The sequence below is a fragment of the Rutidosis leptorrhynchoides genome, chromosome 2, assembly GCF_046630445.1.
Source record: "Rutidosis leptorrhynchoides isolate AG116_Rl617_1_P2 chromosome 2, CSIRO_AGI_Rlap_v1, whole genome shotgun sequence".
In the NCBI taxonomy this organism is placed as follows: Eukaryota; Viridiplantae; Streptophyta; class Magnoliopsida; order Asterales; family Asteraceae; genus Rutidosis; species Rutidosis leptorrhynchoides.
Window position 1 is genome coordinate 643,401,850 of NC_092334.1, and position 72,089 is coordinate 643,473,938.

At 33.0% G+C, this 72,089-nt stretch overlaps 2 protein-coding genes and 1 long non-coding RNA gene across 8 annotated transcripts; 2 read left to right on the forward strand and 1 right to left on the reverse strand.

Moving 5' to 3' along the window:
- The first annotated feature begins 42,974 nt into the window (after positions 1-42,974).
- On the forward strand, positions 42,975-47,257 carry LOC139893737 (chaperone protein dnaJ 10-like). Its single transcript, XM_071876911.1, has 10 exons — positions 42,975-43,259; positions 43,885-43,944; positions 44,090-44,172; positions 44,578-44,737; positions 44,992-45,121; positions 45,235-45,393; positions 45,483-45,661; positions 45,736-45,816; positions 46,646-46,765; positions 46,859-47,257. The coding sequence occupies exons 1-10, from the start codon at positions 43,173-43,175 to the stop codon at positions 46,949-46,951; spliced, it is 1,152 nt and encodes a 383-aa protein (XP_071733012.1). The 5' UTR covers positions 42,975-43,172; the 3' UTR covers positions 46,952-47,257.
- A 672-nt stretch (positions 47,258-47,929) lies between these two features.
- On the forward strand, positions 47,930-50,079 carry LOC139890132 (uncharacterized). Its single transcript, XM_071873030.1, has 4 exons — positions 47,930-47,951; positions 48,543-48,646; positions 48,830-48,855; positions 48,981-50,079. Exons 1-4 carry the CDS (start codon positions 47,930-47,932, stop codon positions 50,077-50,079), a joined length of 1,251 nt encoding a protein of 416 aa, XP_071729131.1.
- Positions 50,080-65,479: 15,400 nt separating this feature from the next.
- Positions 65,480-70,560, reverse strand: LOC139893738 (uncharacterized). Of its 6 annotated transcripts, none has more exons than XR_011774684.1 (5): positions 70,411-70,560; positions 67,046-67,422; positions 66,643-66,889; positions 65,910-66,554; positions 65,480-65,702 (listed from the first exon to the last, which is right to left on the reverse strand). It is a non-coding gene; the product is annotated as an uncharacterized lncRNA (long non-coding RNA). The 6 variants fall into 6 exon arrangements; XR_011774685.1 differs by having other exon boundaries at positions 66,643-66,693; positions 66,766-67,422; XR_011774688.1 differs by having other exon boundaries at positions 65,910-65,980; positions 66,216-66,554; positions 66,643-67,422.
- Between the last annotated feature and the right edge of the window lie 1,529 nt (positions 70,561-72,089).

A 72,089-nucleotide genomic window follows, 5' to 3' on the forward strand; every position in this document is an offset into this window, starting at 1 on the left:
GGTAGGCCATAAGGAATCCCTTTTTTTTTTTAAACCGTAAGACTTATCAAGAAAGGTGGCCGATTCCTTTTATTAATTTTTTTCTTGCTTTAGGTTATTTAATCTAAAGTTATACATGTGGACAATGAAACATGCCTTGATGGCCTACTACTCAATCATATCATTTCTTTATTTCTAATATGGGGCCGAGGTCTAGTTGAGCCGAGAGGTTAGATGATATTGAGGAGATGTTGTATGATTATGAACGTAATAGGATAATTACATGTCAATGATGGTACATTAGATGATGATACGTATGATATAATGACGATGGTGAGTGACGATGATCATGGAGATGATGAAACCGAGAGGTTTTAATGATGATGCATGATATTACGATACATAATGATTATAATGATTAAAGATGATGATTAAAGTAATAATGATAATAAGATGAATGATGATTAAGATTAAGATATTGATGATAAGAATATGAGATTAGTAATGGTTTGATATTTAAATGGGTTTCCTTAAACTGATTTCTATTGTGGGCCGAGTTATAGTCCATGGACGATTTTGTTGTTGGGCTACGAATTGATGTTATTGGACTTCTTAAGTGGGTCGAAATTTAATTACTTATTGGGTTGCCATTTTTATGTTGGGCCGCAGAATTCTAATACCTAAGTTGGGCCGTGAAAGTGTTTTAGTGATTGGGCCGGAATATTTAGGAAAGAAAAGGGAAACCAATTAGCGTTGTGATGATAATAACATCGATGATGATTGATGATGATTCAAAACAGAAAACCAAGTTAAAATATATTAAAATCTTAATAATAATAGAACAACTGATACGGAGTAATGGTTAGGGATATTCGGGTTAACGGGACGTCGCGGGTTCAAACCCGGACTTGGGCATTTTTTTTAAGGTTACTCCTTTGAGGTAGTTACTTATCTATTCATTTATCTATTAATATTATTATATTATTATTATTATTATTATTATATTATTATTATTATTATTATTATTATTATTATTATTATTATTATTATTATTAGTATTAGTATTAGTATTATTATCATAAATATTAGTATTATTATTAGTAGTATTATTATCATTATAGTTATTAATATAAATAATTGCATCATTATTATTATTAGTATACATTGTTATTAAAAGAACATTTTTATTAAAAGTATTATTTTTATTAAAGTTATCATTTTATCATTAATATTAAAAGTATCAATTTTAATTCTATTATCATTATTAGTATTTTTTTTTTTATCATTTCTAATATTATTTTAGTATTAATATAATTTTAACAAACAAAAGATATATATACATATTTATACAAAAATGTATTAAATACATAAACATACCAAAATATTTTTATTTATTTTAAATATATAAAATAAATATATGAAACATATAGGTTATTAATATAAAAATGATATAACTAATAAATTCATATGTATATAAATTTGTTCGATTACAATTATGTGTGTTAATATGTATATACATGATATAGGTTCGTGAATCCGAGGCCAACCCTGCATTGTTCAGTATCGTCGTATGAATATTTTTACTACAAAATATTGTAGAGTGAGTTTCATTATTCCCTTTTTAAATGCTTTTGCAATATATATTTTTGGGACTGAGAATACATGCACTTTTATAAATGTTTTACGAAATAGACACAAGTAATCGAAATTACGTTCTATGGTTGAATGATCGAAACTAAATATGCCATTTTTATTAAGTCTGGTAATCTAAGAATTAGGGAACAGACACCCTAATTGACGCGAACTCTAAAGATAGATCTATCGGGCCCAACAAGCCCCATCCAAAGTACCGGATGCTTTAGTACTTCAAAATTTATATCATGTCCGAAGGAGGATCCCGGAATGATGGGGATATTCAAATATGCATATTGTGAATGTCGGTTATCAGGTGTTCAATCCATATGAATGATATTTGTGTCTCTATGCAGGGGACGTATGTTTATGAGAAATGGAAATATGAAATCTTGTGGTCTATTAAAATTATGAAATGATTACTTATGTTAAACTAATGAACTCACCAACCTTTTGGTTGACACTTTAAAGCATGTTTATTCTCAGGTATGAAAGAAACCTTCCGCTGTGCATTTGCTCATATTAGAGACATTACTTGGAGTCATTCATAATATATTTCAAAAGACGTTGCATTCGAGTTGTCGAGTTCATCAAGATTATTATTAAGTCAATTATAGATGGATATATTATGAAATGGTTTGCATGCCGTCAACTTTCGATGTAATGAAAGTATGTCTTTTAAAAACGAATGCAATGTTTGTAAATTGTATCATATAGAGGTCAAATACCTCGCGATGTAATCAACTATTGTGAATCGTTTATAATCGATGTGGACTTTGTCCGGATGGATTAGGACGGGTGTTTACACCTCGAAGTCCTTAAGTTGTAACAATGACCCGGGAACCTCTAAACCACCAGGTTTTTCTAAACCAATGTGGAACATCATATGTGACGATCGCTCCAAATCCATATGGACGAACACGTCATTCATTGATTTCATTGCGAGGTATTTGACCTCTATGTGATACGTTTTGTAACATTGCATTCGTTTGAAAAGGTATTTCATAAATGAATATATAAATTCCAGGTTTTTTTTTTACATCTGATGATTCCTACGTATAGACATTCACCATTTAAATGGTTTACAATAATACATCTGTTGACAATACAGTCAAAATAAGATACATGGTAATGGTTTGATGAATGCAAGTTTCTTGTATATAGCATGTATGACTCCAAGCACATAACTTGTATCACGTATGAGCAAACAGCGGAAGACTTCTAGAAACCTGAGAATAAACATGCTAACAAGTGTCAACACAAAGGTTGGTGAGTTCATAGTTTTAATATTACACATAATCCGTATATCAATGTGGATTACAAAAGTTCAGTTGTTTTATTCAAAACGTTTATCAATAGGTTTTACATAAAAGGTGGATCACAAGATTTCAGTTGTTTCATCCGAAACGTTTATCAATCGGTTCTACAAAATTGAGCACCCTGGTAACTAAACTTTAACGTTTATATAATTTGTACCCTTTGTATAATCATCTTGATAATACACGCAAACCAACGTGTATGCTTCTCAAATAGCATACGTCCGTTAAAAGGCTAGTGCTCTAGCTCGGACGGGGATGTCAAGCCCTATGGATCCATATACTACTACTCGCGCCCACCAGTTCTTATAACTGGCAGTTAACAGTTACCAAAGCTAAGGGATTTTCGGTTCAAACTCAGTGTAGAATTTAGTATGTACTTGTATCCATTGCGTTTAAAATAAAGTGCACGTATTCTCAGCCCAAAAATATATATTGCAAAAGCAATTAAAAAGGGATCAATGAAACTCACGCATATAAATATTGTAAATCAGTTAATAAAGCATTTGCATGTATTCTCAGCCCAAAAATGTAATGGGTAAAAGGGATCATATGAAACTCACACAAAATCAGTTTTAGTATTTGTATCCATTTAGTAAAACAGTTTATAAACTGCGCATGTATTCTCAGCCCAAAAATATAGATTGCAAAAGCAATTAAAAAGGGAGCAAATGAAACTCACGCATATAAATCTAGTATTTTCAGTATTTATAAACAGTCGCATGTATTCTCAGCCCAAAAATATATTGAGTAAAAGGGATCATATGAAACTCACAGTTTAATATTGATATACAATATTGCAGGAAAGCACGTAGACGCATCGGAGATGATAAACACGAGGTTTGATTTACAAAAATACCCCCGAACATTACCCATAATTTCCTTGGCAATAACCCATATTTTCCTTAGCTCTTTCCCGCTCGAAAACATATTTTGAAATCATTTGGACATTACCTCGTCGTAGTATTTTATGTGTAATACTAATAATACAAATACTACTAATAATAATAAGATTAATAATAATATTAATCTTAATAATAATAATAATAATAATAATAATAATAATAATAATAATAATATAAATTATAATAATAATACGGAGTAAAAATAAAATGAAAAAAAAAGAATGGAACCAGTCGAGCTTTTATAGGTGTCTCCTGAATTCAGACCCCATGCGATCGCATGGGTTCTGTGCCTATATGCCATGCGATCGCATGGCTGCTCCTGCCAGCTCACATTTGCTTTGTAATTTAGCTCGTCGACATAATTAAATATTAATATAATATATATAATTTAAATAATTAATTATATATTATATTAAATTCACGTGCATAGTTGACTTGTAATTTTTGTTCCGATAAGTCGTACGTCATCACTCGACTTATGTCCCGGTTCTGGTTTTTCGAATGTCCTTTCGTACGCTGAGAAAACTTGCATTTTACGTTTCGTGACACGTACCTTTGTCAAAATATAGCCTTAAGTTATCCATAAACTATACCACTCATAGTATATCTTAAACTTTCGAGTATTTTGGTCATTTACTTCTATAAATCATCGTCTCGTTATTTGCTAAAAATACATTTTAAAATAGTGTTTCACTGTAACAAAGTTACTGTAGCAAAGTCAAATTTTACTGTAGCAATTCACTGTAGCAAAGTCAATTTCACTGTAGCAAATAGTGATTTTCGAAAACACTGTAGCATTTTGAGTAATGTGGCAATTTGAAAACACTGTAGCAAATTAGTGTTTAACTGGTTCATCTTAAACGCTTTAGTTAACTTATCTAAATATCAATTGAATCAATAAACGAATGTTACTATCGTTTATTATATATATGTATATATCTTTTTAATATACATAAATCAGTTTTTAAATACACATTGGACGTTATTTATAAATAAATTTTAATAATAAATATTTCAACTTATCATATACATTCAAATAGATATTTAAACCAATAAGTTTAATGTACGGTATCAAACAATTAATACATTGTTACCTTTTCATGTTATAGTATATATGTATCTTTTTACATATAATTGTTCGCGAATCATCGAAAACAACTGAAGGTATTTAAATATATAAAAGTAATTCAAAAATTTTGAGATTCAGTTTTACAGACTTTGCTTATCGTGTCGGAAATGTTAATCATACAAAGATTAAGTTTAAATTTAGTCGAAATTTCTGGGTCATCACATCATATATCCCTAGAAACTTGGCAAAACGAACCAAAATCGAAGAAGAAGAAACAAGCGAGTAGGAATAAGATAGTTGTATTCGTGTGGTGTAATATATGTAATATAGTGTGCTTATGCTTTATGATATATGTAAAAATTGCTTGTATTAATAAGTATTTTTTTTATGAATCTAACTCTTATCTATTTTACAGTATAAAAACACAAAATGGATAGACAACCCAATATTTTAAGAGACCTACCCGGAGACATGATTGATGAAATCTTGTCTAGAGTCGGTCAATACCATCCCTAGAAATCTTGTGCCCGAGGACTATGCCCCTTTGTACCATGAAATGGCACTTTTCCCAATTGAGCACGAGATTAGATTTCTCACACCTTACCAATGTCCGCACTAAATTAAGAAGGCATGAATCGAAAGTGTCATCGAAGACCGAAAAGTCATCCATGAACACTTCCATGCAATCTTCTATCATATCATGGAATATGGCCATTATGCACCTCTAAAAAGTGGCCGGAGCGTTACAAAGGCCAAAGGGCATGCGATGGTATGAGAATGTGCCATACGGACACGTGAAAGTTGTTTTCTCCCGGTCCTCGGGTGAGATAGGAATTTGAAAATAGCCCGAAAAACCATCAAGAAAACAATAAAATCTATTTCCCGCCAACCTCTCTAGCATTAGATCCATGAAAGGTAACGGGAAGTGGTCTTTGCGTGTGGCGTCGTTCAACTTACGATATTCAATACAAACACGCCACCCCGTGACAGTCCGAGTGGAAATTAACTCGTTTTTATCATTGGCGGTAACAGTCATACCACCATTCTTAGGTACACAGTGTACCGGGCTAATCCATGGACTGTCAGAAATCGGGTAAATCAGACCTGCATCGAGGAGCTTAAAGATCTCTTTCTTCACGACATCTTACATGTGCGGGTTCAACCTCCTTTGTCGTTACACCACAGGTTTGGAGTTGTCCTCTATTAGAATTTTGTGGGTGCAACAGGAGGGACTAATACCCTTGATGTCGTGAATTTTAGACGCAATGGACGGTTTATGGGCCTTTAGCATGGTCACAAGTTCAGTTTTCTGACCTGTAGTAAGAGAAGAAGAAATAATTACCGGGAGCTTAGATTCCTCCTGCAAATAAGCGTATTCCAAATGATCTGGAAGTGGCTTCAATTCTAACTCGGGAGGTTCTTCAATTGAAGACTTTCTCAGGTAATCCACATCACGTTCGAGTTCTTTGAACTCCTCCTCAGTCGGCTCATAGCCGTTTTCCATCAAGGTGGTCAAAATATCCATCTCCTCAACCTGTAACTCTTCATCAATTTCAACCAATGAACATTCTCCTGAACCCTGTAACTCTGGGAATTCCTGCAAAAACTCAGACTGGACATTCACAGTGTTAAGAAAATAACATGTATCATCAGTGTATGCAGGGTATTTTAAAGCATGGTCGATTGAGAAAGTTGCATGCAAATCATCTATCCTAAGGGTCAACTGTTGGCCATAAACATTAATAATACATCTAGCCGTATTTAAAAATGGCCGACCCAAAATCAGTGGAATCCTCTCATCCACTTCCATATCTAACACCACGAAATCAGCCGGGAAAACCAACGACCCGGTCTTAACCAGCATATTCTCTATAATTCCACGAGGGAATTTAATGGAGCGGTCAGCTAGCTGAATAGCCATACGCGTGGGTTTCAACTCCCCGGGGTCTAGCTTTAAGTAAATAGAATAGGGCATTAAATTTATGCTAGCCCCTAAATCTGCCAACGCCCTCATACAATCCAAATTACCCAGTAAACAAGGGAAGGTGAAACTCCTAGGATCCTCAAGCTTCTCAGGAAGCTTGTTTGCTACTACCGCTGAGCATGTGGCATTCAACCTGACTGAAGACACGTTCTCCAGCTTTTTCCTGTTAGTTATCAAATCCTTAAGAAACCTTGCATACTTGGGCATACCTGCAATCACATCAATAAAAGGCAAATTTATATTAACTTTTTTAATCAAGTCCAAGAACTTGGACTTTTCTACCTCTAACTTCTCCAATCGCTGCTTCCTAGGGAATGGGAGTGGTGGTTGATACTCTTTAACTACTGGTTTAGCAGCAACAGTTTCCGGTACCCTCACAACTTTCTCAATCACCTGTTCTGGCTCCTTTTCCCCCTCTGGTTCACTAACAATAACCGGCTCACTATCCTTAACCAACGGCACTCGCAAATCATACTCATCGAGCTTCCTCAGTGGATCATATGCTAACCCACTTCGGGTAGTGATAGCATTAACGTGCCCATTCTTAGGGTTATTATCTGTCTTGCTCGGTAACTCCCACGGTTTCCTCTCATTACTCTGATTAGCAAGTTGACCAATTTGTTTCTCCAAATTCTGAATAGCTGCTTGTTGATTTCGAAACATTTGATCATTCTTCTCATTGTTTTGAGTAACAGTAGTAACAAGCTGAGTTTGAGACATCACAAGCTTTTCGATCATAGCTTCAAGCTTGGACTTTTTCTCTTCGGCTTAGGGTTTTTGAAAATACCCAGGAGCTTGCTGTTGATATCCTCCACTAGAACCTGGCCGGAACCTCGAACCTTGATTACCATGAGGATTATAGGGATTGTTGAAATTCCTATTAAACTGCGCACGTCCCTGAAATTGATTGTTGTTCTGTTGACTAATATAAGCGATCTCTTCTTTCTGGTTCATAGTTAAACCTGCATCACAATCTTTGCCTAGATGTAATCCCCCGCAAAATTCACAACCAACCTTAATACCATGCATGTCCTTCTCTAACTTCTCCAAATTCTTACCAAATTTATCTAACTTAGCATTAATAGACCCATAATCATCATACGCACCAGTGGTTTCGGTTCTCTTAACTGAAGCTGAACGAGTTGACTCATGATCTTGATGCCATTCGTGAGTGTAGGCAGCTTGATTTTCAATAATCTATAGTGCCTCTTCTTCGGTCTTCTTTCTGTTCTATTAAAGAAGTAAAGTCTTCTGACTGTTTCACTCGGTACGTATACCTCTTAAGCTGTACCATTTCATTACCCATCATTTCACGATGAGGTACTGTTAGAGGTGAAAGTCTTGAACTTTCGAAACATGTTCATTACTTTGAATGTGAAATCCTACATGAACATAAAAATTCATACGTAGGTCACTTGCACCAAGGCGGGTGTCAACCGTATGAACGGTGATAGTAGCGTGTGGTCGAAACTGGGCCATGCGCTAGATCGAAAACTTTAACAGGGCGATTCTCATTATTTCTCCTAACAAGGACAATGTTGCACCCGACCACTTTATTTAACCACATAGGATGTATCCATTCCATCCTAAAGGGAGTCAAGTCTCCCGAACGACACACTTGCTGATTTGTTTCAGAAGTTGTAGTCCAGACCAGTTGTAGGGTGATGAAAAATCTTGAAAAGTCATTGCTAAAATCGACTGGAAATCTACCAGGCCTCAACATCAAACAGGGAAACTGGTAGTCAAAGCTTATCTCAATGAGGGAGATTTGCTAGCCAAATGGGAAGCGCACCATGATACACAAAATGTCAGTGATTGATCAGATTCCCAGTGGATAACATCCGGAAAGGTAATATATCAGCTTTTAAGCCTGATGAAACTCAATCTTTATAATTGACTTAACAGATTAGATGATTACCTCATGATTATCGATGATATCCGGACGTAATGTGTATCCTCCTAAGCACATTATTTTCTTACCGACATCTCACGATGTTAGGTACTGTGGGAGGCATTGGCTTGACCAATCGCGGGGTAGCCCGTATGGTTCTTTGGTTCGAGGGTTTCACCTTCTCGGCTCATGACTTCCACTTGTATCCACGTTCTATATTTGAAGACATATTCAGGTTCTAGATCCTCTATATTTATTTGGATTACATATTTGGTGCACGTTGTTCGAGTTATTATTATTATTGTGCCGATACTTTATTTACGGATATTGGAGATTTTGGGGATTATAATTGGAAGTCACATTGTTGGTTTGTTCTCTTTAAACCGTACCCACGCTAGTTGCTCATTTGGTTATTGTTCGTTGATTCTACTATCATTTATGAAGACGTTATCATTTAGTAGATGATTATTTTCGAGTCGGATTTGCTTGAGGACAAGCAAGACTCTAGTGTGAGGTGATTTGATATTGCACATTTCTCATATATTTATCATGGCAATATCCTTCATTTTTAGTCCAATTGGATACGGTTTTGGTCTTTATTCGCGATATTTGGGAAGATTATGATTTGAGAGCAGAGAAGATCTTTTGTATGCCTTTTTGATCCTTTTGAGGTATGTTATATGTTATTGTATCAGAGTTGCCTTAATATGATGAAGCAAATTGGGTTTGGGCACTTTTATGGTGAAAAAAAGAAGAGAATCTGTGCAAGTACTAAGCCGCAGCGCGACCAGAAGGCCCGCGGCGCGGGTTATGCCTAATTTTGAGGGTCGAGCATTGTGAAAGAGGTTGGATTCTGGCTACGTTTTAAGCCGCGGTGCGGCCTGAAGGCCCGCGGCGCGGGTCGTTACTGTTGTCGGTTTTGGAGCTATAAATAGGGAATTAAACCCTAACTTTTTATCACTTTTTATCCTGACGAATTCCAGCAACTTTGGGGAAATTTTTAGTGATTTTTGGGGAATCCCAACATCATCTAATCAACTCAATCATTCTGGAAACACGTTTTGATTCGTCAATCGTTCAAGATCAAGATTTCAATTAGGTTTAACTCTTATCAACAATAATGAATTATCTTAATTGTTTGTTTTTGATTTCTATTGTTGCCATGGTTATTGGCTAAGTTATTTAATGTTTGTCTAGACTTATAAACCTATGTGTTGGATGCTACTTATCAGTTATTCGTTTAATTTATGATGTTTTGATGTTTGAATTAAAGAACGATTCTTATTAAAGCTAGACTTTTCGATTCAATTGGTTGTGTACTTGTTTGATAGGACGAGAGTTCATTAATTTAGTATATAAATTTACAATTGGTTTGTCTTAATTGATTGTTTGCTTACTCGGAGACGAGAGTAAATTGAATTCAAAAGGCTAGACGAAATAGGGGTGAATTATACGCAACGAGAGTTGGTGTGATTGTGATTCGAGTCTTCATCTCAGTCGAAATATTTGGTCACAATTAGGAGGTCTTAGGCTACGGGGAATTTCGTGTCGTGTAATCTTAATTGAAGTGTTTGCGCTGGGGAATTCCAGGTGAAACGACTAGATAATTCACATAAGTTAGATAATAGCTGGGGCTTAATCTAAATGCATCCAATACTAGGTGTAAAAGGTCTAAACAAGCATTCGTTCTCCTATTTGCTTACAACTATCTTATTTTTACTTGTTTATTTGCTTTAAAACTTAAATCTTAAAATACCAAAAATATTGTTCTTTCTTGTTATTAATTAAAGCTATCTTTGATTTGGCTAATCGTTAAATAGCCACCAAAACAAATTATCTCGTACTTTTGACTTTCGCAGATTAATTTAGTTTATTTTTATTAGTTGCAATCTTAATTCTCACGTTAAACTGTCCTTGGAACGATTTCGGATTTACCAACTTATACTATTGCACGATCGGGTACACTGCCCGTTAGTGTGTAGTAATCCTTTTAACCGGTATTTCCATTATATAAATTATAGACGCGATTTTACACATCAGGTAGCCTAGACAATTGTGGTGTATATATGTGTGAATGATGCGTCTGTCGCGTGTGGATTATATATATACAATACGGTGGTGGAGGAACTTCTGGTAAGCCCCAGTCTGATCAACTGGTGGTTAATGGTTTGGCCGAGCCGCCAGAGTCTCTGTAGATGGCACTTGGGTGATGATTATGTGTTAGCCTTTGTGACATAATTATATAACGGTTCTTGTATACTATTGTCTGTAGTTAGTTGTACTCACTTAGCTTCGTGCTAATCCCCTCCATCCTCTCCCTGCAGGTTGTTCGTTTTTGTAAGTGATGCATTTTGGGAAGAAGACGGGCATGGTGATGTTATGTTTGACAAGAGTCAACTCTGATGTGATATTGCTTTATTTTAAACTGTGATCTTTTGTAAACATATTGTAAATACGTCTTCTCTGTATAAGCATGTATTTTGTTGAAATGACATGACACTGGTTGTACTGAATGATCAATATTTAAAGTGTGTTCTGTAATTAACTATTAAATGCTTCCGCTACGTATTAATAAAAAAAATAGCGGTGTCACATGTTGTTGCTATACTTATGTATTTTATTTTATACGTTGACTATACAACGTGTTAGAAGCACAAATGACAAGAGAAGAATGTGAAAAGAGAAAGAAAGCATGGGGTTATGATAGAAGGTATATATACCGAAAAGGTTAGTTATATAATGTGATGTATGGTGAGGTTAGTCTCACTGATTTGAGAATCCCCTTTCGAGACATAAATCAGATTAGGCATTTTGCAAATCGTAACAATACATATATATATATATATATATATATATATATATATATATATATATATATATATATATATATATATATATATATATATATATATATATATATATATATATATATATAATTTTGAGTTTTGACCCATTTACTTATAAATGGGTCCGACTTATGCTAAATTTTGTTTTTAACATATTATTATTGCATTAAGACATGGTATGTTTGGTCTCAAAATATGTATAGAAATGTGTACCAAAGTGTTAGGTTTTAGTTTACATGGGGAGGTATGACTGGGCTATAAATAACTCTAATGAATCATTGTTTTTTTTTTTCTTTTGAGCTTCATGCATCAAATTTTAACACTACTTTTATTCAGATATGGTGCCAATTAGATATAGTTCGCCAAGCTTTCAAGTCTGAGTTGGAGGAGTTTCTAAAGGCTAAACCATACATAGCTATTTTCTGTGTTGTTAACAATCATAATCCTACTGCTTCAAGGAAAAGGTAATATTGACATTTCAAAAATAAAAAATTTCAAAGCTAAGTCAAGATTATTACGGGTTACTCGATAATTTGGGGAGTACTCGGTTGGTCGGGGCTTTTTGCGGGTTGCTCGATAACTTGGGGAGTACTTGGGGAGTATACTAGGGTGTTGACCAAGTTTGACTTTGACCGATTTTGATTGATTTTGTCCGACCTACCGGGAAATCCCAAGTTTTGACATATTTTTCAAGTAAACCCGAGTTTAAGCCGAGCTTGACCAACTTTGACCTGAGTACTACTCTATGTTTCTAATAATAGCATAGTACAAAACTGTGACCGTACTTTTTGGTGTATCTAAGTGTCACTATTTTACTATGCAGATTTATCACGAAAATTGTACCTGTTCACATCATTTTCTTTGAAAGACCTTCGCCTTCAGAATGTATGACAATTGATAGCAAAATATATGCATTTACTGACTTTTAACATGTGACTTTTAACATGTGAATAGGTATTCGTATACCTGAATAGATAGAATATTCAAAAGTTTGACCATCTTTGACTGAGTACTCGTCGTGTACTCCTGAAGTTACAAAAACAGAACTCGCCAAGTAATTCCAATTTTTGCAACACTTTGAATTCTTATTGGTCAATTGTGCCATTATTATACTTTCCTAATATTGTGTATAATTTTTTTTTTCGGGCAATTAGATTGAAACGGATGGAACGTCACTTAATGGAATTATAAAGTGAAAATCGATATTCATATGACACATATGCTTGTGATATCCATTTTGCTAATGTTTTGTTTATAAAGTATGCAACATAGAGTATTTCAATTTTCTATTAAATTGATATTTATGTGGGAAAGTGTTGGGATCACGAGATTTTGAGTTCAGAAAATGAAAGTGTGGTGATGTTGGCTTCCTTTGAAAGGACATCGGATCAGATCAACTATTTAATGCTTCTGTGAATGGGAGAGTGGAAAAGATAGAAGGTGTTAGTGACTGTATTATCATGGGCATACCAATAACGATGAGAACCTGAACAGTTGGAGTTAAACAAAAGTATGCCCATATAACGCGTATATTGTGTAAATTATAATTGTTCATCTTAACTTAATTGGTATCTTTATTTTGTTCATATGTGTACGATGTTCTAAATGTTGTCTTATCTTGATGTAATAAATATTGGAAGGGGTTCCTCAAGTTGAGCTGTGCAAGGACTAGACGTGATTCTATCGTAAGCTGGTGAAGCAGAAAGCTACATTATTAAATAATTGTGATTAAACAGAGGTATTACCCACTTGGTAAATAATAAATGTGATTTCATTATTTATTTTTGGGCACAATGTTAAATTTTCAATATTATTAACTATATATATCTTATGATTTTATATTTTAGGTTCCTAAATATAATATAAGACAATTAACACTACTAATTAAATTTAATACATTTATTATAAACATTACTCTTGATTAAACCCTCACGAAGCCCGGCGAATTCGCGAGTCTTCAGCTAGTTATATTTAAATATGATTCTTATAATATCATAATTTTGTCATATACCAGTCTAATGATTTTTATTTTTATAAAAATAATTTACGTGGATGATAAAAATAAGTGAAAAAAGGTAAAGTTATTCAAAAGATTATTTCGATGGCGTTGTGTAAAACTGAGGTAGTCTAAAAATTTTCGAGATTACTTTGGTGATAAATTCTATTCTATGATTACAAAGAGTTTAGAAACAAAAATTTACAAAGTGACATGAATGTGTAAATCAACCAATCACGTTAGTGTTCATTTTCTCCTACTTATCTCCAAGGATAATAATAGATCAGATATGGATTGAGTGATGCCGTGTTCATATCTATATCCATTTAGTTTTTGTTCAGCCATATACATATCCATCCATATCTATATCTAGTGAATTAAGCGGGTTAATGAATATTAAAATAATGTTATAATATTTTCAAATATGTAATTAAAATAAAAACGTAGTATAGCAAAAAAAATATATATATATAACATGACATAATTTAATTTAATTTATCAATAATAATGTGTAATTATTGTATAAGATATAACAAAATTTGTTACATTTACTATATATATGAAATTTGTAGGTTTATTTTGTTATATTATGTGTTTTATTGTAATATATTATAGTTATTTTATTATAGGGTTTATAGCAAAATGTAAATCTGACGGTAAACAAACTTGTAATAGTAAATATGTAAACATATTTCTATATTTATGTATTTATATATGTATTTCGGGTGGTAATGGATATATCCATGGATGGAAATTTTCATCCATGTCCATATCTATATCCAATTTAGATTTATCAATATCTATATTCATATTCATTTAGGTTCATCTATATCCATCATGAACCGGATAGATCGAGTGAATATTCATCGGATCCGGTGGCCATTGTCATCCCTACTGATAGAGAACGAACCAAGGCCAATACATGGAAAGCCTGATGACAAGCCCAATTGAAATTCAACTAGGGTTTTATTATCAATATCTTTATATATTAGTTGTGAACTAACTCATAATTAAACACTCCAATTTAGACTTCATCATCACCCGTTTAGAAGAACAACTTGATGTTCATGATGAGAATTTGGAAGTCCTTTCAAATCAAATGTAAAATCTCACAAACACAATGCAAAATCTAACAAACACAGTTGTTGCTATGAAAGAAGTCATCACTGATTTACCTAAAACCATTGAAATAATGGTCACCAATATCATCAGCAAACAGAACACCAACAGTAACACCATTTTCACATCCACTTCTCACCACCACAACCCACTGTCACAATTTTTCTAATTTGCACTTCGGCAACACCTCCGACACTACACACACACACGCACTTAGAGCACTCCCTATAGTTCATTACCCGTTCATTACCTGTCATTACCCATAACTAACCATAGGCATGAGCTAGTTACCCGCTTTAGTTACCCGCATCCACCATCAATTTAACGGAAGTTTTAAGTTTAGTTATAGGAATTGTGGGTCCAGTGGCTTTTTATTGTTGGACTTGATGCTTTATTGCTTGTACGTTGTATATTAAGAGGAGTATTGTTTTAGCCATTATAGGGAGTGTTTAATTATGAGTTAGTTATAGGATATTGGTGTTGATGTGGCACTGATGTGGAAGGTTAAAAGGATGAATAGTTTAGTTACGATAGGGAGTGGCCTTAAGACTTTAGGATCTTTGTTTGATGAAGGAGATATTGAACAATATATTGAAGAATATGGATTCTTATCTGCCCTAATCCCTACCTAATCTGAAGAACACAAAATTAGAATGTTTTTAAGGGGATTACAAACTGATGCTCAAAATTGGGTACGAATATTAAATCCGACATCTTGTAAACATGCTATTTATCTTGCTCGTCATGTCGCCATCGCCACTGGTCAAGCTCGTAAACTTAATTCCAGAAATATGGCCGCCATAGGATCGAATGGGTATTCCCCCAATTTTATTGGATCAGAGGTAAATTCTCTTCTGGAAGAATTAGGCCCATCAAACCAAGTTAATAAACCCAACAATAGGTCAGGCCCAAAATTACACTTAAAATCCCTATAGCCCACTACCTAATAAGCCCAACACAGCTAAGCACACAACATACAATCGTAATCCTCCACCTGCTACTCCTACAACCAAATATCAATCTAAAGCCGATGCCTATTGTGAATATTTGACGGATGAAGGAGAAATCTACCTTATGGATCTTGAAGAAGCACAGGTTACGGAAGGAGAATGTCAACTCATGGAATTTTTTGGTATGTCACCCAATTTTACACCAAACCTTAATACAATTAAATTATTGAGAGAATTAAATGGTTTACCAACATTGATACTTGTTGATAGTGGTGTATCTCAAATTCCAGTTGTTAAAGAATCTCTTGGTGAGCTTCATGGGTTTGTTTTTTTTTTTCTTTCCAAATATGGATTTAAAATCGAGGTTTAATCAAGTGTCTATTTGCAAATCCAATGCGAAAAAGACAACTTCTTGTATTCATGGTGGACATTACAAGTTAATTATCATGCCATTTGCATTGACAACTACTCCAGCTACATTTTCAGCTGGTTATAAACATCAACTTTTCGATTCAATCAACATTCATTCAATATTTCATGCTTTATTCCTCAAACAAACTGTTGGAACGGGTGCTGATAAAGTCAGTCTTCCACATCGAAACTGAGTTTATTGATCCCAAAAGGGGGAATTATTTCGCAAATTATACAATCCTAAAACATGGAAAGCAAGTTTGACAATGGCTTATCGAATGAAAACTTGTTTCCACTGAAGCTACAATCTAGAAAGATAATCAATTTCGTCAATGGCTTATTCCATGGCAAACTAGTTCTTGGGAAAACTCTTTCAATAACCAAAACCAATATCCAGACTATCGGCTTGAGGCAAGCCTATTGTTATCGAGGCAGTATTGATAGAGAACGGGCCAAGGCCAATACATGGAAAGCCCGATGACAAGCCCAATGGAAATTCAACTAGGGTTTTATTATCAATATCTTTATATATTAGTTGTGTTGGTCATTTAGGAAATGATCCATAAATTAAGTGTGTGTTTGTGTATTCGGCTCTTTGAGTTGGGCAGGAAGTAGCTTGTTGCTACTTCTCTGATTAGGAAGGGAGATCTCCATAGTTGGAATCGACACTGATTGTATTTTCCAGTTAATCATCTTTTGAATAAATATACAACTTTCATTTATAATCATTCATCATTGTTCTATATTTTCTATTAATTATTCTTCATAATCTGCTCCTGTTCTTCATATTTTACTGCTGTAATTTTGAGTATCTATCACCTACTTATCTCTACCCATGTATTTGCTACATGTCACTTTGTAAAACCTTTTTATTTATTTTTTTCATTTGTTTTCAAACATTCTAAATGTGTAGAATTGCTCTACTTTAATCACTCTTTCTGCACGTTTCATTTCAAAGCTCTCTCTTATTTTCCAAAACTCTCTTTATTCTCGTATTTCATTTCATAATTTCATTTCTTTGACGAAAAAACGAAAAAACTTATATAAACAAAGAAAGTTCATCAAAAAGATCTATAGACGTAGAAACCAAACTATCAAGCTAGCTAGAGAAAAAAAAACGAAATTCATAAACGTAGCTCCAACAACAATACTAATTCAGAAATAACCTAAAAACATAAATCACTCAAACACATTCAAAACGAGATGTAATTCAATATAACCGACTAACGAAAGATTAATACCCATCTACATCCCAACCAACTAAACCATAAGATAAATGAACAAAAACTCATGACAAAAAAAGAAATCAAACGTCTTTGATAAATACCGTAAAAGCTTTAAAAAACAATTTTGTTATGATATTCAAAAGTCAAAATATGTATGCCCAATTTTAATCATATTACCATTACTATTTCACCTAACGGAGAATAATAATTATCATTGACTATGCACAGTAAGAAATTTGTAGTATATATATGTGTATGCAAATGTAATCAGATTGCACCCATTCTTACATATATAAAATATATACTTCTATTTCCATCCATGATTACTCTATCAATTTAAAGTATTGTGCAATAAGTGCTCCGTATAATCAAGGTTTATCTAAGCAAGCACAAGTCACTAATCAAGGTAAGAAATTATTTAACGATATCTTCTATTATTTATTAGTAAATATTATTATCATCATAGGTAAAATTATATTTATGTAATCTAACTTTTATTAACTTCGCTAACATTTATATTTATGTTATTTAAGTTATATATGGTCGGTTATACCGCCTGAATTATATTTATGTAATCTAACTTTTATTAACTTCACTAACATTTATATTTATGTTATTAACTTCACTAACATTTATATTTATGTTATTTAAGTTATATATGGTCGGTTATACCGCCTGAATTATATTTATGTAATCTAACTTTTATTAACTTCACTAACATTTATATTTATATTATTAACTTCACTAATATTTATATTTATGTTATTTAAGTTATATATGGTCGGTTATACCGCCTGAATTATATTTATGTAATCTAACTTTTATTAACTTCACTAACATTTATATTTATGTTATTAACTTCACTAACATTTATATTTATGTTATTTAAGTTATATATGGTAGGTTATACCGCCTGAATTATATTTCTATAATCTAACTCTTATTAACTTCACTAACATTTATATTTATGTTATCTAACATTTATGATTATTTATGCAATTAATCATTATTTATTTCATGCATACTAATGTTTATTCTTAAAATTTATTATTTATGCATAATATGTTTATTCTCTTAATCTTCGTATTGATACTAAACGTATTTATACTAAATGTATTTATAGTAATCGTATTTGTACTAATAAAATTCTTTTATTAAAATTATTATTAATACAACGAGTACATAACAGTCGTTAACGTCAACTAACGACGTTACAACGGTCATATATACATAACGGTTGTTAATGTCAACTGACGACGTTACAACGACTATATTTTTCAAATATAAAATAAATATCTCCGTTTTCATATTTTCACAAATCAATCTTCATTTTCTCAGATTACCACTCTCAAAAAGTTTTTTGTAAAGATGATTCACACAAGGATGATTTTTCCTATTGTATTGGTCATACTAACTATCATCATTGTTGCTAATATACCACCGGGTGAACCTATATTCTATCATGTTCTTGTGGTTTTATCATTTGTAATCATGCCATTATTCTGTTGTTTGCTACTTATGAATTTAAAATGATTCTAATTTCATTTTATTATTTGTCTATGAATAGAAGTTGATTATAATTATGATTTATGTTGTTCATCTTTTTAATAATAGAAAATGTCGAATTTGAAAAGGCTCAAATTTGCTCCTTTAGAATCAAGTGGGAACAACTACTTAACATGGGTTATGAATGTAGAAAAACATCTCGAATCAATCGGTATTTTAGAAACCCTGAATGAAAATAACAATTGTTCCGAACAAGAGAAAGCAATAGCAAGTATTTTTCTTTGCAAACATATTGACGAGTCCTTAGAATCTATTTAATGCCCTTAAACGATGACATTTTTTTTTTAGATCCCACTATGGGATCCCATCATCCCACTATGGGATCAGATTTCTTGAAAATCACCTTTGATCCCATTCCGGGATCTTTTAATCCCATTCCGGGATCAGGCCCTGACATGGTAGTTTTTAACCAAATTAACACTTGTGACCCGTTTGACTATCAACGCATAACAACTTCGTTCCAACCTGTTTTAATCGTCATAACACATAAACAAACTTAAACATCTTTTATCTTAATACACTTTTGACCCCCGACGTTAATAAATGGTTATCATAAAGCTAGATTCAAATAAGAGACTTGCATACCACTTGCTAAGTGCCGAATGCTCCGCTAAAACCTTGTCGTCCCATACCTTCTGGATGCATAAGAACCTAACAAACATTAACAACATAACAGGATAAGCAATACGCTTAGTGAGTTAATGGTAAATAAATATCTTAAACTTAAAACATAAACACAATCATAACGTAACCATAACCTTCCAACCCGAAGGTTGATTTCGTGTTTCGGACTTGATCATCTTGCATCCTAGGCATACGTCTAATCTTAGCACATGACATGTACATAGTTCAAGCTTAAAACATTATCATAGATGTGTGTTCAAGATTACACATAACATGGACATCGTCCAAGCTTACACTTAACATGGATATAAATCCAAGCTTACTCTTAACATGGACCCCGTCCAAGCTTACACTTAACATGGATATAAATCCAAGCTTATCACGTGATATGGACATAGACATAAAGTATAAGCTTTACACCTTGACATAGACACAAAGTCTAAGCTTTTCGCCTTATAATAGACATGAAGTCTAAGCTTTGCACTTTGACATAGACGAAAAGTCTAAGCTTTACCTAGTGAACTTAATCGTCACCCTCTTGCACGGATGCATTCCGGGAGCATTAAGTCACCCATATAATCCTATCTCATATTCAAAACAACCACAAGTACACTTCTATAATTAAACTCAAAAACATAGAATAATCATAAACATCTCTTTTACATAACTTATGATCATGGATTCCATGATCACCCTTGACTCGCCCATATTACCCCCATTTAACTCACCTTTGCCACTTGTCGATTTGCATCCAAGTTTGCTTCATTTCCTTGATTAGCACCTAATACACAAAATGCTAATCTTGTCATTTCGCATTATTCATACTTTTCCTTTAATCTTTATAATCATAACTAGATTAATCTTAACTAATTAACCTCATTTCATGCACAACATAACTTACTAGTCTTTAACCTTCTTAATCTCCTTTTTACCATTAATAACTACTATATTATTTCATTACTCATCATAAACTCCTTATCCATAACATTTCTTGTTAAATTACAATTTTCACTTTCATTGAAGCATTTTATCAAACACCTTATGTGCACAAAACCATATTTACCTATTTCATTACACATACAATCATCTTCTTCCCCATGCACAATCTTTTAACTAGTATTATGCATATTCATGTATCATAATACTATAAAACTAATATTTATACATAAATATAACATAAACCCATCATAATCTACTCTTATACTTTCATTTCATTAACAAAACCCATTTAGACATACACCATAGCACTTAAATTCGAAATTCACTAACTCAACTCATAAAACATCCATTACATCATGATCTAAGCATAAACTAAACATAAACATCAATAATTTCAAGTGTACTAGTTTTACCTCAACTTCTTCTTAAGAATTCAAACTTGAAAAACATGAAGAAAAGGATGTTGATGATGATCTTCTTACTTCTTTGTGCTACTAGCATCATTGATTGTAGACTTACTTGATTGTTATAGGGTTAGATCACTAATTGAAAACCCTAATTTCTCCCATCTCTTTCTCTCCCGTTCTTTCTTTCTTTCTTTCTTGGACTTTCTCCCCAAAATGAACTAGAAGCTTCATGACTAGTTTAATACTTATAAACTTTCACTAGTTGGCAACTTAGGTCCCTCCCCACCAAAACGTAGTTTAGGTGGTCCTTAACACTAACTAACCATCTCATTTCATACTTTGCATGATTCGTCCTTGCCAATATTTAACTAACAAATTCTTGAATTGTCTATTTTATTTTGCTAGTTAAATATTTAAACATAACGAATCACTAATAAATTCTCATAAAATATTATCTTAAAATTTTGGAATGTTACAAATCTCCCCCCGTTAGGCTGTTCGTGTCCTCACGAACATTCCTTTATATTTCTTGGTGAATTCAAAAACCTTATCAACTACATTTGAACCTTCACCGGCCCTTGCACATACTTCATAACTCGTTGGGACCAATTCCCCTTTTTACCGTATATAGTTTCAAATAATCATAAGTCTTCCTGAATCTATTAAGGCTTTACATCTAATTAGTTATCATTTATACCTTTATCCTCAAAATTTCGAAACTTTTCAAATTCGTTAACCAAAGTACTTAGCTTTTACTTAATCTCCTCTTAATGTTAGTAATTTCTTGTAGAATTTTGTGCACGTTGCTCCATCAATCACACACTAAGTGTTCTTTAGGCATACAATCGTTATTTTCTGTCACCCTATCTCTTAAATTTCATTCCTTAAGTACTCTTTCTTCATGTATCTTTCATTAGATATTTCAATTTATCCACTTTCTATCTCCTTTCCCGTATTATTAGGCCTCTTTATCACAATCTTTACCAATAAAAATCCTCATATCCGAGAACTAGTCCTTAATACCAGACAAATCATTATTTGTTTTCCAGAAAATTTCTCGTTATACCATATTCTCGCATCTTAATTTTCTTCTTTCAAAGTATTAAAACATGTTATCACTCTAAATTCTTCACTAGCTTCTCTTAATTTTCGCCAATTTACATAGATTTTACTTCCTTACGTACATTTCGTGTCGACAACTCATACCATCAACATTGATTATTCGCATCGTCATATTAAATAGTGTTTAGTATTAAACAAATAAAAAGACTTTATCCCCTTTATGCTCGCCATTATTTCCATGTCGTAAGCTTTCTGTATAATTGTACAGTATATTTCATAAGTACCTTTCTCTTCTTAATTAAATTACACCCTTCACCAATTTTACACTTGTAAAATTCATCTTTCAAGTCTCTTTATCAAATCACACATTAAATGACTCATTTGCTTAAATATTTAAAATCTTCTATAATCTCTTAGTCTCTATTCACGAATCTATACAAGAGCCCGCATTTGCTCCCCGCATATCACTTGTATATAAACTTACATACCTTTGAATCTTCCATAGGTTCTTTCTTGGTAAAAATATTTCTACTAAAGTCTATAGAGGTACCATTATTTCAACCTTCATCTATCTCCATAAAGTTAACGATCATATTATCACCATGATCAATCTTCCATTATTATGCTCCCTTCAACCATGTATTTTCACTTAACCCCCCCTTTTTTTTCCTCTTAACCACATTAACTAGAAACGGGGAATCTGACATACCTCATGCAAAACCCATTAAATTCTTTTTTGTTTATAAAATTCTCCTAATTACTTGAACAAGCCTTCAATATTATCTAATATAATTATAGATCAAACGTACGCTATTTTCATTTTCATCATCAATTTCTAAATCATATTCTCTGGCTAATGAATAGCGGAACCTGCTCCTTTTTCAATACATAACTAGAACGTGTCGCAAGACTCATTGCTACTACACAAATGTAGCCCTAAATACATATCTCATCATCTTTACGGGTAGGGAACCTTACTCTTTAATTTTTCCCACTCTGTAGTCAAAACTAACTTTACAATTTTAAGTTCGTACCAAACATCTGTGTCTTGTTCTCTGACTAATGACACTCATAACTCCTCTTATCGTCATCCCATATCACTGTTGCTTATAGGTGATAATTTATTATCGATTATTTCTCCTTTCTATTCATAACATGTTCCTTAACATGCTTCTCCACTTCTGATTACGCCCAACATTTTAAATATGGACTCGTATGTACCTTCATTGTGATAATCAACTATTCATATATGTTCTCATAAGGTACAATCTATGATTTAGAGCTCATTTCAATGCCTATTTTCATGAATTCTCTTCAGACTATTCTCATGCGAATTTTCAGAGACGCCTCCTTCCATTCTCTAAATTCATTACCATAACATAAAAATCTTCTCATCTCTCACATTAGATACCGATAATACACATTCGTATATACACTTAGTCTTTATTTTAAACATCGTACATCATGCACATCTTAGTACTTAGTCGCAACCAGTTCTTAAGTACCATGATAGTTGGATTGCTCATTCTCATGCAAAATTTTACTCCCCATGCTTAATTAGTTTTCTTAATTGTCTACTAAGTCTTACATCATACTACAATCATTTGATGTACCATATCTCTTCCTTTTTAATATAAGAAAGAACTACTCTTTTTCAGGCTTTTTACATTCAATCTTGTTCTTCTTACATTTGTGTAGTCTTAAAGCTATTGTGATGACCCGGAAAATTTTGACTTAATTTGAACCAAATTCTCGATATGATTTAATGTTCTCGACACGATAAGCAAAGTCTGTAAAACTGAATCTCAAAATTCTTGAACTATTTAAATACACTTCGATTGTTCTCAACGATTCGTGAACAATTATATGTAAATAGATACATATATATACTATAACTTAAAAACGTAACAAAGTGTTAAGTAAATGATACTGTGCATTAAACTTATTGGTTTAATTATCTGATTGATATATTTAACTACGGAATTAAAAGAGAATGCCAAACGATTGAATTAAAAGATATTTATCAGGTCTCTTAATGATTATGATATTGTTACGGGTCTCTGTTGTAAGGTCCACACTAATTTGAGAAATCATTAATTCTAACGGTATTCGGAATAAATGGTAAAGTGTTAGATGACGAAGGTTAAACAAAAGTTAGTGGAGAACTAAACAGCATAATATTCAATTGATTGTTAATATGTTTTTGGTTTAAATATCTATTTGAATATAATTAGTTTTGGAAAACTAAATTTTATAATATTTATATACGAAATGATTAAAAATTTACTATTAAACGATGACATTTCAAATTAAAAATTTTACGTATTAAGTCGTTTTATTTTTATGATATAATTTTTGTAATTTTTTTTAAGAAACGAAGTTAAATTAAAAATGTACAATTTGTAAAGCACAACGTACAACAACGTGTAGCTTAAATAGTTGAATTTAAATTAATTCATTTACTATTCATTGAATAGTAAATGAAACCAAATTAATTCATTTACTATTCACATGAAAGCGACCTGATTGAAATTATTAATTATAAATTACATAAAATACCCCTGAAGTATTTTAAAAATACGACTTTTAAAATCTTAATCGATTCGATTTTATTATTATATTATTATATTTTACTTTATTATATTATTATTATTTTATTATTTTATTACTTTATTATATTATTATATTATTATAATTAAACACGTTTGATTCCTTTTATTACTATAATATTATTTTTTAACTATATATATCGATCGATCGATTGCAGAAAATCACACACACATATATGTACATATATATTTATTTCATATATTTTTATTCCGTAATATTTCTAGTTACATTTTCAAATTAGTATTAGTAGTATACATAAAATATTACGACAAGGTTATGCTCAAGTGATTTCAAAATGGGTTTTCAAATGGTTTAAAGCTAGGGAAATTATGGGTTATAGCTATGGAGGTTATGGGTAATGTTCGTGGGTATTGTTCGCAAGTCAAACCTAGTGTTTATCATCTCTGTTGCGTCTACGTACTTTCCTGCAATATTGAATCACAATATTGATACATGAGCATTCATATCTTATCTTTTATATATTAATTGTGTATCCATGTCTAGTGCTCGAGTATATATATTTATGCATGATTGTATGCTAAATTTCGTCGTTAAACAGTTTATGATGAATCACGAATTAAATACATATATTACTGATAAAAGGTATATGATATGCATGTTTTTGGAAAGCTGGAGAAAAATCAATAACTTTTCATTTAGAAATCGCGTAATTTCGATGAACGAATTAAAAGATATGGACAACTGAATTATGATTAACATTAATTGAAATTGCTTTTGAATCTGCAATTGATATTTAAACAACTTGTTTATAAGATTGATAAATTGGATTTTCAAATATTACTAATCGAGTAAATGAATTTCTATATATAAGGCACGTCTCGTCTTGTTGAACAATTGTCAAAATTGACTTTTTGAAATGACTTTTGATAACTTTTATATGTCGGTCTCGAGCATTAGGATTGTGATACACTATGACCTGACCTAGCTTGATAGACATTTATTGACCAACATATGTTCTCTAGGTTGAGATCTACGGTTATTTGGTAATCCGAGTTTCAGTCACATTTTGGTGAACGACTTTATATGCTGCTAAGGTGAGTTTCATTGCTCCCTTTTTAATTGCTTTTGCAATCTATATTTTTGGGCTGAGAATACATGCACTTTATTTTAAACGCAATGGATACAAGTACATACTAAATTCTATACCGAGTTTGAACCTAAAATCCCTTAGCTTTGGTAACTAGTAACTGCTGGTTATAAGAACTGGTGGGCGCAAGTAATTATATATGGATCCATAGGGCTTGACATCCCCGTCTGTTCCAGGTATAGAAACCCTAGCCTGAACTATAAAACGGACGTATGCTATTTGAGGTTAGTACACGTTAGTTTGCGTGTATTGTACATGTTGGTTGCATGTATATTAAAACAGAGGTACTTATTAAAACGTTAAAGTTTAGTTACGAGGGTGCTCAATCTTGTAGAATATTTTGATAAACGTTTCTGGATGAAACAACTGAAATCTCGTGGTCTACCTTTATATACAGATTATGTGAAACATTAAAACTATGAACTCACCAACTTTTGTGTTGACACTTGTTAGCATGTTTATTCTCAGGTTCCTAGAAGTCTTCCGCTGTTTCCTTATATGTTAGACAAGCTTTGTGCATGGAGTCATACATGCTTTATTCAAGAAAATGTTGCATTTACAAAACCATCATCATGTATCTACTTTGACTGCATTGTCAACGGAAGTATTATTGTAAACTATTATTTACGGTGATTGTCTATATGTAGAAATCATCAGATGTCGAAAACCTTGGATTTAAATACTCATTTATGGTATACCTTTTCAAAAGAATGCAATGTTTATAAAACGTATCATATAGAGGTCAAATACCTCGCAATGAAATCGATGAATGACGTATTCGTCCATATGGATTTGGAGCGATCGTCACATCTATGAAGATCCAAATATTTATAGGTACTTACAATCGGTTCAATCTAATCTATCACATCTTTCTCTCCTTCTAGGACTAAAGAGATCTCTTGCTCATGACATTTCTACCTTAAAAGTAAGTAATTTGGTCCTCTTAACATTCTTACATTTGCCTAAGGGAAACTCTTTCTTTTCATTCAGTCCCTTCACTTGAAGGTTCATTGCTATACATTTCCGATGCAACATACTAACCCCACTCCAAGGGAACAAAATAATCATTTACTCACTATAGTCACAACTATATAGTTTCGTTACCTCTCCAATTAAAGGTTAAGGCCTATACGCATTCATGTAGGAAGTTACACAAAACATGTGCAGGTGTAAAGGAAGGTACCTACCATACATCTCGTGACCCCTTTACCCTTCTTCTATTCTAGATCGGGTTCGGGTCCAGTCCAACCCGGACTGAGTTCACATTCCCTTCATACTTCCTTTTCTTTTCATGACTTCTTAATATTCTAAACGATCAGGGATGCTAAGCTCCATCCCTAAATTTCATTCTTTTCACTCTTCAGTATTACTTGAACCGCTTTCACGCTTTTCTCATTTCCGTTACATCGTCTTTAGTCATCTTAACTTAAGGGTACATTTATTATGCTTTTGACAACTACTTTACATAACCATTTCTATTCATGTGTTTGTTCATCTTAAACTTGCAACTTACATCATCCTATACAGAACTCGTGGTCACGAAAACCCAAGAGTACTCTTAGCATTAGCATAATCATAACCAAAACATAACCTGTCAACCCGCAAGTTTCTTTCTTGTATCGGATCCGGTCATACCACACCATAGACACAACTTACTAGGAATGACCTAAGATTGTGCCTAAGCTAAACACAAATCCATAGACATAAGGTCTAAACTCATCAAGATTAACATGGACGTAAGTTCAGGCTCACTATCATTACCATGGATGCAAGTCCAAGCTCATTAACTCTACCATGGACGCAAGTCCAAGCTCATTAACTTTACCATGGACGCAAGTCCAAGCTCATTAACTTTACCATAGACGCAAGTCCAAGCTCATTAACTTTACCATGGACGTAAGTCCAAGCTCATTAACTTTACCATGGATCCAAGCTTACCATTATCGACATGGACACAAGTCCAAGCTTATCATCATCAACATGGACGCAAGTCCAAGCTAATCCTCATTGACATGGACACAAGTCCAAGCTCATCATCATTGACATGGACTCAAGTCCAGGCTCATCATCATTTTCATGGACACAAGTCCAAGCTCATCATCATTGACATGGACACAAGTCCAAGCTCATCATCATTTTCATGGACACAAGTCCAAGCTCATCATCATTGACATGGATCCAAGCTTCATTACTTAGTGGGTTTGATCATCACCCTCTTGCACGGATGCAATCCGGGTGTACCAAACCACTCTCGTACAGCACATCACAAGTGCATAGTTTTCTCGAAAATACTAACAAACTCATGCATAACACACATTCATTCTTCCCATTCCTTTCTCCTAGTTTCTAGCATCATATACAATCCTAAGGAACATGACATAATACTTTAAACATTATCTATCATGCAAGTCATAAACCGCTTATTAAAACTTAGAGTTGGTTTAAGCCTAGATAATCCCTATAGTGGATTATCCAAGTCCCTTAAACCTGGCTCTGATACCAACTTTTAACGCCCTTAAACGATGACATTTTTTTTTAGATCCCACTATGGGATCCCATCATCCCACTATGGGATCAGGTTCTGATCAGATTTCTTGAAAATCACCTTTGATCCCATTCCGGGATCTTTTAATCCCATTCCGGGATCAGGCCCTGACATGGTAGTTTTTAACCAAATTAACACTTGTGACCCGTTTGACTATCAACGCATAACAACTCCGTTCCAACCTGTTTTAATCGTCATAACACATAAACAAACTTAAACACCTTTTATCTTAATACACTTTTGACCCTTGGCATTAATAAGCGGTTATCATAAAGCTAGATTCAAATAAAAGACTTGCATACCACTTGCTAAGTGCCGAATGCTCCTCTAAAACCTTGTCGTCTCATACCTTCTCGATGCATAAGAACCTAACAAACATTAACAACATAACGGGATAAGCAATACGCTTAGTGAGTTAATGGTAAATAAATATCTTAAACTTAAAACATAAACACAATCATAACGTAACCATAACCTTCCAACCCGAAGGTTGATTTCGTGTTTCAGACTTGATCATCTCACATCCTAGGCATACGTCTAATCTTAGCACATGACATGTACATAGTTCAAGCTTAAAACATTATCATAGATGTGTGTTCAAGATTACACATAACATGGACATCGTCCAAGCTTACACTTAACATGGATATAAATCCAAGCTTACTCTTAACATGGACCCCGTCCAAGCTTACACTTAACATGGATATAAATCCAAGCTTATCACGTGATATGGACATAGACATAAATTCTAAGCTTTACACCTTGACATAGACACAAAGTCTAAGCTTTTTGCCTTATAATAGACATGAAGTCTAAGCTTTGCACTTTGACATAGACGAAAAGTCTAAGCTTTACCTAGTGAACTTAATCGTCACCCTCTTGCACGGATGCAATTCGGGAGCATTAAGTCACCCATATCATCCTATCTCGTATTCAAAACAACCACAAGTACACTTCTATAATTAAACTCAAAAACATAGAATAATCATAAACATCTCTTTTACATAACTTATGATCATGGATTCCATGATCACCCTTGACCCGCCCATATTACCCCCATTTAACTCACCTTTGCCACTTGTCGATTTGCATCCAAGTTTGCTTCCTTTCCTTGATTAGCACCTAATACACAAAATGCTAATCTTGTCATTTCGCATTAATCATACTTCTCCTTTAATCTTTATAATCATAACTAGATTAATCTTAACTAATTAACCTCATTTCATGCACAACATAACTTACTAGTCTTTAACCTTCTTAATCTCCTTTTTACCATTAATAACTACTATATTATTTCATTACTCATCATAAACTCCTTATCCATAACATTTCTTGTTAAATTACAATTTTCACTTTCATTGAAGCATTTTATCAAACACCTTATGTGCACAAAACTATATTTACCTATTGCATTACACATACAATCATCTTCTTCCCCATGCACAATCTTTTAACTAGTATTATGCATATTCATGTATCATAATACTATAAAACTAATATTTATACATAAACATAACATAAACCCATCATAATCTACTCTTATACTTTCATTTCATTAACAAAACCCATTTAGACATACACCATAGCACTTAAATCTGAAATTCACTAACTCAACTCATAAAACATCCATTACATCATGATCTAAGCATAAACTAAACATAAACTTCAATAATTTCAAGTGTACTAGTTTTACCTCAACTTCTTCTTAAGAATTCAAACTTGAAAAACATGAAGAAAATGATGTTGATGATGATCTTCTTACTTCTTTGTCCTACTAGCATCCTTGATTGTAGACTTACTTGATTGTTATAGGGTTAGATCACTAATTGAAAACCCTAATTTCTCCCATCTCTTTCTCTCCCGTTCTTTCTTTCTTTCTTTCTTGGACTTTCTCCCCAAAATGAACTAGAAGCTTCATGACTAGTTTAATACTTATAAACTTTCACTAGTTGGCAAATTAGGTCCCTCCCCACCAAAACATAGTTTAGGTGGTCCTTAACACTAACTAACCATCTCATTTCATACTTTGCATGATTAGTCCTTGCCAATATTTAACTAACAAATTCTTGAATTGTCTATTTTATTTTGCTAGTTAAATACTTAAACATAACGAATCACTAATAAATTCTCATAAAATATTATCTTAGAATTTTGGGATGTTACAATCTACATATTATATGATCGAAGATCCAAGTGTATTATGGAAAATACTCAAAGATAGATACGATATTAATTATCAAAAAATAACGGTGATCTATGAAAGAATAAAATTGAAGATGTTAGTAGACGCTCTTATAAGAATCTCGGAGATTCTTATTAATGATCTGATAACATGGATCATCAGTCTAGTATTTCTTGAATACATGAACATCTTGTTTATCTCTACAAATAAGTCCCAAAAGAAAAGAAAACGAGAGTGAATCTGTTGAAAAATCTTGATTAAATAAACCCTGAGCTACCTTGAGACTTGAATGGTTTGAATTTTCTAAGATGCCTAGCTTGTTATGTATCACTCGTAAATAAATGGTTTTGGACCATAACGCATATGTTTATTAAGTGTTATCTTTTATGTACTTCAGATTGTAACTTGTTTGCATGTAATATAATTTGATTATCTTGCTGAAATATAACTCATTATTTGCTTATCCTATTTGAAGTTTTAGTATGAATCCTGCTGAAATACAACATCAATTAAATGGTAAACACCTATGTATTGCAAATAGTGGTAACATACACACTATGATCAAATCTAAGAAATATTTTATTGATTTAAATCAAATGAAGGAATTATAAATACTATATCAAGTCTTGCAAACTTGATATAAGGAACGGAAAAGATAAAAATTCATATTACAAAATGGTACGAATTTTCTGATAAACAATGCCTTGTTTTCTCCCAAATCAAAGAGAAATTTGTTAAGTTTCTCTGATATATATCATACTGGATATGATTATCAGTCAATGATAACCGAAAATGAGAAATATCTATGTAGCACCGAAAAGCGCATATGATATAAAGCGCAGCGCATATGATTAAAAGAGCATATGATAAAAAGTGCATATGATGAAAAGCGCATATGATGAAAAGCGCAGCGCATATGATGAAAAGTGCATATGATGAAAAGCACAGCGCATATGATTAAAAGCGCATATGGTGAAAAGGATATATGATGAAAAGCGCATATGGTGATTAATGAAAAAGCACATATGGTGATTAATTAAAAAGCACATATGGTGATTAATGAAAAGTGATGTGGTAGCGTGGGGGTACGAAATATACTATATTTTTTTAATACGAAATACGTTACAAATTACACAAGTTTTAATTATTTATTTACAAATGGGATATACCTAAACCTTACTACAACACTATAGGCAGTGTACCTAATCGTAGAGTAGTATAGTTTTTAATAAGTCCGGTTCGTTCCACAGGGAGTGGGCTTATTGTACACTATATTTTTAAACAACTATATTTGTACAAAATATATATAATTATATATAATAATATATAAAAGGGGGTTTACCGTTTAATGACCGGTTTGTCGATTTATATTTTAAGCGAAGCGTATAGTAAATGACGATATTTAAATAACAATATAAAATAAATAACAATAATTAAAATGACAATAAATAAAAGTACGAGGAAATATGAAATAAAATATATTATGCTTATTTAAACTTCCGTAACCATGATGTTTGACGTTTTGATTTTAATCTATTGTCCTGGGTTAATTGTCCTTTGTCCTGGATGTATTTGAAACCTATCTGGTTTTTGTCCACAATAGTTCATCGATCATAATTATAAAATGCTCGGCAAATTTAACCTTATGCCCGAAGTCAAATATTCCAACTAACTGGGGATTCGAACTGTAACAAGGTCTTAATACTTTGTTTAATGAATACACCAGGTTATCGACTGTGTGTAATTAATACTTTGTTAACAATTACACCAATTACCCTTGAATGTAATCCACCCCTGTTTTAATGAGTCCATTGACTATTAATCCATCCCCGTGTCCGGTCAAATGAACAATAATTCGTACTTATAAATATCCCGCCCATCGTGTCCGATTAAGCGTATGTGGTTATATATAGATACGTCAAATCATAACCTTTATATTAAATTAACGAGGTATCGTTCATTTAATATAAAGCCCATTAATAGCCCATAGTCTCATTTCCACAAGTGTCGTTCTTTTGTCCAAACCCCAATTATGGTACAAAGCCCAATTACCCCGTCTTTAATATTTAGTCCAACATCATGATTACTTTGGCTCAAATAAGCATAATAATAACTTAAGTACGAGACATTAATTTAAAAAGGTTGAACATAGCTTACATTGATTATTTATCGCGTAGTGGTACACGGACAGAGCTCCGACTTTAAAACCCGTAAAAATAACTTTTACATAACCCAAACTAATCTAATATAACACTAATCTATACTATATATATATATATATATATATATATATATATATATATATATATATATATATATATATATATATATATATATTTATTTATTTATTTATATTATACTACGGAGTATTATTATTATTATGTTATTTTTACTCGCAGAATTCGTGAGATTTTATAGGCATTCTGAAATTTCTGTGCTCCGCGAGTCGCGGCACTTTGTGCCTGAGAACTCCACGAGTCGCGGGGAAATGGGATACAGCTCACACCCTTTTGGATCTTCTTTGCCGACGTTTTATATATATAAATATAAAATATAAATAATTAATATAATTATTTATATATTATATTATATTCTTGTGCATAGTAGACTTGTAATTTTTAGTCCGTTGCGTCGAGCGTTGAGAGTTGACTCTGGTCCCGGTTCCGGATTTTCGAACGTCCTTGCGTACAATTTAATATCTTGTACTTTGCGTTTTGAATCTTGTACTCTGCACAAAAATTGTTCTCCTTAAATTTCAAAATCCGTGCGAGTCTTTTACTCACTTTTTAGTGGCACTTTTAAGTGTACTATGGCTTTAGTGGCACTTTTCAGGCTTTAGTGGCACTTTTTCTTCAATTCTTTAATCTTCGTGCTTCGTCTTCACATTTATTTATTTAAACAATTACAATGAAAATATAATACAATTACATATAAAAATCTATTATTTAGGAGGGATATTGCTATGAAATATATGTTCCTTTTTAGCCTTATCAAATATCCCCACACTTGAGCGTTGCTTGTCCTCAAGCAATACAGAACTTGAAATAAAAACATACATGAATCACTTTTTTATTCATCACACTTTGTACATTAGTGATTTTGATATGGTAGTATAAACAATGATAGTAACGATAGAACCATGGTTAAAGGTGGGTGTGTCATCCACAGTTGCCTCGGGTTTAGGTCAACGACACTTGCAATCAAATAGCCGATTTACTTTCGGTTTTCAAAGCAAAGTGCACATTTGAAAGGCGGTTTACAGTCCCACATGACTATGAAAATTTAGATCCGTAAGAAAATTGGATCTTTATGAAAACATTTGATCTTTTGAAAATTCAATCTAGTTTTTACCCTAGATAAGTTTTCCGGAATAACCCTTCACCGGTGTTTGCAAAATATTTTTATGGGTTGTGTGGGTTTCAGATTTGAAAATTTTAGCTCAACACTTGTGGTTTTGTGTTACCCACTTGCTAACCTTGTATTGGGAAAGCAACACATCCAGTATACTTGCTCCGTATATTACCTTTCGATAAACTACCGTCCGGTTGTAAAGGAAAGCGATGAACAAGAAACTGTTAAGGCAATGTCCCGTGACTTGCTTTTGATTATGGTCTATAAACGTGTCGGATGCTATTACTATCCTTTGTAGGAGCAATAGTAAAGATCATCCTATGATTTTTCGGTCTGGCACAAGGTCCTGTCTCCGACCATGCTATGCAACCACCGTTCTTACGGTTGACACCCGATTTGGTTCAGGTGACCTAATGAATTCCAGGTGAATTCCTAGGATTTTACGTTCAATGGTAATGAACACATTGAAAATAGGTTTTCAGAAAACAAATCGGTTTTAATTTTGATCAAAATATTTTCTCGTTCAAGCTCGAGTTTAGATATCATTGAATTCCATGAGTTTGTAATTCTCAATCTTTAAGGTCAATCTCAAGGATTGAGTAATATCAGGCTTAAAAGCTGATTTTTAATCTTTAAGGAGATTATCCTTTCTGGGGATCTGATTCATTAGTCTTATCAAGCTAATTTGCACGGTGCCCCCCCATTGTACGAGATAAATCCTTCTCATGGTTAGGATAAATCTGACCACCTGGCGACCCTGTTTTATGCTGAGGTCCGTGGATTTCCTGCTGATTTTAGTGTTGACTTTTCTAGATTTTTCGCCAACCTACAGCTGGTCTGGACGACAACTTCTTGACCTAAATCAAGAAGCGCGTTTCTTTTTCGGAAGACTTTACTTCCTTTAAATGATGGAATTGATTCATCGTGTAGATCCATCTTTCATTACAGTAAATAGGGTAAAATAGTTAATTTAGTCCAAAACAAAAGCACTTGCAATAAACTTTACAGAAACATGTGATAGATAGTTTTTAATTGAATAACTTGGTACATTCTCCCCACACTTAGTTTCTTTCTTTGCCTTTTTATTCTCCTTTATTCCATTTTAAATGAATTCAAGCTTTTTAGGGTGTTTCTCAATTTATGTCCTTTCCGAGGTAACGACAATTTCGGTATTAACACCTAGTTTTCACCGTTCATAAATATATATAAACATGATTTTAAATTCATTTAGTTGAAAATTTTTCAAATTTTCATAAAATTTGGCAAATAAACCAAGTATAAACCCGAGAGAATTTATAACCCTTCCCCACACTTGAGATCATGCAATGCCCTCATTTGCATGGAATCAGACTATAATTATAAATTCATGAGGGTGATTAGTGTAGAAAAGTAATTAAAAATACCCAGTTTGTAATTACAAAGCTCGTCGAATGATAGATGGCGCGCCTCATCGTTCATTCCTTCTTTTGTTATTTCACACATGTTTTTCTTCAAAAATGGTTGCTTTTCTGAACTGTTTGCTAATATTTGAAAATGCGTCTTTTACCCTAATTGTGCATTTTTATTAACGAGTTATGCACTAACCCGAACCCCTAATTTAACGTTAAGTGGGGTTAGACTTCCCCACACTTAGCTGACGACATGTGAAGTCGATAGAATAAGTTCCAAGAATTAAAATAGTGAGCCAGTTATTTACATCTCGGGTGGTATATATTATATCAATGGGTTTAAAGTTTAGACCCACCCGATCGTCACTACTTAATTCTTTTTTAAGTGTAGCTTTTAGTAAATGGATATGTCTCTTTTCTGGTTCTTGGTCAAATGGATCGATATACACCGACATACATATTTCTATAGGGTGGACAATTCCTAACTTTTCCTTTCGTTCATTCTCGGAATCAAAGTTTTCACCTCTATTACCCAATTGGGTGAAATTCGAGGTGTCAATATCTATTACAGCTTTTAGTTCATCTTTGGTAGATGACTCGTCTATTGAGAATATTGGGTTGGAAGGTTGTGGCTGGATTGAAGCAAATTCTTCTTCATTAACGGTACTTATCGGTCCCACCATTTTGGTCTCGGGGGTAAAATTTTCAATGTTATCGTTATCCCAAGAGTACCAATTTGTCATCCTTACTTCTTCTTCATCCATAGATGGATCGATGATTTCGTCAGTTGAAGCTAATGTGTCGATATGTTGTGAAATTGCTAAAGCTGAATAAAAAGTATCATCGGGATAATTGGTGATTTCGGAGCTCTCGAATTCATCAAAATTCGATGATATGAGATTTTCTTGCACACGACTCCTCAGATCAATAGGTGTGTAGTTTGATAGAGTTTCAGCTTGCAGGTTTACAAATTCTCTCATTTGTTCATTTTGAGCATCAAGTTTTTCGAGTTTGATTTTCATATTGTCTAATAAATTTTCAGACACGTAATTTTTCTCGTCTACTGGTTGTTGAGTTTGGAAATATTCTTGGGAATAATCCCAATTTGAATTGTATTCTTCATAATTATTCCATTCAGGTTCCGTGGGTGCGTAATTTTCCATAGGAACGTAATAATAACATTCCCATGTTGAGTGATAATCTCCACAGATTTCACAACCAGTTATTGTTTCGTCATTCGTGATCCAAGATTGACCGAACGAATTGTCATCAACACCCGTTTGAGAGTATTGATTTAATTGATTTTGGAAATCAAAAAGAGTTTCCATAGCCTTGTTTTCAAAATTTTCCATTTTATTGCGATAGCCAAATTTTAGCTACAATGTGGTGCATTTACTAATTATCCTATTAGTTATAAAAATAGAAAAACTTATATAAGTTGTCCAATTAATAGACTTTTCTGATTTTGCCCACATTTCGAATAGCTAAAAGATGCAGCAGGGAGCCAGAACCCTTTAAATCGGAAGTTCACAACTCAGCCACTAACAAATCCAACTATTACTACGAAGCAGAAAATTGTCAACGTCCATTAATTTAACCACTTAAATAATTTTTCTTTCCGTTTGAGATATTAGATAAGAAATAGAGAAAATTTCTAAGTCCTAAAAACTAAAGCGTCGAGAAATAAGAAAGAAAAAGAGTGCGCGTCGACAAACGTCGAAAAATAAAAATAAGAAAGTAGCGAGTCGTGACTTAAACGGCACTAAAATTTTAAAATCGTCGCAAAATTCTAAAGCACCTAAATCTTAGTCTAAAGAAAAATCACTTAAGGGATTTTACGGCAAAGCCTAAAAATCTAGAAAATAAAAATAAGCTACGGCAAAAACTATGTCTTAAAACTAGCTACGAACGAAAAATATACAAATATTACGCTAAAACAAATGAAAAGATACAAAATATAAAAATAAACTTGAAGTTATAAAAATTATTTATTTTTATAAAAATATTATTTTTATATTATTTATTTTATAAAAGTATTAATTTATATATATATATATTTAATAATACTAATTAATATTTAAAATACAAATTAAATTAAAAACTTAAAACTAATTATAATAATAATAAGTAAATAGGGTTAATAATAATAATAAATAATAAATTACCCGTAATAAATGCTGATTAGGGTTTCTGTCGGTGTCAGGGTGGCTCTGCGAGTCGCGGTATTCGAGGCTTCAAACTTCGCGAGTCGCGGGGTTCCAATTTTCAACTCAGGTACAGTTTAAAATTTGACGCGTTTTTTTTTATTGTTTTTCTAAAAATATATTTATACAAATATATATTAAAAATATAGCATTTCGCCGAGATCCCCGGCAGCGGCGCCAAAAACTTGATGTGGTAGCGTGGGGGTACGAAATATACTATATTTTTTTTATACGAAATACGTTACAAATTACACAAGTTTTAATTATTTATTTACAAATGGGATATACATAAACCTTGCTACAACACTATAGGCAGTGTACCTAATTGAAGAGTAGTATAGTTTTTAGTAAGTCCGGTTCGTTCCACAGGGAGCGGGCTTATTGTACACTATATTTTTAAACAACTATATTTGTACAAAATATATATAATTATATATAATAATATATAAAAGGGGGTTTACCGTTTAATGACCGGTTTGTCGATTTATATTTTAAGCGAAGCGTATAGTAAATGACGATATTTAAATAACAATATAAAATAAATAACAATAATTAAAATGACAATAAATAAAAGTACGAGGAAATATGAAATAAAATATATTATGCTTATTTAAACTTCCGTAACCATGATGTTTGACGTTTTGATTTTAATCTATTGTCCTGGGTTAATTGTCCTTTGTCCTGGATGTATTTGAAACCTATCTGGTTTTTGTCCACAATAGTTCATCGATCATAATTATAAAATGCTCGGCAAATTTAACCTTATGCCCGAAGTCAAATATTCCAACTAACTGGGGATTCGAACTGTAACAAGGTCTTAATACTTTGTTTAATGAATACACCAGGTTATCGACTGTGTGTAATCCAAGGTTTTAATACTTTGTTAACAATTACACCAATTACCCTTGAATGTAATCCACCCCTGTTTTAATGAGTCCATTGACTATTAATCCATCCCCGTGTCCGGTCAAATGAACAATAATTCGTACTTATAAATATCCCGCCCATCCTGTCCGATTAAGCGTATGTGGTTATATATAGATACGTCAAATCATAACCTTTATATTAAATTAACGAGGTATCGTTCATTTAATATAAAGCCCATTAATAGCCCATAGTCTCATTTCCACAAGTGTCGTTCTTTTGTCCAAACCCCAATTATGGTACAAAGCCCAATTACTCCGTCTTTAATATTTAGTCCAACATCATGATTACTTTGGCTCAAATAAGCATAATAATAACTTAAGTACGAGACATTAATTTAAAAAGGTTGAACATAGCTTACATTGATTATTTATCGCGTAGTGGTACACGGACAGAGCTCCGACTTTAAAACCCGTAAAAATAACTTTTACATAACCCAAACTAATCTAATATAACACTAATCTATACATATATATATATATGTATATATATATATATGTATATATATATATATGTATATATATATATATATGTATATATATATATATGTATATTATACTACGGAGTATTATTATTATTATGTTATTTTTACTCGCAGAATTCGTGAGATTTTATAGGCATTCTGAAATTTCTGTGCTCCGCGAGTCGCGGCAGTTTGTGCCTGAGAACTCCGCGAGTCGCGGGGAAATGGGATACAGCTCACACCCTTTTGGATCTTCTTTGCCGACGTTTTATATATATAAATATAAAATATAAATAATTAATATAATTATTTATATATTATATTATATTCTTGTGCATAGTAGACTTGTAATTTTTAGTCCGTTGCGTCGGGCGTTGAGAGTTGACTCTGGTCCCGGTTCCGGATTTTCGAACGTCCTTGCGTACAATTTAATATCTTGTACTTTGCGTTTTGAATCTTGTACTCTGCACAAAAATTGTTCTCCTTAAATTTCAAAATCCGTGCGAGTCTTTTACTCACTTTTTAGTGGCACTTTTAAGTGTACTATGGCTTTAGTGGCACTTTTCAGGCTTTAGTGGCACTTTTTCTTCAATTCTTTAATCTTCGTGCTTCGTCTTCACATTTATTTATTTAAACAATTACAATGAAAATATAATACAATTACATATAAAAATCTATTATTTAGGAGGGATATTGCTATGAAATATATGTTCCTTTTTAGCCTTATCAAAAAGCACATATGGTGATTAATGAAAAGAGTATTGAGAAAGAATCACCAATGTTTCTCGAAAGAATTCAAGGTTATATATATGGACCAATTCATCCATCATGTGGACCATTTTGATATTTTATGGTTCTAATAGATGCATCTAACAGATGGTCTCATGTTTGTGTGTTATCAAGCCATAATATGGCATTTACAAAGTTTCTTGCACAAATTATTAAATTGAGAACACATTATTTTGATTACACCATTAAAAGGATGAGACTTGATAATGCTGGTGAGTTAACATCTCAAGCATTTAATGATTATTATATGTCTACAGGGATTGTTGTTGAACATCCAGTTGCTCATGTGCATACACAAAATTGGTTTAGCTGAATCAATAGATAAACGCTTGCATCTAATAACTAGACAATTAGTAATGAGTACAAAACTCTCAATATTTATATGGGGACATGTAAATTTACATGATGTGATATTAATTCGCATTAAACCAAGTGCAAGTCATAAATATTCTCCATTACCAACTTAATTTTGGTCGAGAGCCAAATATTTTCCATCTTAGAACATTTGGTTGTACGGTTTATGTTCCTATCGCACCACCACAACACACTAAAATGGGTCCTCAAAGAAGGATGAGAATATATGTTAGATATGAAACATCTTCAATCATAAGATATATTGAACCCATGACGGGTGATATTTTTACGACACGTTTTGCTGATTGTCACTTTAATGAGACAATGTTCCCTACATAAGGGGGAGAAATAAAAAAATAAAGAAAATGATGTTTCATGGTGTGAACATCAATTAAGGTATCTTGATACTCGCACAAAAGAATGCTAAACAAAAATTGAAAAAAAAAATGCATATCCAAGAACTTGCGAATAAATTGCCCGATGCATTTACAGATGCAAAAAGAGTGACTAAATTATATATATCAGCAGTAAATGCTCTAGCAAAAATTGAAATTCCAAAAGCTGGCAATAATGTCACTCTTAAGTCTTTGCCACATTTGAAACGTGGGAGACCAATTGGTTCCAAAGATAAAAATTCTCGAAAAAGAAAATCAGCTGATAATGAGGTAAAAAGGTGTTCAAGAAGAACCACAAATCAATATTCTTTCTGCAGAGGATATTCACGATGTAAATACATAAATTGCAATAAATTATGCAATATTATGGAACCGAAACAAAATGACAAATATTGATTTTCATATAATCTTACAATGACATCATGAATAAAGATGATGATCTGGAACTAAAATCTGTCATTGCATGTCAAAATAGACATGATTGGACTCAATGGATATGAGCAATACGAGCTGAATTAGAATCGCTCAATAAAAGAAAAATTTTCGGATCAATCGTTATCACTTTTAAAGATGTGAAACGTATGAGATAAAAAAAATGAATTTTTATCCGAAAAAGAAATGAGAAAAAATGAAGTTACAAGATAAAGCTAGACTTGTAACTCAAGATTTCTCTCAAAGACCATGAATGGATTATGAGGAAAACGTAATCTCCTGTTATAGATGCAATTACTTTTAGATACTTAATCAGCCTAACAGTTTCTAAAAAATTTAGAAATGCATCTCATGGATGTTGTTACTACTTATTTAAATGAATCACTTGATAGTGATATATACATAAATATCCATGAAGGGTTTAAGGTATCAGACACATCTAATGCAAAACCCAAAGAAATGTATTCCATTGAATCACAAAGATTTTTATATGGGTTGATACAATAGTATAACTAATTAAATGATTACTTGATAAGAAAAAGGGTATACAAATAATCTTATTTGAACATGTGTTCTTATTAAGAAAACAATATTCGGATATGTGATTGTAAGTTGTTTATCTCAATGATCATAACATCACATGAACAAATAAAGAGATCTATGAAATCATTCAACTTCTAAAAAAATTTAAATGAAAGATATTGAAAAAAAAAACCAAGTATTGCCTTGGATTGCAAATTGAGCATATGCCTTGTTTACTTGTACATCAAACAAACTATACCGAAAAGATTTGAAAACATTTTTAAAGACAAAACCATTGATTGATATATCACTCAATATTGAAACTGGTCCATTTCATCCCCTTGAAGATCATGAAGATCTTTACGGATCAGAAGTTCCATATCTTAGTGCAATTGTTGTTATTATGTATTTTACAAATTGTACAAGACCTGACATTTCTTTTGCAGTTAATTTGTTGACAAGGTTTAGCTTAACCCCTACGAAAAGACATTGAAATGGGATCAAGCAGATTTTTGATACCTTCGTGGAACTACTGATTTAAAATTATTTTATTCTAACGCTTCAAAACAAGATTTGGTTGATTATGTATATGCAGGTCATTCATCAAATCCTCATAAAGATAAATCTCAAACTCGATATGTATTCCTAAATGGAGGCACCACAAAATCATGGCGTTCGTAAAACAAACGCTTGTTGCAACATCATCAAATCATGACGAAGTGATTGCATTATATGAAACTACTCGAAAATGTGTTTGGTTGAGATCAATGACACAAATCATTATTGATTCTTGTGGAATAGAATGCTATAAAAGACCAACAACTATCTTCACCAACAACTATATATGAAGATAATGCAGCTTGCATAATACAAATGAAAGAAGAGTATCAAAAGTGACAGAACAAAATATAAATGCTGACGAGGCGCCAAAGCCATAGATGGTCTTAACGGTCATAAGTTTGATGGAAAAGAATGGTATGTTGATAAGGCTCAGAAAAGACTAAAAGGGAATAGGAATTGAAACAAAGGTTTGAGCAAGCCATGAAGGATACTGTAGACAAATCATAGGGGCTAAATTTGTACATAAAAGATTTAGATGATACAGTTTCAGATGAAAACCTCAGATTCTTCTCATATACTCAAGATCTCGTAAAAGACAACCAGATTAAAATGAGATACGTTCAATCAACAACTCTGATGATCTTTATACCAAAGCACTGTCAACCGCTGTTTTCAGAACACACGTTCACAATATTGGCATGAGGCAAGTTCAAAAGATGTGACGACTCAGCGAGGTCTACTTGAGGGGGAGTCAACTCTATACTGCACTCTTTTCCCCTTGACTAAAGTTTTTATCCCACTGGATTTTTCTTTAGCAAGGTTTTTAACGAGACAGTACTAGTTGCTCTATAATAAAATTGTCATCCAAGGGGGAGTGTTATGATATTCAAAAGTCAAAATATGTATGCCCAATTTTAATCATATTACTATTACTATTTCACCTAATGTAGAATAATAATTATCATTGACTATGCACAGTAAGAAATTTGTAGTATATATATGTGTATGCAAATGTAATCAGATTGCACCCATTCTTACATATATAAAATATATACTTCTATTTCCATCCATCATTCCTCTTTCAATTTAAAGTATTATGCAATAAGTTTAGGACAAAGTAGTTATAAACTACAAAATTATAACAAATTTCATTTTTTGTACTAGAGTACAACAAAATAAAAAAAAAATTATATTGTGTATCTGACTTTCTTGAATCTGTCTAGTTCCAATTTTATCACTTTCTTGACCAGTCATTATCGTCTTCGTTCAATTCAATTCACATTCGATTCGATCAATTTGTGCCACATTAAATTCGAATTCGAATTCAATCTTTGATATTTCCGTTTAATCTATTTAAATTTACAAAAAAACCCTAGATCGATTTTTAATCGCAAAAAAAGAGGCGAATAGAAACCCTAGCGAATGGTGAAGGAGACGGAGTACTACGATGTTCTCGGGGTTAAACCCACAGCTACTGAATCTGAGATTAAGAAAGCTTATTACATCAAGGTTATTTATTTATTTTATTTTTAAAAATATTCAATTGATGCAATAATTCATGTGATCTTGTTTAATTTGCTCTTTTATTATATATACTGTTTTCTGTTTTAATTTGTTGAAGGGAAGGATAATACAGCTTTAGGTATTATGATATCTATGTTTACATCCATATGATATAATTAACTTTGCCCTAATTGAGCATGATTATTAATTATTGTTATTAAATTAATGATTTTGAAACTAAGGATTCATATCATGACGACAATGTAGCAGTTTACTGTGGTGATTATCAAGTAATTATGTCCTTGCTATGAATACTGGTCTGGGTGATGATCGATTCGATTGTTTTGGGTAAATTAGATTTGACCACATGCATGATAAATATACCTTGAAAGTATGTTGCAGCGTATACGGTGCTTCCAATTACTTTGAATACGGTTTATTGTAAGAACTATATAACCTAATTCACAATTTCGAGTGTTCTATTCATGGATGGCAAATGGATTCTTACAAGTACTTTGGTCTAGTGCAAAATTATCGCTAAAATAAATATTCGATGTAATCTAACATATATTTCAGTGTACCAATATATACGGAGTATCTTATTTGACTTGATATGCTTCGAGGATTGCAGGCACGACAGGTCCATCCCGATAAAAATCCAAATGATCCTCTTGCAGCACAAAATTTTCAGGTAACACCGTAACACTTTCATTTAATTCCTTAATTTTTTTTTTTTTTTTTTTTTTTAATCTTTTCCGTACAATTTACATTATGGATTTTTCCAATACTTCCATTTAATAATGGCTTCTATTTTTCTTAATGCTTATTCGTAACAGGTTTTAGGAGAAGCTTACCAAGTTTTAAGTAATCCAGACCAAAGGCAGGCTTACGATGCTTATGGGAAATCAGGAATCTCAACGTCAGTTCATTGTTAATTATTTACTTACTGTCGAGTCATATTTACGTAGATTGTGGAAAGATGTAAAAGTTGCTAGTCGGGGGAACCTCGTAGGGACTAATCGGCCAAGCCGGAGACTAGTCAGATGTTGACCAATTTTGACTGATTTTTACAGCATAGATAATCCAACTTTGATCGACTAAAGTGCACTTTTGACAACTCTGACCTTATAAATTGGCCAACTCAGTGACTAGTTGGACTACTTCAAAATACAGACTAATTGAACTAGTCGGGGTACTTTTACAACCATGGATTATGGATCATGTACAGTTTATATAAGCACAGGGTCACATTTGTTATTTTTATATGATATTAATGTAGTTGATATCTCTAAACTTAGGAAGTTATCTTTCTTTTTCATTATAGTGAGGCGATCATCGACCCTGCAGCCATCTTTGCAATGCTTTTTGGTAGTGAGCTATTTGAAGACTACATTGGCCAGCTTGCAATGGCATCCATGGCTTCTTTGGATATTTTCACCGAAGGGGAGCAGTTCGATGCTAAAAAGCTGCAAGAAAAGATGAGGGTATTTGTGTAATTTTTAATTAGTGACATTATATGCTTTCTGAACCTTTTTCTTTAAGGCGAATATAATAAAATAGAAAACAACTAGCAAGAAGCTAGAGGAGAAATTACAATGGCTTTAACAGCCAAGAGTTCCAATCTATTACACTTTTACCTCTATTTTTAATCCACGAAAATGAAAAATTACAAATTAGAATTAAAAAAGTTCACTTTCTAAACGTATTAGTTAGTGGCTTTACAATTTTGACATCACAGATCGTGCAAAAGGAAAGAGAAGAGAAGTTGATCGAATTACTTAAGAATCGCCTTCACGAGTATGTGCAAGGGAATAAAGACGATTTTGTTCGTCATGCTGAAGCTGAAGTTTCAAGGCTCTCCAATGCAGGTGATCTTTCAGCTAAATTCTTTGAGCAATGCATCCTTATATAATTTACTTTTACCAGTACAAAATAAATTCAAAATGTATTTTTTAATAATAATCTATGCAACCTTTTGCAGCTTATGGTGTGGATATGTTGAGCACAATTGGGTATATTTATGCTCGACAGGCAGCCAAGGAGCTTGGTAAAAAAGCTATCTATTTGGGTGTGCCATTTATTGCTGAGTGGTTTAGAAACAAAGGACACTTCATTAAATCTCAAGTTACTGCAGCAACAGGTACATTTATTTCTCATTGTGCTTTTACTAACCTTTTGTTTTTCTTTTTTTTCTGAAAAGGTTACATTTTTTTTATTGTATGAGTTTAGGTGCACTTGCTTTAATTCAGCTTCAAGAGGACATGAAACGACACTTAAGTGCAGAGGGGAAATACACAGAGGAAGAACTTGAAGAATACATGCAGTCACACAAGAAACTAATGATCGATTCTTTGTGGAAGCTAAACGTGGCTGATATTGAGGCTACGCTATCTCGTGTTTGTCAAATGGTTGTACACTTAAAACTTATTTGTGGTGTATCGTTATGTTGATGGTACTTATATTTTTTATATTCTGCTTTTAGGTTCTTCAAGATAGTACTGTGAAAAAGGAGGAGCTACGTTTAAGAGCTAAGGGATTGAGGACTCTGGGTCGGATCTTTCAGGTGTTTTATCGTCTATTGTTTTTAGGGGTTTCACTGGTTGGTTAACCGCAAAGTTTTGATTACCTCAAACTCGACATCTTATACAGCCAAAAAAAAAAAAAAAAAATTGAACTTAAATCTAACCTCATTCTGGTTTATTGCGGCTAACAAGCAGTTTGGTTGATAGTGAACCTCAATAGTCAAAATTAAAAAACTTTATAGGTGTGTTTGTTTTATAGTGGATCTGAATTGATTTTCGTTGGCTGGTTAGCTTCGTTTTCTGTGGCGGCTTCATTTACATGTTCAAATTTTTTTTAGCAGCCCATTTTTGTAGTTAGTAAATAGTTTGTATTCAGTGGTGATTTCGACCCATTTATTAATAAGTGGGCTGATTTGGTTATTTTTATCTCTAATGAATGAAAGGGTAAAAAAACAAAAGGGTTAGCAAAAACGATACGGGGCGTAAGGGGCCCAAAGTGCATTTTACTGCACTAAGCCTTATAAGTCATTCTATCTATAAAATGAAATCTATTAAAATATATGTCTTGTTATCATTACAAAATAAAATAAAAAACTGTTTGAGGTCAACCCAACTGGTGTTGACCTGTTCCAAAACTTAAACACCGTCACATTGGATCATCCATTTTTCACCTGTACTTGGTATTAGAAATTTACAGAAATTAGTTTAACCACTATAACTCATCTTCGTATGTATACTTGCACAAAACTTGAGTGTTTTACTTTATATGTGTGTTCTATCATCTCGATGGTAGGAAGATAATAGGTTACTCTGTTTGTGCGTCACTATTTGAGCTGATACCCCTTTATAAACAATTACATTGGTTTTCAGAAGGCAAAGTCAGATAATGGAAATGAACCAATATTGGACTCTGGTATGCATAACCTGAATGGAGTTGATCCAGATCATGCCGAACCTGGACAAAGCTCTCAAACAACCATGGCTCCTCAGGTATACCTTTCATCTGGTTTCACAGTTAAAACATATACTTTCTCCATGTATGTATGTATAATAATCATGTCATATTATATGACACCTGTGTAGAGCCCATATGTGGAAGCTCCCCAATTTGATGGTGTAGAAAATTTTCACTTTCCAAGGCCAACAGCACCCCCTGGAGCCCAAAGATTTCAGTGAAGATAATTACTTGGTGATGATGGTTGGAGTGGAATGGTAGGCACGTGTTTGTATGTATCATGGTGATAATGAAGTTTGATTTATTTGTATTTGAGTGAATACATAACTTTTAAATGTTAGTTTTTTTGGTAACTTGGTTATTTTTATAAGCACATATTGTATTGTATTAGAAGAATGTGCTTATTACTCAGTTTGGAATGCATGAAAAACAAGTTTAGATGAAACACTAGTGAATTCTTTCTTGAATATGTTCACTAGAGTATTTGATCATATTAATCTGTCACGGTTATGTTAGTGAATTCTTCTTTTTTATACTTGTATATAGTATCCCTACTGGTTTCATTTTACTATTCTTCAAAGTATTGTGCTAACTAAATAAACCTTGGTTCAATTAGCATAGTTCTCGACTCATATTTTAACATGTTAATTATCTACATTTTCGGTACATTGGTTGTGTTGAATCTAGTAATGTACAATTCATGGATGGTTTTACGGTTTCATTCAAGCCATCTCAAGATAGACTTGATTGAGATCCTGAGTTACGTCTCGGGTTCAAACTTGATTGTAAGCATATCAACTCTTTCATCCACCTTTTATTTATCCATCAAAACTCCAACCGTCACTCTAATTGCCACAATTACTATGAGCAACACGTCGTCGTCATCATTTCCATAATCATTGATGGATGAATACAAGGTCGATGAAAGAGTTATATGCTTACAATTATGCTTGAAGCAATCTATCTATTCGTCAATCATTGAGAGAGGATTTTCTCTACTCTTGAGGTATTTCGCTCTAGGTGGAGAAATGTTTCTTTTTATTGAGGAATAGTTTGTCTACATGTCACCTCTCTCATACCCTACATATGTGGAATTGAGTTTCGTTGTTGTTGATTGTAAGACATGATTTGTCTCTAACCGTTTAGCAAATTAGTATGTCAAGTTACTTAGCACGTTTTAGAGCTTAGGAGATTACGTAATGCATATAGTTGGAGAAACAGGTAGAAGAATATATCATTGGTCTTTGTTCATTTTGGGACGAAAGTAAAATTACATAAACATATTACTCTTTGTTCAATTTGGGATAAAAGTAAAATTACATAAAAATAAACATCAAGTGTACAAGAGATTTCAAAAAAATATTTACCAGATCTATATATGTCCTTATCATTTAGTAGTACAATAAAAACTAGGGCTATTAACTATGGGTGTAAATGAGCCGAGCTACTTGTGAGCTACCCGAGCTCGACTCGTTAAAGCTCGATTTGAGCCGAGCCTAAACGAGCTCGAACCCGTGTGGTCAGAGGCGGATTCATAGTGTAAGGGGGTGGGGCGACCGCCCCCGGTGGATTTCGAAATTTCAGTGTAAAAATTTGAATTTTTTTATTTTGCCACAAACTTAAAAGCCATTTGACCCAAACCCAAAAGTCATGATCCAATAAATTTTGTTTTTGCCCCAAACCCAAAATATTGATCCATTTAATAAAGAATTGGAGCCAATTAAACAATAAAAAAATCAAGCCCACTTCTTATTTCCCATTTTACCTCCCAATAGCTGAAACTCTTATCTCATCTCTCATCTCTGTATACAGACGACGAAGAAGAAAAAAAAAAACATCTGAGTCACAAAATTCGCTGCCCATCTGCAAAAATCGCTCAACCCTTTTTCTCTTCTGTACACTATTACAAAATTAAGGTAATTATTTTTGCTGCTATCACAAAATTCGCTGTCCTCTGTACACTTTTTATAGATTGTAAATTTATAATTGTAATTGTTAATTTGTTAATTATGTTGCTACTTGTTAGTGCTACTGTCGTATTTAAATTTTTTAATAGATTGTATTTGTAATTGTAATTGTTAATTTGTTTATGTTGCTAGACTAGTGAAAATATGATAGTGTTACTGTCTTTATTTAACTGTTGTAATTGTTACTTTGTTAGTGCTACTACCTACTGCCATAGTGAAAATTGTGTTTATGTAATTTGATTGTAATTGTTAATTTGTTAATAGATATTTAATTTGTTAACAGATTGTTAATTGTTAATGATACGGAGGCTTTTTATAAAAGAATGAAACCATCTCCTTCGACTCCTATTAATGTTGTTGATATGGAGAATCTTCCATCGGATCCGGCTGATAGACCAAGAATTTTAGAATATGATGCCAATCAAAGAGACGAGATAAGAAGACAATATTGGCTTAGAGGATCTTATCAACCGAAAGGTTATTCATTTCCTACTACAAATGGTAGACGTTTTGTCAAAACTTGGTTCGATAAATATAATTGGTTAGAGTATAGTATGAAGGCGGATAAAGCATATTGTTTGTGTTGTTACTTATTTAGAGATCATATTGAGCACCAAGGTGGCAGTGAGGCATTTGTGACGGATGGGTTCAATAGTCGGAAAAAGACCGAGAGACTTAATGATCATGTTGGACATGTAAATAGTTTTCATAATAAAGCACTACAAAAGTGCGAATCTTTAAAGAAACCAAATGAATCTATTGTCAACGCCTTTCATAAGCAAGATGAAAAATCAAAAAAAGAGAATCGGATGCGGTTGAGTGCTACGATTTCTGCTTGTAGGTATTGTTTGAAAGGTGCACTACCATTCCGTGGTCATGATCGTTTTAGTGAAGCTAGTACCGAGTTACTTTCTTGTATGTCGGCGTTGAATCCACGCGATTCATTCTCGATGTTTGATTCGTCAAAACTAATAAGGTTGTGTGAGTTTTATCCAAAAGATTTTAATAGTACGGATATGATTGAATTTGAGAATGAACTTGAAATATACCATCAAAGTGTCCTAAATGATCCAAAATTTAAGGACTTGAATGGTATTGCCGACCTTGCTAGAGTGATGGTGGAAACAAGGAAGAATAGAACTTATCCGTTGCTTTACCGATTATTAAAGCTAGCATTGGTGTTACCCGTTGCGACCGCAACAGTTGAGCGATGTTTTTCATCAATGAAAATTATAAAGTCGAACATACGCAACCGTATTGGAGAGGAGTTTCTCAATGCTTGTGTAATTTGTGCTGTCGAAAGAGAAGCTCTAGTCGAAGTTAAAGATGAAGATGTAATGGAGCGTTTTAATAATATGCGTTTACGTAGAGGAAAAATCTAGTTTTTAGTATATTTCGTGCCGTTTTTTGTTACATTTGGTGGAAAAAAAATTAAGCTTTTGTTGACTTTTTTTTGCCCCCGGTGACTTAAAATCCTGGATCCGCCACTACGTGTGGTAAACGAGCCCGAGTTCGAGCTTCATATCTCCGGCTCGAACAAGCTCGCGAGCCTAAACTAGATTTCATTTATACACTCCAAATATAATATTTTTTATTAATATAATATTAATATATAATTATAACGGAGTAATAGTTACTATTATTATTCCTATATACTAATTGGCACCCGAAATTTGGTCGTTTTTATTATATTAAGAGTTAAAAGAATAATAGTAATAGTAATTCTTATTACTCTCCTCTGTAACCCTAATTCTTTTTAAGCCGCCACCATTTTGAGCCTCTTCCATCAACGATCTGTTGTCTCACCGGCAGGTTTGTAGCTTTTGCCTTCGTCCCTGCCGGTGGTTCGGTTATACTTGCTTTTTGTTTTAATAAGGTACCTCGTCCCTTTCCCTTGTCCGTCGTGCTTTTGGGCCCGACCTTCTTCTCCGGTTTCACTCTATTCATCCAGGCGGCGATTCCGATTTTTAATTGGCCGGGATCTGGGTGTTTATAGTGTTTGTGGGGTTTTTGAGTGGGTTCCGGTCGTCTGATGGTACTCCGTTCATCGCCGGCGTGGTCTCTCTTTTGTGGTTGTAGGCGGCGAGTTCCGTCGGAACTCTACAACCCTCTCAGTCGGCTTCGGTTTTGGTGATTGCTTGAGGTCATTGGGGTTGGTGACGGTGGTGCGTGTTTGTGTGTGAAGCCCAGCGGTACTCGGTAGTCATGATGTTGCTGGCGGCGATGGAGGGTTGGTAGCTGCTGCTGGTGGCTACTAGTAGTGGTTGCTGGACTCTCGGTGGCTGCGGGCGCCGGATTATAGTGGTTGTAGTGACCCGAACTTTTCCATAATTATATATATTAAATGATATCTAATATTAACATGATTAAATGTTTCCAACATGTTAAGCAATCAAACTTGTTAAGACTTGATTATTTGTTATGAGTTTCATGTAGACAATTGACCATCCAAGTTGACCGGCGATTCACGAACGTTAAAACTTGTAAAAACGACATGATGATATATATATATATGGGCATATATATGGTTAACATGAGATTATGATAAGTAGGTATCTCACTAAGTATATTAACAATGTGTGATATACATAAAAAATGAGAATATTGAATTATGAAGCTCGAAACGATATACATAACGATTATCGTTATAACAACGTCTTACTAAATACATATGTATTGTATTAAGATATTGATATACTATATTTAACATGATAAAATTATTATTAAGTATATCATTGAGTGTATTAACAATGAACTATACAAGTAAGATGAGACTACTAACTTAAGGATTTCGAAACAATATATATATGTAACGATTATCGTGGTAATTGTATTTTAACATATATATATATATATATATATATATATATATATATATATATATATATATATATATATATATATATATATATATATATATATATATATATATATATATATATATGATGTTAAGATATATTCATACACCATGTTATCATGTTAACATAACAATTTAACATCTCATTAGATATAATAAACAATGGGTTAACAACATTAAATGAGATTGTTAACTTAAAGGTTTCAAAACAACACTTACATGTAACAACTAACGATGACTTAACGACTCAGTTAAAATGTATATACATGTAGTATATTAAGATGTATTAATAAACTTTTGGAAGACTTCATGACATATATCAAAGTACTTCTACTTAACAAAAATGCTTAAAATAACATCCTCATTCATTTTCATCAACAATTCTACTCGTATGCACCTGTATTCGTACTCGTACAATACACAGCTTCTAAGATGTATATATTATTGGTATATACACTCAATCATCAGCTCCTTAGCAGCCCATGTGAGTCATTAAATATGTGAGAACCATCATTTGGCAACTAGCATGAAATATCTCACAAAATTACAAAAAATATTATAAATCATTCATTAATTATTTACTTGAAAACAAACTTACACATCCTTTATATCTAATCCATATACCAACGATCAAAAACACCTACAAACACTTTCATTCTTCAATTTTCTTCATCTAATTGATCTCTCTCAAGTTCTATCTTCAAGTTCTAAGTGTTCTTCATAAATTCTATAAGTTCTAGTTTCATAAAATCAAGAATACTATCAAGTTTGCAAGATTACTTCCAAGCTTTCTAATCCAATCCAAGTAACCATCTAAGCTCAAGAAATCTTTCTTATTTACAGTAAGATATTTTTCTAATACAATGTAATACTCATATTCAAACTTTGATTCAATTTCTATAACTATAACTATCTTATTTCGAGTGGAAATCTTACTTGAACTTGTTTTCGTGTCATGATTCTACTTCAAGAACTTTCAAGCCATCCAAGAATCCTTTAAAGCTAGATCAATTTTTGTCACTTCCAGTAGGTTTACCTACTAAAATTGAGGTAGTAATGATGTTCATAACATCATTCGATTCATATATATAAAACTATCTTATTCGAAGATTTGAACATGTAATCACTAGAACATAGTTTAGTTAATTCTAAACTTGTTCGCAAACAAAGTTAATCCCTCTAACTTGACTTTTAAAATCAACTAAACACATTTTCTATATCTATATGATATGCTAACTTAATGATTCAAAACCTAGAAACACGAAGAACACCGTAAAACCGGACATACGCCTTCGTAGTAACACCGCGGGCTGTTTTGGGTTAGTTAATTAAAAACTATGATAAACTTTTATTTAAAAGTTGTTCTTCTGGGAAAATGATTTTTCTTATGAACATGAAACTATATCCAAAAATCATTGTTAAACTCAAAGTGGAAGTATGTTTTTCAAAATGGTCATCAAGACGTCATTCTTTCGACTGAAATGACTACCTCTTATAATATTGACTTGTAACCTGTATTTCCGACTATAAACTTATACTTTTCTGTTTAGATTCATAAACTTAAGTTCAATATGAAACCATGGCAACTTGAATCACTCAAAACGGATTTGAAACGAAGAAATGACGGGTAAAACAAAATTGGATAAATTTGCTAGTTTTAGCTACGAAAATTTTGTAACAAATCTAGACTAAACATATCCTAACTAATTTATATTGTATTATACATATTATGAAATCTTGGGATACCATAGACACGTATACAATGTTTTGACATATCATATCGACCAATCTATATATATATTTCGGTACAACCATAGACACTCTATATGCAGTAATGTTTGAGTTAGCTATACAGGGTTGAGTTAGCTATACAGGGTTGAGGTTGATTTCAAAATAATATATATACCTTGAGTTGTGATCGAGTCTGAGACTTGTAGACACTGGGTCGTGGATTGATTCGAGATAATATATATTGCTTTATTTCTGTACATCTAACTGTGGACAACTAGTTGTAGGTTACTGACGAGGACTGCTGACTTAACAAACTCAAATCATTAAAACGTAATAAAAATGTTGTAAATATATTTTGAACATACTTTGATATATATGTACATATTTGTTATAGGTTCGTGAATCGACCAGTGGCCAAGTCTTACTTCCCGACGAAGTAAAAATCTGTGAAAGTGAGTTATATTCCCACTTTTAAAATCTAATATTTTTGGGATGAGAATACACGCAGTTCTATAAATGTTTTACGAAATAGACACAAGTAATCGAAACTACATTCTATGGTTGAATTATTAAACCGAATATGCCCCTTTTAGCTTGGTAGCCTAAGAATTAGGGAACTGGCCCCTAATTGACGCGAATCCTAAAGGTAGATCTACGGGAACTAACAACCCCCATTCTGAAATTTGGAATGCTTTAGTACTTCGAGGTTATCATGTCCGATGGGTGTCCCGGAATGATGGGAATATTCTATATGCATCTTGTTAATGTCGGTTACCAGGTGTTCACCATATGAATGATTTTTGTCTCTATGCAGTTTGCGAAATGCCTGATATGAGATGTGTTATAAAAATGAAATCTTGTGGTCTATTATTATGATTTGATAATACATAGGCTAAACCTATAACTCACCAACATTTTTGTTGACGTTTTAAGCATGTTTATTCTCAGGTGATTATTAAGAGCTTCCGCTGTTGCATACTAAAATAAGGACAGGATTTGGAGTCGATGCTTGTATGATATTGTGTAAAAACTGCATTCAAGAAACTTATTTCGATGTAATATATTTTTATTGTAAACCATTATGTAATGGTCGTGTGAAAACGGTATATTTTAGATTATCATTATTTGATAATCTATGTAATGCTTTTTAAACCTTTATCGATAAAATAGAAGTTATGGTTGTTTTAAAAATGAATGCAGTCTTTGAAAAAGTCTCATATAGAGGTCAAAACCTCGCGACGAAATCAATTAATATGGAACGTTTATAATCTATATGAACGGGACATTTCAGTTGGTATCCGAGCGTTAGCCTTAGAGAACCAGAAATTGCATTAGTGTGTGTCTAACCGAGTTTGTTAGGATGCATTAGTGAGTCTAGACTTCGACCGTGTTTTCTTTAAAAACGATTGCTTAACACTTTTTGTTGGAAACTATATATTATTAACATGCAAATATTATGTGATATAATAATCTCTTAACGTATTTGATATTGTGTGATAGATGTCTACCTCTAGTACAAATCCCATCGACTCACCTAATAATAATGAAGAGTCGAATATATTTTGGGAAGATTCATAAATTCCCGACGAGGAACCGGAAGAAGAGGAACCGGAAGAGGAGGAACCTGAAGAAGAGGAATTGGAAGAAGAGGTTCCGGATGAGGAAATATTAGGAACCACAGAAAAACAGATAAATAAAAGAAAATCCTCAACCAATTGACCAAAGTTAATAATGGTCAATGGTGTTTCCGCCGAGGAAGCAAAATATTGGGAAGATTACCAATTTTCCGATGAATCGGATCCCGATGAGGATTTCGATGATGTTATAGAAATTACCTCGACCCAATTTGAAAAAGCAAAAGAAAATAATGAGGGAAAGGGCATCAAAATAGAGAAACCTGATTCCAACCCCGATGAACTTTATATGTATCGTCAACACCCGTATTTCTTAAGTTGTAACAATAATCCGGGAACCTCTAAGCCACCAGGTTTTTCTAAAACATTTGTGAAAACAACGGCTCGTATTAGAGGAACATCATATATCCCTAGAAAATTAGCAAAACAAAACAGGTCCAAAGAAGAAGAAACTAGTGAGTCGGAATAAAGAGTTGTAATCATGAGGCGTAAAATATGTAAAATAAGTGTGTTTGTATTTTTCTTGTTGTATGTAAAAATTGCTTGTATTATTTGATAATTATCTTTTACGAATCTAACCCTCGTCTATTTTTACAGTATAAAAACAAAAATGGATGTTAAGGATAGACAACCAAAAATTTTAGAAGACCTATCCAGGGACATGATTGATGAAATCTTGTCTAAAGTTGGTCAGAATTCGTCGGCACAATTATTTACGGCGAAATTAGTGTCTAGAACATTTGATTAACGTTTCAGGCATGCCTTAGTTTATAAAAGGCTTTCATTTGAAAGATGGGGTATATCACATTGGGGAGACCGTAAGTTACGCCGTGTTTTCTTTAAAGCGTTAAATGAGGGGAACCCAAATGCAATTTTTCGTTACGGGTTGAGAACCTATTTTGATTCAACATATCCCAACCTAGGACTTCGTGAGTTAGAAAGAGCTTCTAACATGCAACATAAAGAAGCGTGTTATGCTTACGGGTTCGTGATGTTCGCTTCTCTCCAAAGTGAGAAAAAGAACTTAGAATTACGACTGTTAAATAAAACATTCCCACAAGTGACGGATTCAGTAGTTGGGGTGAGAAATAAGGTTTTTAGATTATTACGGGGCTGTTGGGCATTACGAAACCCTCGTCCTTTTGACGACGTTACAACATGCTGCCCAGCCAACGGTCATAACGGTTATTTTCCACAAGACCAAGGATGAGAAGTAGTCTTAGTAAAACCAGAATGCATGACTTGTTTCTGGACTTATGAATTACGTGTTTTTATTGCCTTTGCTGAACAACTTGCGTATTAACTAGGATTGTTGTCACAACTATTTTGTATCAAAGTGATTGTGTGCTATATTTCATGCTATATGTATAATAGCGGTATTGTAAGTTTGTAAGTTTGTAAATTTTTGTATAAAAGTTTGAACGCGAAATATTATTATAATCAGTTTTTCATATAGAATTGTAGTAGTTGAATGGTATATTAGCTACTAAGTATGAACTTAACGGGTAGGTACTACCCGAATTAAAACTATAAAACGCTAATATGAAGAAAAAGCTTTTATAAATGAGTTCATATTATGCTACGAAATACTATTGACTACTCTTAATATTCTATATGATTAACTTAATTCTTTTGGGCTATTTTTGAAGGAAATGGCACCGACGACTCGTCAGAATTTGAACATGAGCGAGGAAGACTTCCGTGTTTTCCTTGCAGCAAACATTGCAGTACAGGCTGCAATGCAAAACAACAACAATAACTCTGAATCTAGCAATGCAAATAACGCCACAAGAAATCGTGTAGGATGCTCCTACAAAAATTCATTGCCTGTAAACCTCTGGAATTCGATGGAACCGAGGCTCCAATCGGATTGAAACGGTTGACCGAAAAGGTTGAATCGGTGTTTGCCATAAGTAAGTGTACTGAAGAAGACAAAGTAAAGTATGCTACGCATACCTTCACAGGTACTGCGTTAACATGGTGGAATACCTATCTAGAACAAGTGGGACAAGATGCTGCGTAGGCACTACCGTGGTCAGCATTCAAACATCTGATGAATGAGCAGTATCGTCCCAGAAGCTAGGTCAACAAGCTAAAAGTAGAGCTTAAGGGATTACGAACACAAGGATTCGATATTACCACATACGAACGACGATTCATGGAGTTGTGCTTATTGTGCCCGAGAGCGTTTGAAGATGAAGAGGAGAAAATCGACGCATTTGTAAAAGGGTTACCAAAAAGGATCCAAGAAGATATAAGTTCACACGAGCCCGCTTCCATACAAAAGGCGAGTCGAATGGCTCATAAACTCATAAATTAGATTGAGGAAAGAGTTAAAGAGCATGCGGCCGAAGAAGCCAACACGAAACAAATCAAAAGAAAGTGGGAAGAAACCAGTGACAAGGGTCACAATTTTAACAATCAACACAACAATCACAACTTCAATCGCACCAAACAATCATTCCAACAACAACTACAACAATCATCCTAACAACAATAACCACCACAACAATCGTCCCAACATCAATAACAACCGCAACAACAACAATTCCTATAACACCAATAATCAGAAAAAGCCATGCCAAAGGTGTGAAGAGTACCACCCGAATGAGTTCTGCACGACATTTTGCACCAAGTGTAAAAGAACTGGCCATGGTGCGAGAAAGTGTGAGGTCTACGGCCCAATGAATAACAGAAATAAAAGAACAGATAATGTCGGAACAAGTAATGCCGCCTTTGTTTGTTATGGATGTGGAAAACCGGGCCACATTAGGAGTAATTGCCCGAACCCAGAGAAAAATAATGGGCAAAGTCGTGGAAGAGTTTTCAATATTAATACGGCAGAAGCGCAGGAACACCCGAAGCTTGTTACGGGTACGTTTCTCATTGACAATAAATCTGCTTATGTTTTATTTGATTCGGGTGCGGATAGGAGCTATATGAGTAGAGATTTTTGTGCCAAATTAAGTTGTCCATTGACGCCTTTGGATAATAAATTTTTACTCGAATTAGCAAACGGTAAATTAATTTCAGCAGATAATATATGTCGGAATCGAGAAATTAAACTGGTTAGCGAAACGTTTAAGATTGATTTAATACCAGTAGAGTTAGGGTGTTTTGATGTGATAATCAGCATGGACTGGTTGAAAGAGGTGAAAGGAGAGATCGTTTGTTACAAAAATGCGATTCGCATCATACGAGAAAAAGGAAAACCCTTAATGGTGTACGGAGAAAAGAGCAACGCGAAACTAAAACTTATTAGTAATTTGAAGGCGCAAAAACTAATAAGAAAAGGTTGCTATGCTGTTCTAGCACATGTCGAGAAAGTACAAACCGAAGAAAAGAACATCAATGATGTTCCCGTCGCAAAAGAGTTTCCCGATGTATTTCCAAAAGAATTACCTGGATTACCTCCACACCGATCCGTTGAATTTCAAATAGACTTGGTACCAGGAGCTGCACCAATAGCCCGTGCTCCATATAGACTTGCACCCAGTGAAATGAAGGAACTCCAGAGCCAATTACAAGAACTTTTAGAGCGAGGTTTCATTCGACCAAGCACGTCACCGTGGGGAGCCCCTGTTTTGTTTGTCAAGAAGAAAGATGGTACATTCAGGTTGTGTATCGACTATCGAGAGTTGAACAAACTTACCATCAAGAACCGTTACCCACTACCGAGAATCGACGACTTATTTGATCAACTACAAGGTTCGTCAGTTTATTCGAAGATTGATTTACGTTCCGGATATCATCAAATGCGGGTGAAGGAGGATGATATTCCGAAGACTGCTTTTAGGACGCGTTACGGTCATTACGAGTTTATGGTTATGCTGTTTGGTTTAACTAACGCACCAGCTGTGTTCATGGACCTCATAAACTGAGTGTGTGGGCCATATCTTAACAAGTTTGTCATTGTCTTCATCGATGATATACTTATCTACTCAAAGAATGATCAAGAGCACGAAGAACATTTAAGAAAAGTGCTAGAGTTGTCGAGGAAAGAAAAACTGTACGCTAGTTTTCAAAGTGTGCATTTTGGTTGAAAGAAGTTCAATTTCTCGGTCACATAGTGAACAAAGAAGGTATTCAGGTGGATCCGGCAAAGATTGAAACCGTTGAAAAGTGGGAAACCCCGAAAAATCCGAAGCATATACGTCAATTTTTAGGACTAGCTGGTTACTACAGAAGATTCATCCAAGATTTTTCCAAAATAGCAAAACCCTTGACTGCATTAACGCATAAAGGGAAGAAATTTGAATGGAAGGATGAGCAGGAGAAAGCGTTTTAATTGTTGAAGAAAAAGTTAACTACGACACCTATATTATCATTGCCTGAAGGGAATGATGATTTTGTGATATATTGTGACGCCTCAAAGCAAGGCCTCGGTTGTGTATTAATGCAACGAATGAAGGTAATTGCTTATGCATCTAGACAATTGAAGATTCACGAGCAGAATTATACGACACATGATTTGGAATTAGGCGCGGTTGTTTTTGCATTAAAAACTTGGAGACACTACTTATATGGGGTCAAAAGTATCATATATACCGACCATAAAAGTCTTCAGCATATATTTAATCAGAAACAACTGAACATGAGGCAGCGTAGATGGATTGAATTGTTAAATGATTATGATTTTGAGATTCGTTACCACCCAGAGAAGGCGAATGTGGTAGCCGACGCTTTGAGTAGAAAGGACAGAGAACCTATGCGGGTAAAAGCTATGAATATAATTATTCGTACTAACCTTACTACTCAAATAAAGGAGGCGCAGCAGGGAGTTGTAAAAGAACGAAAGTTGAAGAATGAAATGCCTAAAGGATCGGAGAAACATCTTAATATTCGGGAAGACGGAACCCGGTATAGGACTGAAAGAATTTGGGTATCAAAGTTTGGAGATATGAGAGAAAAGGTACTTAAGGAAGCACATAAAACCATATATTCAATACATCCCGGAGCGGGGAAGATGTACAAAGATATCAAGAAACACTTTTGGTGGCCGAGTATGAAAGCCGATATTGCTAAATACATAGGAGAATGTTTGACGTGTTCTAAAGTCAAAGCTGAACATCAGAAACCATCGGGTCTACTTCAACAACCTGAAATCCCAGAATGGAAATGGAAAAACATTACCATGGATTTCATTACTAAATTGCCAAGGACTGCAAGTGATTATGATACTATTTGGGTAATAGTCGATCGTCTTACCAAATCAGCACACTTTCTGCCAATGAGAGAAGATGATAAAATGGAGAAGTTGGCACGATTATATTTAAAGGAAGTTGTCTCCAGACATGGAATACCAATCTCTATTATCTCTGATAGGGATGGCAGATTTGTTTCAAGGTTTTGGCAGACACTGCAACAAGCATTGGGGACTCGTCTAGACATGAGTACTGCTTATCATCCACAAACTGATGGGCAAAGTGAAAGGACGATACAGACCCTTGAAGACATGCTACGAGCATGTGTTATCGATTTCAGAAACAGTTGGGATTGACACCTACCGTTAGCAGAATTTTCCTACAACAACAGTTACCATTCAAGTATTGAAATGGCGCCGTTTGAAGCACTTTATAGTAGAAACTGTAGGTCTTCGATTTGTTGGAGTGAAGTGGGGGATAGACAGATTACGGGTCCGGAGATAATACAAGAAACTACCGAGAAAATCATTCAAATTCAACAACGATTGAAAATTTCCCAGAGTCGACAAAAAAGCTACGCGGACAGTAAAAGAAAAGATATAGAATTTGAGATTGGAGAAATGATCATGCTTAAGGTTTCACCTTGGAAAGGCGTTGTTCGATTTGGTAAACGGGGGAAACTAAATCCAAGGTACATTGGACCATTCAAGATTATAGATCGTGTCGGACCAGTAACTTACCAACCTGAGTTACCTCAACAACTCGCGGCTGTACATAACATTTTCCACGTCTCGAATTTGAAGAAATGTTTTGCTAAAGAAGATCTCACTATTTCATTAGACGAAATTCAAATCAACGAAAAACTTCAATTCATTGAAGAACCCGTCGAAATAATGGATCGTGAGGTTAAAAGACTTAAGCAAAACAAGATACCAATTGTTAAGGTTCGATGGAATGCTCGTAGAGGATCCGAGTTCACCTGGGAGCGTGAAAATCAGATGAAGAAGAAATATCCGCACCTATTTTCAGAAGATTCGTCAACACCTTCTACAGCTTAAAATTTCGGGACGAAATTTATTTAACGGGTAAGTACTGTAGTGACCCGAACTTTTCCATAATTATATATATTAAATGATATCTAATATTAACATGATTAAATATTTTCAACATGTTAATCAATCAAACTTGTTAAGACTTGATTATTTGTTATGAGTTTCATGTAGACAATTGACCACCCAAGTTGACTGGCGATTCACGAACGTTAAAACTTGTAAAAACAACATAATGATATATATATGGGCATATATATGGTTAACATGAGATTATGATAAGTAAGTATCTCACTAAGTATATTAACAATGTGTGATATACATAAAAAATGAGAATATTGAATTATGAAGCTCGAAACGATATACATAACGATTATCGTTATAACAATGTCTTACTAAATACATATGTATTGTATTAAGATATTGATATACTATATTTAACATGATAAAATAATAATTAAGTATATCATTGAGTGTATTAACAACGAACTATACAAGTAAGATGAGACTACTAACTTAAGGATTTCGAAACAATATATATATGTAACGATTATCGTTGTAATTGTATTTTAACATATATATATATATATATATATATATATATATATATATATATATATATATATATATATATATATATATATATATATATAGATGTTAAGATATATTCATACACCATGTTATCATGTTAACATAACAATTTAACATCTCATTAGATATAATAAACAATGGGTTAACAACATTAAATGAGAAGGTTTCAAAACAATACTTACATGTAACGACTAACGATGACTTAACGACTCAGTTAAAATGTATATACATGTAGTATATTAAGATGTATTAATACACTTTTAGAAGACTTCATGACATATATCAAAGTACTTCTACTTAACAAAAATGCTTAAAATTACATCCTCATTTATTTTCATCAACAATTCTACTCGTATGCACCCGTATTCGTACTCGTACAATACACAGCTTCTAAGATGTATATACTATTGGTATATACACTCAATCATCAGCTCCTTAGCAGCCCATGTGAGTCATTAAATATGTGAGAATCATCATTTGGCAACTAGCATGAAATATCTCACAAAATAACAAAAAATATTATAAATCATTCATGAATTATTTGTATGAAAATAAACTTACACATCCTTTATATCTAATCCATATACCAACGATCAAAAACACCTACAAACACTTTCATTCTTCAATTTTCTTCATCTAATTGATCTCTCTCAAGTTCTATCTTCAAGTTCTAAGTGTTCTTCATAAATTCTATAAGTTCTAGTTTCATAAAATCAAGAATACTATCAAGTTTGCAAGATTACTTCCAAGCTTTCTAATCCAATCCAAGTAACCATCTAAGCTCAAGAAATCTTTCTTATTTACAGTAAGATATCTTTCTAATACAAGGTAATACTCATATTCAAACTTTGATTCAATTTCTATAACTATAACTATCTTATTTCGAGTGGAAATCTTACTTGAACTTGTTTTCGTGTCATGATTCTACTTCAAGAACTTTCAAGCCATCCAAGAATCCTTTGAAGCTAGATCAATTTTTTTCACTTCCAGTAGGTTTACCTACTAAAATTGAGGTAGTAATGATATTCCTAACATCATTCGATTCATATATATAAAACTATCTTATTCGAAGATTTGAACATGTAATCACTAGAACATAGTTTAGTTAATTCTAAACTTGTTCGCAAACAAAGTTAATCCCTCTAACTTGAATTTTAAAATCAACTAAACACATGTTCTATATCTATATGATATGCTAACTTAATGATTTAAAATTTGGAAACACGAAGAACACCGTAAAATCGGACATACGCCTTCGTAGTAACACCGCGGGCTGTTTTGGGTTAGTTAATTAAAAACTATGATAAACTTTTATTTAAAAGTTGTTCTTCTGAGAAAATGATTTTTCTTATGAACATGAAACTATATCCAAAATCATGGTTAAACTCAAAGTGGAAGTATGTTTTTCAAAATGGTCATCAAGACGTCGTTCTTTCGACTGAAATGACTACCTCTTATAATATTGACTTGTAACCTGTATTTCTGACTATAAACTTATACTTTTCTGTTTAGATTCATAAACTTAAGTTCAATATGAAACCATGGCAACTTGAATCACTCAAAACGGATTTGAAACGAAGAAATGACGGGTAAAACAAAATTGGATAAATTTGCTAGTTTTAGCTACGAAAATTTTGTAACAAATCTAGACTAAACATATCCTAACTAATTTATATTGTATTATACATATTATGAAATCTTGGGATACCATAGACACGTATACAATGTTTTGACATATCATATCGACCCATCTATATATATATATTTCGGTACAACCATAGACACTCTATATGCAGTAATATTTGAGTTAGCTATACAGGGTTGAGGTTGATTCCAAAATAATATATATACCTTGAGTTGTGATTGAGTCTGAGACTTGTAGATACTGGGTCGTGGATTGATTAGAGATAATATATATTGCTTTATTTCTGTACATCTAACTATGGACAACTAGTTGTAGGTTACTGACGAGGACTGCTGACTTAACAAACTCAAATCATTAAAACGTAATAAAAATGTTGTAAATATATTTTGAACATACTTTGATATATATGTACATATTTGTTATAGGTTCGTGAATCGACCAGTGGCCAAGTCTTACTTTCCGACGAAGTAAAAATCTGTGAAAGTGAGTTATAGTCCCACTTTTAAAATCTAATATTTTTGGGATGAGAATACATGCAGTTCTATTAATGTTTTACGAAATAGACACAAGTAATCGAAACTACATTCTATGGTTGAATTATTAAACCGAATATGCCCCTTTTAGCTTGGTAGCCTAAGAATTAGGGAACTGGCCCCTAATTGACGCGAATCCTAAAGGTAGATCTACGGGAACTAACAACCCCCATTCTGAAATTTGGAATGCTTTAGTACTTCGAGTTTATCATGTTCGATGGGTGTCCCGGAATGATGGGGATATTCTATATGCATCTTGTTAATATCGGTTACCAGGTGTTCACCATATGAATGATTTTTGTCTCTATGCAGTTTGCGAAATGCCTGATATGAGATGTGTTATAAAAATGAAATCTTGTGGTCTATTATTACGATTTGATAATATATAGGTTAAACCTATAACTCACCAACATTTTTGTTGACGTTTTAAGTATGTTTATTCTCAGGTGATTATTAAGAGCTTCCGCTGTTGCATACTAAAATAAGGACATGACTTGGAGTCGATGCTTGTATGATATTGTGTAAAAACTGCATTCAAGAAACTTATTTCGATGTAATATATTTTTATTGTAAACCATTATGTAATGGTCGTGTGAAAACGGTATATTTTAGATTATCATTATTTGATAATCTATGTAATGTTTTTTTAAACCTTTATCGATAAAATAGAAGTTATGGTTGTTTTAAAAATGAATGCAGACTTTGAAAAACGTCTCATATAGAGGTCAAAACCTCGCGACGAAATCAATTAATATGGAACGTTTATAATCTATATGAACGGGACATTTAAGTGGTTGGTTGTGGTGGTTGCCATTGGCCGAGGTTGGTGGTTACCGGCAGTAGCTGGCCGCTATGAGGTTGGTGATGATAAGTTTTATTTGCTTATTTTTGTTTTTGAACAACGGTAGGGAGTCACTGATGGGTCTCACTAGAAGTATAATATATTTTTTGTCCACATCGAGACTCGAACTCATAACCTTAAGGTTAATAGTCTTCTTGATATTGCTGAACCAGAAGTCATTCGATAATTTTTTCCTTATTTGATAGCATATGAGTAAATATATATATTTCTATTAAAAAATTATTGGCATAATAAGCATTTAAAACAAGTATTGAGAAGTCCTTTTTTTTTTATAATTAACATGTGTATCCAACCATTTTTTTAACTGGTCAATCTCATGGCGACTACCCGCTTTACGAACAGCTCGAAGTCATTGCAGGCGAACTTTCATTGCAGGTGAAGTCCTTTTGCTTGTGTGATATGCTTTTTCTTTTAACACCTAAACATATATTCTACGCATAGTCAATTTAGTTAATTGGTAAATTTTGTTCACCAAGTCATATAAATCAATATATGAAGCTAATTAAATGATTTCTGATTACATTCTATTGATATTGATATTGAATATTCAATTTGATTGTAACTTAGAATTATAAGCGCCCAATATTATATTATATGAATCCATATTACGTTGACATTAGAAGAAAGCAAGAGGCTTCTTCTCTCTTGTTTTGTTTATTAAGTTAATTAAATGATTAAAGAAATGTTTTACTTTATAATATGTTCTCACTTTATAATATTAACTAGAAAAGTGACGGACCGTGCGTTGCGGCGGTCTAGTTTAGATGCACATTTGTGGTAGCTGCATTTGAATATCTACATAGCTTATAGGTTCAAAAGTGATATATATAAACAGAATGAGAAGTACTAATCTTTATGTGTAAAAGTACAACAAATTATATGTGAAGATAAGGACATGGTGCAGTATTCATTGGCCTTCTAGTCTTTTGTTTTTAATCGTGCTTCCTTATTTCCTTTGCCTGCATAGTGTATAATTGCCACAATTAGTACAAACATCACCTATACATGGTACACTGATAGTCAACTTTGATGAGCACATATAAGGTGATGGTGTCTGGAGTTTCATTAATAACTTTACATTATCATTCTAAACATTCAAATTAAATACACTCATGAAAAGAATGTGTCAATTGTACATGATGCAAACGAATTCTTTAAATATTTACCTCTAAGGAAATAACATCAAATCTTTGATTGATGTAGCAGTTCGATATCAAGACCAGTTTGAGCAGATATCCTAATATGAAAGGATAACATTACAATTATTATTTGAAAAATAATAAAACCAAGTATTTGAGATCATGGAATATAAATACTTATAAGGTAAATCGGTTATGTTAAAAGCTTGTAGCTAATGCATAACCAATTATTGGAAAAATAATCAAAAAACAATACCTGGACAAATGAGTTACCGTAAATAAGTGGAAAAAGCAAATGAAAATATGTGGACAATGGTTTACAAAAACCGTTACATGTACGCTTGTTTTCGAGTGCGCTCCAGCTGATCAGCAACAGCTGCAGAAGCACCAACACCACCACCAGTTTCTCACAGTAGCAATAGCATCAGCATCAACAACTTGTTGTGGCTTTGTCGATGTTTATGTTTCTGGACACATGTAGAAACGTAACACCTACACACAAAACACTTGATATAATAGTACGGAGTAATAAACTAAAATAACATAAAGAAGTAGTGTTTTGTGCTTAGACAGTTTAACAAAAGCTTGTCTAAGTACTAAACAAAATTAGTGAGGCGATCGTAATGCAGGCTTAGTCCTTCTTTCTTTTAGATCCCTCTGGGTCTTTGCCATCTGTTATAGGAACCATTTTTTTCATTTAGTTGGTTTAATAGGAAGGAATGTATGGAGCAATAAGTGAATTTATGTGTTTAGTAGTTACCTGGATTTAAATAGTAATAGACGTAACAGAGATCCAGAGATTTCAGTTTTCCTGTTTGTGCAGTTATATTAGTAATAATATGAGTAATGTTGACTACTACATGGAAATCGGCATAGTTTTTACTATCATATTTCTTGGCCCAGCAAGTACTTGCGGCTAAGAGAACTGGTGTTCCAGTGAGTTATACGCAGCCATGTCGAAATTATATGCATGATTGTTCCATAGTGCCAAAGATATGGCGTGACACCTGTGTAGGTTGTAATGGTCGATTAAGAAAAAAATATAGAAAATTTGTTTTCTTGAACACAATGATATAAAACATAACCATGATAGAACACACTGCATAAGCGATAAGCACCGTATAAACACAAAACGTATTTAAAAGAACAGTCGTATAGTTTACCTGAGGTCGAATAGCTCGATAACTCTTTTGTTTTTGTTTCTTGTTGGGCCTGATGTTGCTAACGCTCTGGATACAGTCAAGGAAATATGTAAGGACATACGTGAGTGTCTTTTTGTGTGGTAGAAGTTGTCTCCAATATTTCAAGGATAATGTATCTGTGTTGAATTTGTCAACGTGAACTCGACTGTTTATATAATCATAGGTATAGAACTCGAAGTAATGATTTGGGAAGTTGTCAGGTGATATTGGTTTGAAGTCGGGTCTACGAGAATATACACATAAACAAATAACTCGAAAGACAAATAATATCAGCATACCATCACCAGCAAGCATTATGGAATCCTTATGAACCGAGACAATTGTTTGTGCTGAAGCACCTTGTGACGATCGCTCCAAATCCACTTGGACGAACACGTCATTCATCGATTTCATTGCGAGGTATTTGACCTCTATATGATACGTTTTGTAAACATTGCATTCTTTTGAAAAGGCACATCATAAATGAATATTTAAATCAAAGGTTTTCGACATCTGATGATTTTTACATATAGACAATCACTGTAATATAATAGTTTACAATAATACTTCTGTTGACAATGCAGTCAAAATAAGATAGATGGTGATGATTTGTGAATGCAACGTTTTCTCGAATAAAGCATGTATGACTCCATGCACATATCTTGTATAACATATAAGCAAACAGCGGAAGACTTCTAGGGAACCTGAGAATAAACATGCTAACAAGTGTCAACACAAAGGTTGGTGAGTTCATAGTTTTAATGTTTCATATAATCTTAATATAAAGGTGGATCACAAGATTTCAGTTGTTTCATCCAGAAACGTTTATCAAAATATTCTATAAGATTGAGCACCCTGGTAACTAAACTTTTACGTCTATATAATAAGTACCCCTGTTTTAACATACATGCAACCAACATGTACAATACACGCAAACCAACGTGTACTAAACTCAAATAGCATACATCTGTTTTATAGTTCAGGCTAGGGTTTCTATACCTGGAACAGACGGGGATGTCAAACCCTATGGATCCATATATAACTACTCGCGCACACCAGTTCTTATAACCGGTAGTTACTAGTTACCAAAGCTAAGGGATTTTCGGTTCAAACTCAGTGTAGAATTTAGTACGTACTTGTATCCATTGCGTTTAAAATAAAGTGCATGTATTCTCAGCCCAAAAATATAGATTGCAAAAGCAATTAAAGAGGGAGCAAATGAAACTCACCTTAGCAGCACATAAAGTCGTTCACCGAAATGTGACCGAAACTCGGAATACCAAATAACCGTAGATCTCAACCTAGAGAACATATGTTGGTCAATAAATGTCTATCAAGCTAGGTCAGGTCATAGTGTATCACAATCCTAATGCTCGAGACCGACATACAAAAGTTATCCAAAGTCGTTTCAAAAAGTCAATCTGACTCAATACTATAGTTGAATGATCATGGCAATCGAAACATTCTAACATTTCACATAGTTTCCCAATTCTTGTAAAATTAAGCTATAGTTTTTATAAGGCTTTAAAATATGATAAACAATTAATTTTGACAATTGCTCAACAAGACGAGACGTGCCTTATATAGAAATTCATTTACTCGATTAGTAATATTTGAAAATCCAATTTATCAATCTTATAAACAAGTTGTTTAAATATTAATTGCATATTCAAAAGCAATTCAATTAATGTCAATCATAATTCAGTTGACCATATCTTTAAATTCGTTCATCGAAATTACGCGATTTCTAAATGAAAAGTTATTGATTTTTCGCCAGCTTTTCAAAAACATGCATATCATATACCTTTTATCAGTAATTTATGTATTTAATTCGTGATTCATCATAAACTGTTTAACGACGAAATTTAGCATACAAGCATGCATAAACATATATACTCGAGCACTAGACATGGATACACTTTTAATATATAAAAGATAAGATATGAATGCTCACGTATCAATATTGTGATTTAATATTGCAGGAAAGTACGTAGACGCAACGAAGATGATAAACACTAGGTTTGACTTGCGAACAATACCCACGAACATTACACATAACCTCCATAGTTATAACCTATAGTTTCCTTAGCTCTATCTTGCTCGAAAACCATTTTGAAATCATTTGGACATAACCTCGTCGTAGTATTTTATGTATAATACTAATAATTATTATACTACTAATAATAATAATAAGATTAATAATAATATTAATCTTAATAATAACAACAACAACAACAACAACAATAATAATAATAATAATAATAATAATAATAATAATAATAATAATAATAATAATAATAATAATAAAATAAATTAAATAAATATACGGAGTAATATTAGAGAAAGAGGGATAGATAGATTCAACTGGAACCAGATCGAGCTTTTATAGTACCTGACTTGAAACAGTACCCCATGCGATCGCATGGGGTTTAGCCTCCTTGGCCATGCGATCGCATGGCTATGGGATCCAGCTCACAATCGTTTTGTACACTAACTTGTCGATATATTATTATAATATAAATATAATATATTTAATTTATATAATTAATTATATATTATATTATATTCACGTGCATAGTTGACTTGTAATTTTTGGTCCGCTGACTCGTACGTTGTTACTCGACTTATGACCCGGTTCCAGTTTCTAGAATGCATTTTCGTACGCTTAGAAAACTAGTACTTTTAGTTACGCGACGTGTACCTTTATCAAAAATTAAACTTAATCATTGATAAACTATGTCACTCGAAGTGTAGCTTTAATCAATTAAGTGTTTTGGTTATTTGCTTCTGTAAATCATCGTCTCGTAGTATATACATATACATATATACATTTTTATTTTAAAATAGTGGTTTACTGTAGCAAATTTACTGTAGCAAAGTTTTTGTTTTACTGTAGCAAATAGTGATTTTCGAAAACACTGTAGCTTTTCGGGTACTGTAACAATTCGAAAATACTGTAGCAAATTAGTGTTTTACTGGTTCATCTTAAATGTTTTAGTTAACTTATATAAATATCAATCGAATCAATAATCGAATGTTACTATCGTTTACTAAATAACTTGAAATCATATATATATATATATATATATATATATATATATATATATATATATATATATATATATATATATATATATATATATATATATATATATATTTGCACATTAAGTTATATATATATATTGTTCGTGAATCTTCGAGAACAGTCAAAGAATAATTGATTACATGAATATAGTTCCAAAACTTTCGTGACTCAACATTACAGACTTTGCTTATTGTGTCGAAAACATTAAATCATTTAAAGATAAAGTTTAAATTTGGTCAAAAATTTCCGGGTTGTCACACACCTGCTGGATGAGTATTCCCAGGTAACAAAATATCACAGGGTTCAATTCCCCCACTATGCAAGACAACATTACCACTAATTCTTCTTTTATTATCTAACAACCGCATACTGCATTCTTTGTGAACTACCCGAAAATATAATACCAACACCAAAAACAACACCAAAACCACCAGGTTGAGTTCCACTACAATTGTCGAACTTTTGTTTTAGTATAAGACATATTACTAACATATACTAAAACCATATAAAGTAAAGTATTAACAATCAAAACAAATCAAATAATTATTAAGTAACGAAACATCAATGGCGGTAACAAACAAACATTGTAACCTTATAAGGAAAGACAACAAAGAAAAGTAACTAACCGACCAACCTGCAAGTAGATAGTGGCGAAATATTAAAAACAACAACTACACGAACAACCTGTAGCATAACCAAAATCAGAAGAGGTTAAAATGACCAAAAAATTACCCGAATAAAAAAAAATAGCCAATAACATAAATCAATCATAAGCAATCGATATCATAAATCAAAGAGTAAAGAAATCGAACCTGTATATAGATGACTGTAGTCACGACGGCTTCAAATGATTCGAGAAATTATATTCCGAATACCAAAAGGCTGCAACAAAATTCAAAAGCCTAGGGTTGAAGTACAATCGCTACCAGGAGGGAAAAACCCTAAGGTTGAATGATAAGCCGATAGGGTAAAGACCCTATAGAAAAAAGCTGTGAAATCCAGACCCTAGGGTTTAAATCGAAACCGTGACAGCAGATAGGTAAACATTAGGGTTGGGTGATGTTTAGGCGGGAAAATCCAAAAAACCCACGGGTTACTGCTGTTGTTTGAGAAGGGTTTGGAAACCCTGGATTTGTGAGGTGAGTGAAGGTAGAAGAAGGAAGGAGAGTGAAGGTGAGGAAGAATCATCCAGAAGTTTTGGGATTAGGTTGTTTAAATAAGGGAAGGGGATGTTGTTTTGTTTTTTTTGTTGAAGTGAGCGATCAAAACCTGGGTGACATGTAGTATGTAGGTTAATAATAATAAGTTTAACTGCATGAGTTGTACTTATGCCTTATTTAGAGTTAATATTCTAAGTATTTAACTATATAGTTATATGTGACAATATCTTCCATTTTCTTAATTATACTTAAGATAAGTTAATTACATAGTATCAATATTTATTTACATATTAACTAATAGACACAAATTATGAATAGCACCAGGGGCATTTTCGAGTTTTCACCTTTTATTTATTTATTATATTTTAACTAAATTTCATTTTATCAACAAAGGCCCCCACACCTTTTTGAAAAATTCAAATCGACCCCCCAAACAGGGGGTAAAGTATCAAATAACCATTTTCATAAAAAAATCTTAAATAAACTCCACCCAAATATTCAACGGGTCATATCTTCTCGCTCGCAACGAGTTAAATTTTTCCGACACCATCGTTAAACTCGAAATAATTTTAGGAACACAATGTCACTAGCTATACACAAAACGGACGCTTTTTAAAAAACGCTAAATATTTGGGGTATTTTGAAATGTCCCGTTCATATTGATTATAAACGTTCTATATTAATTGATTTCGTCGCGAGGTTTTGACCTCTATATGAGACGTTTTTCAAAGACTGCATTCATTTTTAAAACAACCATAACCTTTATTTTATCGATAAAGGT

What these genes read in the sequence shown, in the direction of transcription:
- LOC139890132 (XM_071873030.1), top strand. Translation starts at nt 47,930, where the DNA reads ATGCATATAGTTGGAGAAACAG. An exon ending in GCATATAGTTGGAGAAACAG is followed by an intron (nt 47,952 to 48,542) that starts GTAGAAGAATAT and finishes CTCTGTATACAG; the next exon opens with ACGACGAAGAAGAAAAAAAA. An exon ending in GAAAATATGATAGTGTTACT is followed by an intron (nt 48,856 to 48,980) that starts GTCTTTATTTAA and finishes ATTTGTTAACAG; the next exon opens with ATTGTTAATTGTTAATGATA.
- LOC139893737 (XM_071876911.1), top strand. Translation starts at nt 43,173, where the DNA reads ATGGTGAAGGAGACGGAGTACTACGATGTTCTCGGGGTTAAACCCACA. An exon ending in TCAAGTTACTGCAGCAACAG is followed by an intron (nt 45,394 to 45,482) that starts GTACATTTATTT and finishes GTATGAGTTTAG; the next exon opens with GTGCACTTGCTTTAATTCAG. An exon ending in CTCTGGGTCGGATCTTTCAG is followed by an intron (nt 45,817 to 46,645) that starts GTGTTTTATCGT and finishes ATTGGTTTTCAG; the next exon opens with AAGGCAAAGTCAGATAATGG.